General features: G+C 39.3%; 1 protein-coding gene across 2 annotated transcripts; it reads right to left on the bottom strand.

Moving 5' to 3' along the window:
* Positions 1-795: 795 nt before the first annotated feature.
* On the bottom strand, positions 796-47588 carry WDR41 (WD repeat domain 41). 2 transcript variants are annotated; one of them, XM_040225919.1, is made up of 13 exons: positions 47415-47588; positions 45182-45297; positions 27280-27328; positions 25956-26087; positions 23502-23564; positions 22579-22690; positions 18788-18850; positions 13537-13647; positions 9067-9251; positions 6118-6239; positions 4919-5005; positions 3553-3685; positions 796-1015 (listed from the first exon to the last, which is right to left on the bottom strand). In XM_040225919.1, exons 1-13 carry the CDS (start codon positions 47463-47465, stop codon positions 863-865), a joined length of 1377 nt encoding a protein of 458 aa, XP_040081853.1. In that variant the 5' UTR covers positions 47466-47588; the 3' UTR covers positions 796-862. The 2 variants fall into 2 exon arrangements, with proteins under 2 accessions (XP_040081853.1, XP_040081852.1); XM_040225918.1 differs by having other exon boundaries at positions 3553-3686; positions 4921-5009; positions 47415-47586.
* Between the last annotated feature and the right edge of the window lie 13360 nt (positions 47589-60948).

Here is a 60948-nt window from a genome sequence, read left to right as displayed (position 1 = left end):
TGGCTCACTTCAACTAAATTTCAATTAAATACTATTACTTCTATTTCTACCTCCTTCCAGGGTCTAGATTCAAATTAAGACACTTAAGACACAGCATTCACCACTTCAACCTCAGACAGTCATTATGGAATCTTTGTTTCCTCCAGGGAAGCATCAGTTTCCTAGCTAGCTCAAGGCTTAAATTCAGGATATGCTACATCCCATTTATTCTTCCGTGGGGTTTTCAGTTTTCTGTAAAATATCTTCCATAATTATCATGTATAGTTATTTCCATTAAAGCAGGCTCCTTAAGTAAGTGTAAGAATGACAGATGGCCACATAGTTAAAATATTAGTTTTGGATAACAAAGTCAGGTATTTCAAAATCCAGAAAGGCTAAATGAAAGAAACTAGATTTTAAAATCTAATTCCTGGTGATGGATTTAGTTAGAGGCAATATAATAACACTAAAGACAGAGAGAGGTTCTGAGTACTATTCTTTTCATGAAGCATTAGATTATACAATTTCTGGTGTAAAATTTAAAGCAAAAAATTTTATCTCTGTGAGGATACTGTGGTATAATTTAATTCTGCTTCGTCAGACAGTTGTGCTGAAGTCTGAACGCTTCACTTTCTGAAAATTCACTGCTGAAATCAGACCCATTCCTACAATGGTTTCAGGTAACTTATGAGGAAAGTCAAATGAAAAACTTGTGCCATATTCTTTGGTGGATGTACTAGTACCTCAGAAGCAAACCTGTTGCTGGTTTGCGGACCGCCCTAAAAATTAAACAAAATTAAATAATCAATATGGTAATGGTTTTCAGAGCATTATCCTATATTTGATGTTCAAGGTTCATATACAGGTATTTTAATTCCCTAACCTAAACAGACAGATACAAGTCACCATTCTCCTCTAATTTTTGAAATAACTTTAAACTGCGCAATCCAGATTCTCGTTCTCCATTTTTCCAGAGAATAATGAGGTGATCAGCAGAACAAGTCACTAGTCCATGGTCTTCAAAGTACAGAAACATCTGTAGAAAAAAATTAATTACTGATTATAAGAAATTCAAGGAGAAGAGAAGCGGCTAATACCAACTAGACTAACATAGGTCCTTGCTGAAATGCGTACCTTGGAGAGGTCTTTGGATATGACTATGAAACTCTGTATCTTTATGAGACATTTAAGTGTGGGTGATAGTCACATACAAATAACAAATGCCAGATCCATATCTAATATTTTAATAATCAGAACATTGTAAACACTACTCAACTACAGAGCTGTAAAAGCTTTTTTTTTTAATTCCCAAAGTGTCATCTAAATTTTACCATTATCTAATTCTTCAAGAATAGGTTTTAAGATTTTTTTTTTTATCAGCAGAAGTCCTGACAAACCTGCTTCATTTAATCATTTCTGCTGGCCTTCTTATTAATGTAAAAATGGCCACAATAAAATATCTGAATCCCAAGTTCTCCAAGATGAACACTAGCTTTAGCTCTCTATATAAACAGAGAATAATCAATCCTTAAGCATTTACTGAGTGTTATCTATATGCTTATAATCCCTATCTTCAAGAAGCTTCTAATTCAGCTGTGAAATCTGAATCTTAGTTGAAACAGTAAGGGTATCAGTTAAAGACGATGTAATTAGGTACTAAGTAATATACTTCAGGCTATGATTTGCTGCGGAAAAAGGAGGCATAGGTCAATACTAAATGAAATTGTCCGAGAAAGCTAACAAAGCATTAAACTCTCCAAATAAAAGTAAGGTCATGCCCAGTGAAGGGATAGGCTGGAAGTTAAGAACAAAGAAAATGAAGTGTTGATGAGAAGGCAGCATGCATCCTATGGAGAGAGCTGGTATAAGAGAGGAGATAAACGAAACTATGAAAGAGACGAGCTCCTCGAGGGAAAGAGTGAAATAAAAGAGAGAAATAGGATGTAAGCTTTCTGAGAAATAACTTATAGATTTCTGACCGTAACAGGAAACAGCCTGAGCTGATGATGCAGTAGTGAAAGGGAGGAACTATCAGAGCAAAATTCCTCAGGAGATGCACAAGTGAGAGTTCAGTACACACAGGCATATAGGTCTAGGCTGGGAGAGTCAGGACAGAACATTTTAAAGAAAAGAGAAAATTTAAGAAAGAGCCAAGATTTTCTCAATGAAGCCAGAGACACTTTAAAAAATAATTAAATGTCAACACCTCTACTCGGGCAAATTTCTAAGAATCTGACACTCCTATATAATGACAAATATGCCGCACCATTTAAAACCCTTCAACAGATTTTTAAAACCCACTCTTTAAAAAAGTTTAAAGGCCAGACTGCTTAGCCATACATTCAATCATCTGACCCCAAACTACTTTATCTCCTACTGTGTGCACTGACTGGAACACAGACCTCCAGGCTAGGCAACCTGCTCCTTGCCACTAAGTAGATTCTGTCTTTGCCCTCCTGTCTACTACATTCCATCTGCACAACTGCCGAAGTTAAAAAACAGAATGAAAACAACTGGGCTGCCTGTTACAGGAAGGCGAAACAGAGTAAGACATGAGCACCCAACCTCAGGGAGCTTATGGCCACAAGACTGTCTTAACCTCTGAAGCATCAAGGTTCAGCTCAAGGCCCATCCATTATCTTCCACTAACCATTTTCTTCTAACTCTTGAGTATTCCACTACTAATCTGGGTCCATCATAAGCAACCTAGATTAACAGCTTATTAAGTCTACCTATATTGTTCCTGACTACTGAAATATAAGCTCCACAACAGCAAGGATTTTATTTTATATCCCTTTGTAAACTCTAATGTCCAGTATAGTGCCTGAAATACAGGAAATGCTCAATAATAAGGTGGTGTTGTGATGCTGCTCTTAAGAATACATGCACTTTCAAATGAAAAATTAATTTGTTCCTCCCTGGCTATGAAATGGAAGCATAATTTAAGAAATTCATTACTCAGGGCTGTGGTGATACTGTTACCAGTTGCAGTTATCTCTTTACCTCAGCTGGTCTTTTTCCTTCTTCATTACAGGCAATGGTGCTGATAGTAAATATTAATGCATTTGATTTTATAAAAAGTTAGAACTGGATGCACTCTATAATCCTGAACTCCACGATGATAATCAAGACACTGGGTTTTACTAAAGCTAACTAATTATTATCCTTCAAAACAAAGTAAAACAGACTTCTATTCATGAATTTGATAATGCCCCCTGGAATTAGATTCTGTAAGGTTTTACCTCTACATATATAAGCACACTTCTCCATGTACCCTCTGTATTAACTACCGTTTAACAGTATTTACTACTCTTATATATTCAACACTGTCCTTATTGTCAGCTGTCTACCTACATCTCATACGTAAAGTTAATTAAGCCAGTTTTTAGAAGCAAGACATTCCTCCTTCAAATCATTTCTCTGTATAGGGCGATCTTTACCACACATACCTAAACCCATCCGACTCCATGTTTAGAATCAGCAAAAACTTACTGATAAGAGAAGGTTTAGGTCTTTATGAGATGCAAAAAGCAAGACTCCCCTGAACACCTCTATGCTTATTAAAAACAATACCTCCACAGATGATGAGTGTCCAATTAAATCTCCAATGAGCTCTAGTGAACAGGAAGTGGCATTTTCTTGTTGCTTTTTAACAGGATGGCTGGCTTGTTTATTTACTCTTCCAAATCCCCACATGTTAAAAAACCCTAGAAAAACACAATCATTTTAGTCATTCTCAAAATTAGTATGCTCTTTTCTTAACAGGCTTCCCCTATGGCTCAGCTGGTAAAGAATCCGCCTGCAATGCAGGAGACCTGGGTTGATTCCTGGGTTGGAAAGATCCCCTGGAAAAGGGAACAGCTACCCACTCCAATATTCTGGCCTGGAAAATTCCATGGACCATATAGTCCATGGAGTCGCAAAGAGCTGGACACAGCTGAGTGACTTTCACTTTCCTTAACAATAATAATGTAAGATCAGAAAAGCAAAACTTATGCAAAGGTGTTTCTCACTTATTTTAGTCAAGGGCTAAGTGAGCAGATGATACCAGGCACTATGCTAGGGTTTTTTTACTATGTTACTTCATTTCCTCTTAGCTACCCACATTTGTTGCTCAGCTCTTCTTATTGCCCCTACTCAAGCACTGCTGAAGGTGTGTTAACATGAGAAAAAGGCAATCGAAGTCAAAGTGGAGAGAAATTAAAGGGCTGAATGGCAGTGTGGGGGCGGGAAGGTCACAACTTAAGGATAGATAAAAAACAACATATGTGACAATACCCTATGACTTCAAATAACTAGAAGAAACTCTGAGGCTACTGGCATTTGATTTCTTATGCGAAGGTTGTTAATTAACCAGGATTTTGTTTTTCAAATCAAGCATGAGAAAATCAACAGCTCAAAAGATTAATGACATAAACACAAAATTGTTTGTTTATAAATTGAGTTCAATGTTAATGCTTCAAGGCTGAAGAACTTTGATGCCTGATGGTACACATTATATTTATATACCAGACATAATTACAATACATTAATAAATAGCTAATTAGGCCATTTGGTCAGTCAGGCAAGAATACTGAAGTAGCCACTTCAGTATCCTCCAGGAGATCTTTCCAACCCAGGGATCTTTCCAACCCAGGGATCAAACCTGGGTCTTCTGCATTGCAGGCAGAGTCTTTACAGTCTGAGCCACCAGGGGAAGCCCATTTGATCAGTCAGATCAGTTAGCTTCCCCTCAAAGAATCCTAGCTGACTTGAAATAAACAGGCGGTCCTGCAGTAAATATTAACATGTGAATCCCCCATCCCAATTCCCAAACGCTTTATGTAAACATGCTTATTTGGAGCACATTGTATATTATTCCTGTGGTTACACATAACTGCCTTTCGTCTGTCTTTCATATGAGAAAAAAGCAAGACCACCTTTTTGAGAGAAGATACACACCCGTTGGCACCGGCTCCACTGAAAGCTGCTGTTTTTCTCGTAGCTCCCAAATGCGTACACTGCCATCTTCTGAGCATGAGATAACCTGCCTGTCAGAAGAGAGAGAGCGCGCCATGGAGGGCAAGTGCTCGAAGTGCAGGGAAAACCATCAGTGCAACCTTTATCTGCTTTCATCCAGCTCTGGGCAGGAGCTGATAAAAAAATCACACTTTAACATGGCTTTACAACGCAAAGCAAAACACTCCTCAGGAAAGGCATGCATTATAGTGTGAGACTAGCTCAAATGTTACAAACATGTATCACTTCCATTTTTAAAAATCCATGCAGGAAAACAAGTTATGAATTACACACTCACAATATCCTGAGAAGCCCCATTCCTGTCTCTCACCTCTCACTCTGAAAGTATCCTGTAGAGTAAATACTGCTGTGCTGTGCTTAAGTTGCTCAGTCATGTCCAACTCTCTGCAACCCCACAGACTGTAGCCCACCAGGTTCCTCTGTCCATGGGATTCTCCAGGCCTGAATCCTGGAGTGGGTTGCCATGCCCTCCTCAAGGGGATCTTCCCAACCCAGGGATCCAACCCAGGCCTCCCGCATTACAGGCAGATTCTCTGTCAGCTGAGCCACCAGGGAAGCCCAAGAACACTGGAGTGGGGAGCCTGTCCCTTCTCCAGGGGACCTTCCGGGGTCTCCTGCACTGCAGGCAGGTTCTTTACCAGCTGAGCCACCAGGGAAGCCCCCAAAATACTATCATTTCCTTCATATAATTCATCCCTAGAAGCTCAATGGCCACATCTGCCCTGAGAGGAAAGCCTTCAGTTAGTAGCCTCGGCCAACAAGGAGACCACCATTTAATTCTGGCCATAAGCAACACCACCGAAAAGGTGGCTTTGTGGAAAATATTAAAAAATTAGAACATAGTGCCCCAAAGTCTTCTAACTATTAAAATAAATACCAAATTTTAAATTCTCTCTTCTTACAATGAAATTCAGTATAATTTGTGAACACTGCTGTTTGTAAATTTTGCAATATATTGCCACAAACTCTTCTGTTAAGAGACAGCCATAGGGTATTCTCCGTTTTCAAAAGAACCTGTTGGTCAAGGAACAGAGCCAGGTGACTTTGCCCCTTGAGCACTGGTGGCCCTGGGAACTATGCACTTCTTCTACCTGTTACAAGGCAGATGGAAGCGCGTACCTGTTTGGGAGTCTGGCAACGTGCAGGACACTGGAGTCATGTGCAGTTTTCTGGCAGGCAATCACGCGCTTCGTTTGAAGGTTATACACGTATAAACCCCTTCCAACTGCAACAAATACATTCTGGGGGAGATAAAAGTTCAGAAATGTACACAAAACTAACACCACTATCCAGAGTAACAGATTTCCAGCCTTGGTATGAGATCACAAAGTCGTTGTTACCTTCCCTATGCCTAGCCTTCAGCCCAAATTACTGTACTGCCCTCTAAAGTCCAAAAATATCAAAGCACAAAAGAAAGCTCAGCATTTAGAAGGTCGAAGGACACAACTGCTAATACAGAGCGAACTCTATGTATCACACCCTGCAGCATCCTTACTGAAACATGACAGCTAGAGCAGGGGCTGTGGCTGGAAGACTGGTGCAGTGGAGGTGGAGCTGCTGGGGTACAACCTGGGTTTTCATTCACATAATACTGTATCGTTGGGAAACTACTTAGCTTCTTCTGCCTGAAAAATGTGAGCAAAATTACTTGGGCTCCACACCTTAAGCATCACAAGAACTATGAAGTATACAAAACAGCATATGCTAGAGTGGCAGATATATATATATATATAGTGGTTTCACAAAGACATTTTTTCCAGTTCTACTAAATTTCCATTTTTCCTTTCTACTAAAACAGCTTTAATCTTTTGAAAGTACTTTCACCAATATTTATCTTACTTCAGCTTCACAACATCTCATTAATGTAGGAAAAGCTATTTTGCAGCATAACAAGTCAAAATAAAAGATTAAAGTCACACAAAAAATGAAGACATGAGAGGTGGTATTGGAATTCAGGTCGCGTTACTCCAGTTCCTTATTCTTGCCTCATACCATACCACATTGCTTCTGAACCTATTTTGCAAATCACTAGACTTCTGGTGGCTCTTGTCTAAGAAACATTTATTCTTCCTCAGCAGGTATGCCAGTGAGACAGACCTTTCAAAAATCCTTTTCCCTTCCTGTTCTCACTAGAGAACACTTCTCATGCAGCCTCAAAGGCTAAAATGCCAACTCAGACCTATAGTATCTCAACCAAACATGCCTCCAAGGCTTACCAGACTCTAAATCTTCGATGACTCCGTTGACCCTCAGGACTGGTGTTCTACACACAGCAATGCTAAGGACCAGTGCCATGCACAAAAATAAAAACAGCTGGCCAGCTTGCTAAAATCTAGAGCCCTGGGAAACATTCAATGCAAAGAAACCCCAGAAACTAGTTTATATGGACCAAGAAATCTGTGCAGAGTTCAAATGCTTTATCAAAACCCACAAAATTATCTACAACCAGAAAATTAATAAGCTTTGGGGCAGTATTTACTCAACAGAATCACTCTTATACAACTAGAAAATTAATAAGCTTTGGGGCAGTATTTACTCAACAGAATCACTCTATCAATCACTTGTCATTAACAATAACTGACCCCCTTGTAGAAAAGAAAAAAGAAAGAAAATGAGGGAAAACTGAGTAAGGCTTTATTAAGCATTTAATAAACATCAATTCAAATTTTAAGATTAAAGAGAATGCAAAATGAAAAAACTTTAAGCACTAATTTACAACATTGTTATAAATTACAACAATGAGAAAAAGGTATCAAATTAAAAATATAATTTTTAGGACTACAACTCTTAGAAATCTAGTTTCTATCTTTCCTGAGACTATTGTTTTTATCATATATATATTTACTCTTTTTTCCCCCAAAGTAAAGTTAGAATATAAAGACAGTTAATCTTTAGGGAGAACAATGTTCTTTAGCTATTCTTACTCTATTTTGGTTTGGTTTTTAAAGTAAGAGAGATTCAAAGAAAGCAAAAAAAAAAAAGTGGACCACACTCTCTCCATCTAGAATACTGTTAGTCATTTTGGAACTCATGTACACCTGTGGTGGATTCATGTCAATGTATGGCAAAACCAATACAGTATTGTAAAGTAAAAAAAATAAAATTAAAAAAATAATAATAATAAAATAAAATAAAAATTAAAAAACATACAATTGTAAGATTTAAACAGTATAGGAAGGCACAAAATAAAGTGAGGTAACAGCCTCCTCCAACCCCTTTCCTCAAAGTTTACAACTCAAATATTTCTTGTGATTTGATTTAGAAAAATAACCCCAAACATATTTTCTAAGCTCCTAAAGCTAAAAGAAGAAATGTTCAGATCAGAGCCAAGATTCAGAAATCCATTGGTACTAATCTCTTACTGCAAAAAAAGATGTGAAGTGCTTCAAGAGCAAGTGACCTGAAGGACTGAAATCTGTAATTCTCACACAATCACCTTGCCCCAAGATGCTAGAAGACTAAAAGAAAGGGATTTCTGAAGTTTTTAATTCCCTTTATTTCTCCAGGAAATGCACCAGAATCTTCAAAAGGATTCTTTCTCAAAGTGTTCCTTAAAACAATTTTAAGCATTATCCTCAGATCATGAGAATATTTAATACAGCTCAAAACTTCAATGGGTTCTAAAATCTGTGGCCATTTAATCACCTCCTTGCCTCAAAGATACGAGGCATGAGGCAAGGAGGTGGTAAAAGATTAAAATGCTTTTTTTAAAGCAAATGATGACAGGGAAGTCTTCTCAATGTTGGGGATGGGGGGAGGTATGGAATTTAGGGGAGAATGGATACTTGTGTATGTATGGCTGAGTTCTTTTGCTGTCTACTTGAAACTATCACAACACTGTTAATAGGCTATTCTCCAATATAAAATAAAAAAGGTTTGTTTTAAAAAGGGAAAAAAAAAAAAAAAAAGCAAATGATGTAATCTTTGAAATACATCAAAACATTTTAAAGCACAACTTGGATGTAAGGAATGACACCTTTCTATATCATGAGATTAAATTATCCCAATTAGAAACTGAGTTTAGTAAAAGATGTTAAGATTATAGAAATTTTTCTCAATTTTTTTTACCTCTTCATCCCATGTGAGATGATGAATAGAAACGTCGTTTGGCTTTTGACAGAGTTTTATTTCCCGCTGAGCATCTAGCTGCGGAGATGGGTCCCAGCAGTTGCGTTCGCAGGCCTGCACGGTCCAGCCCAGGGTGTCCCAGACGATGAGTTCCCCAACATGGGAGCCAGATACAAAAGTCACATCTAGGCAGAGTTCATATGTCTCTTTATTGATCATTTACCTAGGCTACAGTAAAAATGAATGAACTGCCTAGTAGTGTTGCTCTATAAAATCACAGTATTAACAACAGGGAGGTAACCCGACAAGCCAAACAGGAAGATTAACAGAACCGACTGGAAATAGACTCAACTTTACTTACACATTTAGTAAATGATAGTAACTGCTTTTCAATTCAATTAAGAAAGAAATAAGCCATGCTGGAATACTTGGTTAAGTATTTGGGGAAAAAAGACAAAAGGATTTTACCTTGGATCATATACAGTTAAGAAAAAGTCACACTTCTCTTTCTCCTGTACTCCCACACCCACAACATGCCTGACACCAGATGTGTGGGGGTTTCCCCACAGCAGGCAATTATGCGACACCAGCCGAATGCCCCTGCAATTTAACTCAGCTTTGGCCATGTCTACCTGGGAATAATGTCAGTTCCCACAGGTTAAGGACTCAGTCCTGCAGGACTTCTCTCACTTCAGATACTAATTGCAAATCCAGGCTGTTACCTGTGTTTCTAACTGACTGTAAGCTGAAGAGTCTCACATCCCCTCCTCAGGTTCAGTTAATATGCTAGAGCAGCTCACAAAACTCAGGAAAACAATCTACCTACTGTTCACCACTTTATCATACAGGGTATGACAAAAGACAGATGAACCTCCAGAGGGAGGAGACAGACACACAGGGCAAGGGGTGTGGGAGGCGTCTCAGAGCACCCAGGCCCTCTCCAGGCAGGCCACTCGTGTTCAGCAACCCAGAAGCTCTCTGAACCCCACACTGCTGGAATTTTTATGGGAACTTCATCACACACACATGATCTATCTAATGACTATCTAAAGATATCTGAAACCAATTGGGGACTGAATAAATAAATAAGACATCCATGAAACAGTAATGCTGTTATCAAAAACTAAGTTGTAAAAGTATGTTATGTTCATACAGAAATATAGTCTATGGGGTCACAAAGAGTCGGACACGACTGATGTGACTGAGCAACAACAATGCTGTAACAAAAAGCACACCATATGTATACATGCCCAGAAAAACACCTAGAAGGACATGGACCTGTACTTAATACAATATGAATGATTTTCATTTTCATTTTTACATTTTTAATGTTTCTGTTTCCTCATTTTTCTATTATGACTATGTATTATTTGCACAATAACAAGTTTTTTAAATGTTTAATGAAAATGAAATTAGTGGGCTAAGACACTTCACAAATAATACATTTAAGGAAAATGTACAACTGCTAAGACTGAAAAGGTGGAAGGTGGAGCAGAGCAGCGCACTGTGAGTCTAGAAACTCAAGTTTTAATTTTGACTCAGCCTGTTACTAGCCATGTGGCTAGCCTTCAAAAAGTCATTTAATCTTTTTCTATCTTGGATTTCTTAGGCATTGAATGAAGATGATAATAGAAATAAAATTAAATAATAAATGTGTAGCCATTTTAAAAACACTGAATGTTATCTTTTGAGTCCCTGGTATTATTTTGAGCCCCTGGTATTATTTCATATTAATAGTATTAAAACATCTAGTTACTTGTAATTTAGGAATACATGGATGAGTAATTATGATTTAATTATCTCATTTATCAAATATACCAGGACAGAGATCTCTAATAACTAGACGAACAATCTCTTCAAAATAAAGAATTATCAGCAATCATACAGGTAAATAGTATTTTTCCTTGGTTCCAAGTCCAGTTTCCATAGTTTATTAACAGACTCTCTGGAATTCAATCTGTGAAGAATTAAGTTCATTTCTCATCTGTGGAGAGACAAGAGGCTTGTAGGTCTACTAGTGGGAAAGTTAAGACGGCAGTAATCTTTCCATGACCTTCTTTTCCATCCCCTTCTCTCCTCTTTCCAATCTCACTCAAACTACAGCAGAACCAGAGACACTAACAAGTGAAGATTCTTCTTGACTCCAGCTCCGCATGTGTCATCATACCAGAGCTAACCTCCTGAGACCACACAGCTGCCTGCTCTGATCGCCAAGTGTCTGTAATTCATCTAGGCAATAGAAACAAAGTACTTGAGCCCAGTTATAATTTTTCACTAGAAATGAAATGCTGACACTGACCTGAGTCAGTGCAGTTTATTGCTGTGTAAATTATCCCAAACTGGTCATTCAAAATGTTTCACGCCAAACAGCCTCAATGATGTACTGTATGTGGATGGACTTTGATCCTTAGGCAAGAATCAGAAGTCACTTAGTATGAAAATCTCACCTGAAACCTGTCTACCCATCCCTCAGAAGTACTAATACTACCATATCATGCTGTCAATATAAAACAAGAAAAGGAATAAAATAAAGAAGCAGCACCAAGAGCCGTCTTCCAGAAGAGTTAAGCAAGGTTACCTTGTATGTTGGTCTTAGACAATCTCTGCAGAGGGATTCAGAGCTCTTGGGCAAACCTGGTATTCATTATTCACATTTGTGGGAGTTCTGCTACAAACAAACGTTCTGCTAAGGTTGTCCTAGCGCCAACTCACTGAACGTGCACTTTCCCTGTGAGTTATAAACCCAGTAACTGGCAACATTTTGACTGGTAATTGGTGGGGACAAAGAAGCAGGGCTGAGGGTGGAACTGGGAACTATACAACATAATCACTTCAGGATGGCTAAATCTGCAGCATGGCAGACACATCCATTATGAGAGACCGTCACAGTATCATTCTCAAATGTTGCCAGACTACTCATCCATATATGATTCCTGAATATGTGTTTGGCTTGCTAGCATTCTGTAGTTTAATTTTAGAGTCATGGAATTTGTAAAGTAAAAAGTACTAGGGGTTTTCTGTAATTTCCATTAACAAATTATTTTTTGCCTTAGCTTTCCCTTTTCCTTAAGATGTTGGCAAAGAAAGACTTGACAAGAGCATTCTTAATTAAACTGTTCTGAGTATCTCTGTAGATCACAGAGGTGTACAGAGAAGTGCCATGAAGCTGAGGGTCCCTCAGTAACATCTCCTCAACTTCATTATGGAAATATGCCAGGTCCTGGTCCCAATACTTCACTGCTAAAACGGGACAACTAGGCATGACCACTGTAACGGCCAGGACACTGCTGTGCTCTTCTCAACAGCTCCAGCCTTGGGGCTGCTGGCTCAGTGTCAGAGGGACTTCCAAAGAAGAACTTGCCTTCTGGGCTGCCACCATGGCTAAAGGAAAAAGAGTCCCCTGAAAAAGACAAAAGGGGCGCTCCTCACATTGTTATTTCTATCATACAGATAATCTAGTCCTCAGACAGACTTGCAGCTGGGCTGAACAAGCTATTAGAGAGGAAGTTTCTGGAGTTGGGAGGGCCATTCTCACTGATGTAATTGAAAACGTGACTGAACGGCCTACAGATGGAGACTACACATAGTACTGTTTGTGGCCCTTTCCCTTCGCCTCATGTCTCTTCAAAGTATTGCTCAGAAAGAGCCAGCCTAGGTCAGGGGGTGCAGTGCACTCCCCTACAACATATTCACAGCATCCTTACAGGACCCTCTTACAGACTCCTCCAGACTATCAAACTGCAGCCACCCAAGAGCCCTCGCATCTGACCTCAGAGCCCAGACCACCCAGGAGAGCTCTGATGATATAAGGTACCAGTTTACTTGAAAGTGAAGTAGCTAAATCCCAGGATTTGTGGTCTGTGATCCTATCCTGTCATCTGATGTCAGGTTCGCCTCACAGGAGATACTCATTAAAATCAAGATAAAGCCAAATACAAACTCTGGCAAACCAAACACGCAGCCATGAGGAAGGGCAGGTATGATCCATTTCTGCAGACCTTTAGTTTGGTGTTATTCTCTGGTTCTTCAATGATGGACTGAATCCAGCTCATTCTACTGTAAATAGTGGTATATAATTTTGTCCTGTGTGACCTTCAAAAGAGAAAAGAGCCAGAACCATCTGCCCCCAAAGCCAAAATGCCACCAAGCATTAGTACTGATAGCCTACGACAATCATCCCACAGCTGCCAAGTAACCCCTGAGGTAAGTATGCTGTCTCCTCTATCACCCCTTTTCTCTGCCCAACTCCATCCTTCCCCCGTGCCTAAATCTAAGACCTACCAATCTATGAGACTTGATGAATTCTACTGGTTTAAACCTCAGAAAATAAGACTGCCACTCTCTCCTTATTAACAGCATCATTTTCATGATGGTAATTAGAGAATCCTACGACAAAACAAGACTAAAGTTCAAAACAGGTTAACAAGTAAAAAATTTTACATAATATAAACATGGACACAATGAGCTTACCATTGACATTAACCAGTGAGAGAATATTATCTTGGTGATCAAGGAGGCGCTTAACTTCAAGAATATCCCATCCTAATGATCCCTCTGTGGCTGCTACCAACCTGAAAATTACTAAATGAAAAGACCGATATAATTTTACTGAAATAGTCAAAGAAGATCAAGTTCCATTTCTGCTCAAAAAACTAATATTTCACTAAGTGACAAATACCTAAAATACTGAAAAAAACCATCTCCAAAGACAGTCTTGTTCATATTACTTTCTTTCTTCCAAATCCTTGAGATGTTTGCAATGATCTACTAAAATCCCAAGTGTGACCTCAGAACTCTGTTCCTTTTATTAAAACTCTTCTAAACCCCCACCAACCATTAAGTCCCATCCTCCCTAAGCCTTCAGTGCACAACCAGCTCTCCCACCTTATTCTCTCCTTAGCCAGCACTGATCCGGATCCCTGAATCACCCCCAACCGTTAGCCTTCTCTCCTCATGCCAGGTCAGTAAATACTGCTGCAAAATAAGCTATAAATTTGTGCTTAACCTCAAATCAGTGAAGACTTCAGCAGTTTTTATTTATTTACTTTTCTTGATATCTAAGCTTACACCATTAAATTACAAGTTCTCTGAGAAGATAGGCCTTATAATTTTTGTGTGTTATACAGTTCTTTTGGACTATAGTGTTGCTTTATTCAACTGAGTTTAACAAACAGTTTTATATAAACTTGTATTAATCCTAACATTAATCAGTATAGAAAACTCAAAATCAAATCAACTGGAAAGATTCAATAAACAAACATTTACTGAACACTTATTATGATGCTCCAGGAACTTAGATATTATATGTGACTAGGTTCCAGTTACTGCCCTGAAATACTCATCGAGAGTGGGAGTGAGACTTATAAACAAGCTCAGAACCAATGTAGTTGGTGCTATAATAGGCCCCACACCAAGTGCTGTGGCTGCTCACAGCTTAGAAAAACTGGTATCTCAGCGGTCATGTTCCTCCCAAGTGACGGCTTATTACTAAGTTTCTCTTCTTTCTCACACTTCTCTCTGGAAAACAGGTCACACCACATTCCCTTCTATGTCTCTGGGCACGTTCCATTCACACTGCAACTGTGGCTGTCAGATGAAGGGCTTAGAAACCGTGGCTGTCTATCAGAAAGGGGACTCTTTCTGATACCTAGCAAAGTAGAGTGAAAATTCTCCTTTATTTGGGATACTACCAAATGATGCTGAGATTAAGATTACAGAATAACAAGCAGGCACTGTACTGTTTAATCCAGCTAACAGGGAGAACAAACTGAAATAGTGACCAGAAAACTACAAAGCACTAAAGATAATGTGAAACTGTTAAGTTCATAAATAGAGTCTCTATAGTCAAGTATTCACAAGGGTCACATATGTAATAACTTCAAGGAAGTAAACATGAATTAGAAGATAAAAGAAAAGCAACAGTCAATTCCAAAATGGGGTTAACAGAAAAATCTTGAACTTCTGAACCAGGATAAGTATTCGAAGTGATGATAGACCTGCCCAGCTAATAAAAGCCTCAAAGTAACTACAGGCAGTGCACACAGAAAATTTATTTCCTGTTGAGAAGATTCACATTAGAAAAAGAGAAATTGGTATGGAACACTTAAAACCAAGGACAGGGGCACAAGCTTGTCTTAGAAATAGAAAAGATAGTACATTTAGAGGAATAAAACTTATTTTTCATAAGGAAAATGGCACTGCATATTTACTTTATGAAAAAGTTAAAGTCACTCAGTGGTGTACAACTCTTTGAAACCCCATGGACTATAGTCCACCAGAATCCTCTGTCCATGGAATTCTCTAGGCCAGAATACTGGAGTGGGTAGGCGTTCCCTTTTTCAGGGGATCTTCCCAACCCAGGGATAGAACCCAAGTGTCCCACATTGCAGGAGGATTCCTTAGCGTCTGAACCACAAGGGAAACCCTATTTTGAGGCTAAGTAAAATGGAAACCCTCATTTTTAAGAATATTTGTATTTTTTATAAATTATTTTGAATAAAACCAACTTTAATTTCTTCCCTTTTTTAGATGATATTCTAATTTCTGTTGAGGCATCAGTGTTTATTACTATTTCAATGAATTCACTAATTCATTTGATAAAAATCTCTTTATCTGTTAGGAGAAAGATGAAGAAGAACATTTCAGTCACCAAGGCACTAATATTCTGAAAGGGCGGGGCAAAGAGAGACCAAAAAGCAAACATAAGTTTTTAGAGTAGTAAGTTAAATGGTAGACATGAGATTATGAGAATGCACAGGTAAAACCTCTGGGAGAGGAGGCATAAGGTACGCAAGGCTTCATCCTTGAAAAAAGAAATACTAGAGCTCTGCTCTTAAAGAGTAAGTAGTGATGAGCCAGATTGAAGAGGACAATGAATTATGTGGTCAAGTCCAATATGGGTGACAAGAGAAAGGAAGGCAGAGGTGAGAACCACCTCGGGCTGGGGGGTTCCAGGAAATGTGGATTAGCCAGCAGTGACGCAAGACTCAATGGAAGCAGGGGGGAGATGGTCAAGTCCAATACAGGTGACAAGAGAAAGGATGGCGGTGAGAAGCACCTCAGGCTGGGAGCTCCGGGAAATGCAAATTAGCCACCAGTGAGACAAGACTCAAGGGAAGCAGGGGGAGATCATGGAAGGCATGATCTGATATGCTGAAAGGCCTGGACTTCATTGTGTAGGCATGATTACATTCATCCTTAGGGCAAAGATTTCATTCACCTGGAGCAAAAATGGGAGAAAAAATAAGGCCACATAAGTTTTGTTTTGTTTTTTTAAATAAATCTAAATGTATTCAATTTAAAGCCCTATACTTTTTTCCTGAGGTCATGTTCTGCGTATTTTGTTGTTAGAAAGTTATTTTTACAAAATGAGGTTGGTAAATGGTAGCTTATTTTGTTTCCAGTTTGGAGTTTTTAATGTTTTCATTGAAAACATCGTTTAGAAGCACTAAAACAGAGAAGGGAATGGCCATACCTAACCAGCCAACCAAGCAGGCTATATCACGGTGAATTAATTTCACCGGTATCCAGATTTTGATATGGATTCAAACAGTCCCAGTATTTGTGCAACAATCTGCAAGTATCTGACGTATATGCGAACAGTTGCACAGATTAGAAATGCAAGGGCTTCCCTGACGGCTCAGCAGGGAGGGGATCCAGCTGAATGCAGGAGTCACAGGAGGTGCAGGTCTAATCCCTGGGTCAGGAAAATCCCCTGAAAAGAGAGTGGCAGCCTGCTTCAGTATTCTTGCCTGGAGAGCCCTTATGGACCATGGACGGAGGAGCCTGGCGGGCTACAGTCCAGGGGGGTTGCAAAGTGTTGGACACGACTAAGCATGCAGGCACGCTGAATAGGCATATACTTAAAAGAGATTTTATTTTACTTGCTACTAACTCTGTCATGGGGGGATTATATTTGGACACTCTGGCATGCATGCTCAGTCATGTCTGACTCTTTTGTGGCCCTCCTCTGTCTGTGGGGCTCTCTGGGCAGGTATACTGGAATGGACTGCCACTTTCTTCTACAGGGGATCTTTCTGCCCCAGGGATCCAGCCTGGGCCTCCCGCGTGTCATGCACTGGCAGGCGGATTCTTCACCACTGAGCCACCTGGAAAGCCCTTTGGACACTCCACATTACATATATTTAGACATCCTACTAATACTTCATCGTTATCTGAATACAATAATCTTTTGTAAATATTTATACTTTCGATGTGTTCTCCAGACAACGGCAATGGCTAAAATATAGTTTAAGCATTGTAAGTACACATTCAAAAAAATAAAGTAGAGGAATGAAAATAAGTCAGGAGACTATCGCAACAGACCAACCAGGCAAAAGAGGAGAAGAGTACCTGAACAGAGCAATACTAGTGAGATGGAAAGAAGTGGAACAAAGTATCTAGAGCAGCTGCCCTCAAAGACTGGCCCCAGAACCACCTCAGCACTCCCAGTGCGTGTTAGAGTGCAGACGCTCAGGCCCCACTCCAGAATCACTGAACTAGAAACTCTGCGAGTAAGGCCCAGTATTTTGTGTTCTTAACAAGTCCTTCAGGTCATCCTCATGCACACTACATTTTGAGAACCACTGAGGGTAAAACCAGCAAACACAAGTGATTGATTAGCAACAAGAGGAAAAAAGCAGGGAAAAGCAAGGCATCTTTCCAGTACAATAAAGAACATGGGAAAACTGAATTTCTGCAAGGAAGAAAAAAAGAAAAAAAACGTAAACACTAAATTTTATCTTTAGAAGCTGCTTATGAAAAGAAAGCATAAGCACTGGGTCTAAAAGATTACTTCTCAGACATGACTACACAGGGAAAGTTCAGTTGAAGAAAGAAAAACTTGACTGCAAAGCAGCAGAGCCTGCAGATAGCAGCTTACAATTGGTAAACCATTAGCTCATTTCTCACTGGCATTTACAAACATGCCAACTGATGATCACAGTAAATCTCGAGACTGGTCTCTAGAAGTAGCAGCACAAGTAATATCAAATGCCCTCTGGGCTTCATTAGACAAATTCTTCAAGAAAAAAGCAGATTTTAAAAAGCAACTCCGTCACTTCTCAGCACACAATTTTTATCCGTAAGGGAACGAGCATAGTAGGTTTGGTTTCTTTTTAAACTGCAGACTCCCGGCAGTAAATGAGTGAGCCAACAGCCAACAGTAAGAGACTGGCCTTCAAATGGCATGTTTATAGTCAGCTAGCGCACTTACCACATTCCTCTCGTTCTCCCTCCTTCTGCCATCCCACTCCTCTGAGGGAAACCGTGCAAACTCCACCCTTCAAGAAAATGGGTCCCACTCTGGTTTCCACAGCTCCTGTCTTACTCAACTCCCATAATAACCCTCTTCCAAACCCAGCTCGTTTTTAGTTTTCAGAATGTTGCTGTTGTTTTATGTAGCTAAAGTTTTTGCTGAGTGAGTGAGTGTGGGTCATCAACAGAGAGGACTGTGGGATGTAAATGGCCCTCTCCAGCATCAGAGGAGTGGGGTTGCCTTGCCCACTTGCCTATGCTAGACCAAGTGTGGTACAAGAGCCGACCTAACATCTTGAAAATGTCTCAGGTTCCATATCACTTCAATAATTCCAGGAGGCCAACACTGGGGCAGGGAAAGATGTCCTTTAAATAAAAAGCCGAATTAGTCTTTCCGAAATGTTTACACAAGGCTAGTTTAAAATTTTAAAAAAGAAGAAATGAAGGGGGAGAAAATCATACTCACTCAGTTCTTTGCCAACTGCTGCCACAACACAGTTCTTAGGTATTTCAATCAAAGCACTGATCCCTTCAAAAACATATAAAAGTTAAATTATTTTCTTAATAGATTAGATCAAAAACATTTTCAGATTTATATCAGTCATTTCTTCAAAGAGGATGGTAACAATAAAGCTCACACAATTCGCTACATCACACTTGCATGTGAAAACGACTGTGAAAAGTCAGTAAGATCTCTCGAAGGCTTTATTGATTTATTAAGGGTAGAAAATGCTCTTTGAATATCTGTACTATTGTGGCAAACTTATTTACCAGGGACCCTTTAAGATAATCATCATTGCCATTTACAAGATGGCTAGCTCAAATGGAATACAAAATTGGCATTGTGCCTCAATGTAAATTTAAGAAGCCTGGGTGAACTCCCTGGCAGCAAATAAATGAGCCAACAGTCAACAGCTAAGAAAGTGCCCTTCAAATAGTATGTTTATAATCGATCAGTACATTTACAAAATTCCTTGTATTACTAGAATAATCAGATTCAATATTCCATCACATTTCACTTATTAAGCATACAGTGCTAAGTACATTTTTTATAGCTGAATCATGAAATGATTTTAGGATAACCACAACTTCTGTAAGATATGTTATAATTGTCACTTCTGTCAGCAAAAATTAAAGAATTCATGTGTTAGATTTAGAATTACCATATATGTTGGCACGAAACTTGTTTATTAAAGTTAACTTTTCCCTTATAAAATATATGTAATTTTTATACAGTAATTCCTAACACATATGCTAATTGGGAAAATATTCTCATCTGCTTTACCTTCCCACTTGGGGAGTATTTCTGGCCAACATCTTCCCTCCACATAGATTTTACCAGTATGCTTTATATTTTTCCATGGTCAAGCACAGGGCATTGATGGTAGAGGAGGAGAAACGGGAGGAGTGTACAGGATAAAGAAGCAGAAGAGAGGAGAGCAGCGGAAGGGAGAACAGCAGAGAATTACAGACGCAGAAAACAGCTTGTCAAAAAAATGTTGACTATTTATGAAATAAAATTACTATAAACTCAATAATCCAGAAGTAGCAACTTAATACACAGAATCACAGACCATACTGTTGAAAAGGGCATGGATGTCCTGTTTTCTAGTCCAAGGCTCCTTCCATTTTATCATACTAAGATTATTTTTGCTTATTTCCAAATATATAATAACTGTCCCTAAAAGCCCTGCCAGTCCATAAATCAAGCAAGGCTTAGTGAAAGGAATTTCATAAAATAAGGATCTAATAGTACTGCTAACTATTTGGCATCTAGTAATTTGGAAAATCCAAATCATGAAAAGCTCACCAATGGCAACTTAAGGTGTTTTAAAAGCTTTCTAACTAATTTTCTCAAAGGTTTACTGCTATCTCTTACTGATAAGCAGGGCAATACTGTGACTACTTACAGTATAGTACTCAAAGCTAATTTGCAAAGGGAAGGGGAATTGCAGTAACAGGTGATTATTTCCATTAACATGCAAAAGGTCCTTTTTAGCCCTGATTTCAGTATTTTACAACATGTGTGCGTGCATGCTAAGTCACTTCATTTGTGTCTGGCTCTTTGCAACCCTATGGACTGTAGCCTGCCTGGCCCTTCTGTCCATGGGATTCTCCAGGCAAGAATACCAGAGTGGGTTGCCACGCCCTCCTCCAGGGGATCCTCCTGACCCAGGGATGGACCGCATGCTATTAAGTCTCCTGCACTGGCAGGCGAGTTCTTTACCACTACAAACAAGATTAGTAGTGATCAAGGGGGGAACTGAGAAGCTAAACTATAAATCTTAGTAAGTCAGGGACTTAGTTTTATTGAGACATCATAGTATTTTTCTAGTATTTTATAATGCCCACGTGGAGATAAGCTAGCTCCAGTGAAGAAGTGTAAATCCAACTCACAGGGCCCCTACTGCTCTAAGACCACAACAATGCACTCTAATAACACAGGCACACCTTGAAGATGTCTTGGGGTTGGTTCCTGACCACCAAAATGAGGCAATTATCACAGTAAAGCAAGTCACACAAATTTTTTAATTTCCCACTGCATATAACAGTAGTGAAAAAGCTGGCTTAAAACTCAACCTTCAAAAAACTAAGATCATGACATCCGGTCCCATAGCTCCATGCCAAATAGACGGGGAAACAATGAAACAAGTGACAGACTTTATTTTCTTAGGCTCCAAAATCTCTGCAGATGGTGACTGCAGCCATGAAATTAAAAGATACTTGCTCTTTGTTAGAAAAGCTGTGACCAACCTAGACAGCATATTAAAAAGCAGAGACATTACTTTTCTGACAAAGATTCATCTAGTCAAAACTATGGTTTTTCCAGTAGTCATTTATGGGTGTGAGAGTTGGACTATAAAGAAGGCTGAGCACCAAAGAACTGATGGCTTTTGAATTGTGGTGTGGGAAAACACTCTTGAGTCCCTTGGACAGCAAGGAGATCAAACCAGTCCATCCTAAAGGAAATCAGTACTGAATATTCATTGGAAGAACAGATGCTAAAGTTGAAACTCCAATACTTTGGCCACTTGATGTGAAGAACTGACTCATTGGAAAAGACCCTGATGCTGGGAAAGATTGAAGGCAGGAGGAAAAGGGGATGACAGAGGATGAGATGGTTGGATGGCATCACTGACTCAATGGACATGAGTTTGAGCAGGCTCCAGAAACTGGGGATGGACAGGGAAGCCTAGCATGCTGCAGTGCCTGGGGTCGCAAAGAGTCGGACGCGACTGAGCGACTGAACTGAACTGATAATAGTTGTTAATGTTATACTGTCATCTATTTAATGTGCAATAGTATTATGTCTAAAAGACAATGTATGTACCTTAATTGTAAAATACTTTATTGCTAAAAAAATATTAACAATTAGCTGAGCCTTCAGGCAGTTCTTTTTGCTGTTGGAGGGTGTGAAATATTTCAAGAATTACCACAATGTGACAGAAACACCAAGTGAACAAATGCTGCTGGAAAAATCGTGCAAAGACGTGCATGATGCAGCACTGCCACAAACAATTTGTAAAAAACGCATCATCTGCAAAGCCAAATAAAGCAAAGTGCGAGAAAACAAGGCATGCCTGTATTCCTTCTAGGGTGACCATGGGTTCATTTCATTACTTTTAGAAACAAAAATACTTAACTGTGGATCACATGATTTTAAGGTTACTGTCATTTAAATTTACTCATTTACACTTAAATATTTTTATTCTGAATAAATTTTTATTCTTTAAGTTCTTTGATACCAATGTAAGTCAAAACTGATTTTTTTCTGAGAAAACAGAATTTTGTTTTTACATTTGCACATGAATGAAATTTCCTTAGTAAAACCAACTGTAAAATGAGGGCATCCTTAGGACTCTATGCAAAGTCTGATGACCCTACAAATGAAGAAAATACTTTTGTAAAGTCATAAAGATCTGCTTCCAGGTGTCAACAGGCTCATCAAACTCAGTTGAGGGTATGGTCCAAGAACACGTAAGAAAAGGCTTTTCTTGTTCACTTTTGAGAAATTCTGTTAGAAGGGGCGAAGAAGCCAAAAGAGGGGGAATCTTTTCCTTCCAATTTGAAATGGAAATATATTTCACACACCCCTTCACCTGAATTGGAAAATATGGCTACCTCTTATATTATACTCAGAATTAAAAAGAAAAGCTCCTATATTACTGTTGTATTCATGGAAAGTCTCTTTGAAGATTCACTGTGTCTTTATTTTAGTGTCTATCATGGTTCACAAGTACCTTGATTTGTCTTTACCTGTATCAGAAAGGTGACTCGTCTTACACAGAAGATCTAATTTTCGGTTCCACACACACAGATCATTCCCACCAGAGAGCCAAACATCTAGTCTCTGAAGAACAGCTAAACACTGTAAAATTCATGCAAAATATTTATCAGTTTAGAAATTCAAGCATTCAGTGGTTTTAAAATATGTCCACAAGTTTGATACCCTTTCCCTTCAAGAGATCAGTAATCTTCAAAGTAAATGAGGAAACACTATTTCTTTTTACTAGTATCTTTCCCCAAGCCTGCGGAAATTATTGAAAAACAGTAGCACTTTCTGAGACCATCTAAGGTAATTTCTTCTATAGGAATGAAAGTAGCCAAGTCTTATCCAAGTTTGTTTCTCCAATGTGTAGCAGAGTTTCTATCAATAATAAGCCCCAATTAGTATGTTTATAAAATGAACCTGAGTAGCCACCAATTAGCCACGAAAGATTTTGTTTCAGAAATAAGTAACTACTACTAAATTATGATTTTACAGAAAACAGATAGTGAGGCACAAATAGCTCCGTGTTTCAAGTTTAAAGCTAAAACAAAGAACAACAAAAAAAGACTAGCTACTGCCATATCACTTGGAAAGTAGTATCTCTTCCTAGAATTACCTACTAGAAACATACTAGGTACTACCTTTTTCTTTATCTTACTACAGAAACTCACCTCTTGCTCTAATTTAAAATTCAAATTCTAAAAAAAAATAAATAAATAAAATAAAATTCAAATTCTAGCATTTAATATACATACTCCCCAAAATCTAATCTTAGAAGAATCAAATAGCTGTAGGTATGTGCAGAAGAAATAATTTTTTAAACCTGCAAAGATAATTTCATCTAAATCATTAGAAAACATTTTCTGAAATAAAAAGATTATTACTGTAAAGTATCTGATTAAGATTTTACCTTTACAGTAGACTGGAAGCATGACACTTTCTGAACTTGTCTACCAGTATCACAATCCCATTTCTAAATTTATGTTAAGAAATAATTTCTCAGCAGAATTTCAAAAAATTATGAGATAACTTTTCTAATAATTAATTACAAATATTACACATTTTATGTAGAAAATATATAAAGCATAAAGTATTTTGTGTTTATACTACTACAAAAATCAACTTAACATAGCAAGCTTATAATCTAAATAAGTTTGATGTAAATATTACTATAAAACCATTTGAAAATACCAACAGAATGAATGGTCTGAATATCAAATCTTTATAAGCATTAAATATTGCAACTATAAAAAATTTAACTTTTACTCTCCAAAACAGTCTACCATAATCTAATAAACACTGAACATAAAATATTCATACTAAAAACTATCACATCCATTAACTAACATTAACTGAAAGCTCCCTCAACGTGCGTGGCATGATTTTACTAGTTATCTTAATTCAAAGAAGACAGTAACCAAATACCTATATCCATATTTAGAATAATTTCAAGACCTCTCATAAAAGGTCCAAGATTAGTTTGACTTAAGGAGCATAACAATTTTCAAGTTTTTCATACCATTTCCTATGGTAAGATATACATTTTATATGAGAACATATTTACATATAAATGTCTATACACACATATATAGACTCTTAAGATTATAATTTGACCAAAAAAAATCACCCTCAGCATTTAATTAATGAAGTTAGTTAATAGCAAATACCCAAACATGGTAAATTTAAAATTCATCTGAATAAATGAACAAAGCAACCTGAAATTATTTTTAACAAGAAAAGTCATTTAGCAAAGGAAATTACTCTATACCAGCATTCACCGTTAAAGTTTATACTGATATTGTCCCAGCCACCCATGTCTGTACTGTAATAGTAATTTTAACAATTATCTCTAAACAGTATTCTAGTTCTTTAGGAGCAGTCTAATAAAAAGAATTTTATATTCTATTTTTGCAAAGATTATACTGATACTGAAAACAAACAAAAAAGAGCTTTAGTCCATAAAATAACATGTGCCTCAACAGAACAATGGTAGTAAAGCTACTGTGACCAAAACATACTGAAGTGCATTTTATGCCTCTGATCATGCAACACTGTAATCACCACAGTACATCATTTTATCTCCACCTAAATCTTTTTGTGAATTTCCACCACCTACTGGCAATCTGTCTAAAAATCACTTCAGCTGACAAGCTTATTTAAAATGTGTCATAAAGTATGTCTTAGTTCTATAGAAGCCTAAGAAACACCTACACCTTTGGGCTTACTCTGAAACTCAATTTCACTAACACCTGAAGTTATTTAAATAGAATTCTTAGATAAGCACAGACTTTTTAAAGCTATTCTATGACACTTAAAAAAAAAAAAGCAATGCAAGATTAGCTATAGCCTTCATAGATTAAATTCTCATACAAATATAAAAAGGCTAACTTTAAGAAAAATATTTTATGAAAGCAGTATCACATAGTGATTCAGAGCACTGACTCTGCAGTCAGACTGCTGCCTTTGGCCCATGAACGTGGGCCATTTACTTAACCTCTCTTTTCTAATTTATAAATGAAAATAATAAAAATACTTATTATAAGGGTTAAATGGGTTAATAAATGCAAAACAGAACAATGCCTGGCACATACATGCAATTTATAAAACTTTCCTATGGCTGCTGCTGCTAAGTCGCTTCAGTCGTGTCGACTGTGTGCGACCCCAGAGACAGCAGCCCACCAGGCTCCCCTGTCCCTGGGATTCTCCAGGCAAGAACACTGGAGTGGGTTGCCAGTTCCTTCTCCAATGCATGAAAGTGAAAAGTGAAAGTGAAGTCGCTCAGTCGTGTCCAACTGTTCGCAACCCCATGGACTGCAGCCCACCAGGCTCCTCTGTCCATGGGATTCTCCAGGCAAGAGTACTTGAGTGGGGTGCCATCGCCTTCTCCATATAAAACATTGAGCACATGCTAATTCACTTTTCTGCCAGACTTGGATTGTCAGAAGGTTCTTATGGGTTGAGACCATTAAGTTTCTTTTGCTCTACAATAAGCATATAAGAAAATGTGAATTATTCTCTGGTTCAACTCTTTGTTTCTCTAAATTGAAAAGCAAATTGAGATGATAAATATTTTAAAGCCTACATTCTTCCATTTCCTCCATCTTTTGTAATTTTATATAAAGCTGCGAAGAACAGCTTTAGTTATGGAGTTTCCATCAACACTAAGTCTTAACTTGCTACTTCCAATCTAATTTTTTTCAGACACCTAATACTTTCAAGAAGCATCTTATGAAGGCTAGAACAAAACCATTTTTGCTAAATCATGAATGTACAGACAGGCCTCAAGAGGATAAAGTCTAATAATGTATGCACTGGTCCCTTGGATCACCACAGCTATTTCACTTGGTTCTAGATTTAAGGATATAATAACTGTTCTATCAGCAGAGGCTGTCAAGATCAGTTGATTTTTTTCTTCACAAGTTTCCAAACAAGGCAATGTAATAATAGCTGTTATCTTTTGAGTGTGTCCACTGAGTTCCAAAAGTTTTTCTCCTGTCTGAAATATCAATAAAAATGTTAATAGTACTTTATATTTTATAACTTAATCTTAAATGACAACATTAAGCAAAACCACCAGGTAGAAAATACATACATTCCATCTGAAATTACTTAGATTTTATAATTTAAGCAACAGAATCTAAACAGATGCTAAAAGAGTAGGCTTAAATAATTTTAATTATTTTCTAATAGAAAATAGCAGATTGTTATAGGAAACTTTAAGGAATACTCTTTCCATTTGGTTTTAAGATTATAATTGTGTAAATTAAGTATAAAATACCAGTAACTCAGCAGGGAAAATATAGGGAGTCTTCATTATCCAAATATTTATTATCTCCATCTTATAACATTGTAGAAGAAAATAAAAGTCAGCAAACAGTAACAATTGGATGTAGATATATCAACCACTCATAAAGTCAGTATTGACTCTATTTCTATTTAACATCAACAGCTCTTCCCATCCATCCAATGTCTTCATCCATCAGTCTCTCACTGACTTCCCAAGTAGTAAATATAAAAATGCAAAGAAAATGTAACATAAATTTCAAATCTCTCCAAGGTTGCAGGATTTCATGATGTAGGTGATGAATGTAATGTTAAACTGTGTCCATCACAGGCAAAGCCCTTGAAAAATGAGGATCTGATGGAGTCAGAATAGATAACAATCCAAACAAGGTTGAGAAGATAAATGGTTAAAAGAGAATACTTTGAGAATCCAAGGATTAGGAAGAGAGGACCTAGAGAAATTTGGTAAAGCCTTAAATAATAAACAATAAACGTTTTATTACATTAATATTAAAGTGAAACATGTGAAGAATATTATGCTGTCAAACAATTTAGAAAAATTCAGAAAAAAATTGTCAATTTGGAAAAAACTGTCTCTCACAAAAAGCAACACCTGATTCATTTTCAGAGTCAGTACATAGCTGCTAACTTAAATCTTGCTTAATTAAAATTAAGACATTTATTTCCATAATTTAGCATTTGTTTCTCAGGAAAAATCTTAAATAAAAAACTCTATTATGAAACATTGGTCCTCATTGTAAATGGATTCATCCTAAGCAGCCCTTTTCAAACATTAATTCAGCTCAGTCTACTGATATGCAGGCTTATCTCCAGGTAACGTTTATGAATGCATCCTCAAGACAGTCATGTCTGTGTTACATAATCCACACAGAATCAATACACACCTGGGCATTCCACACAACTACAGTTCCATCATCACCAGCAGATGCAAATCTGGTTAGAGAAAAAAGGTCAAGAAAAACGAAAAATCACTGATGACATTTAAGTGCTAAAATTACTAAGACTAATCAGACCTTAAAGCTCAACATTCAGAAAACGAAGATCATGGCATCAGGTCCCATCACTTCATGGGAAATAGATGGGGAAACAGTGGAAACAGTGTCAGACGTTATTTTTTGGGGCTCCAAAATCACTGCAGACGGTGACTGCAGCCATGAAATTAAAAGACGCTTACTCCTTGGAAGAAAAGTTATGACCAACCTAGATAGCATATTCAAAAGCAGAGACATTACTTTGCCGACTAAGGTCCGTCTAGTCAAGGCTATGGTTTTTCCAGTGGTCATGTATGGATGTGAGAGTTGGACTGTGAAGAAGGCTGAGAGCCAAAGAATTGATGCTTTTGAACTGTGGTGTTGGAGAAGACTCTTGAGAGTCCCTTGGACTGCAAGGAGATCCAACCAATCCATTCTAAAGGAAATCAGCCCTGGGATTTCTTTGGAAGGAATGATACTGAAGCTGAAACTCCAGTACTTTGGCCACCTCATGCGAAGAGTTGACTCATTGGAAAAGACTCTGATGCTGGGAGGGTTTGGGGCAGGAGGAGAAGGGGACGACAGAGGATGAGATGGTTGGATGGCATCACCGGCTCGATGGACGTGAGTCTGAGCGAACTGCGGGAGTTGGTGATGGACAGGGAGGCCTGGAATGCTGCGATTCGTGGGGTCGCAAAGAGTTGGACACGACTGAGCAACTGAACTGAACTGAACTGAATCAGACCTTAGGGACTTCCTGGTGGTCCAGTAGATAAGACTCCTCGCTCCCAATGCAGGGGGCCTGCGTTCAATCCCTGGTTGGGCAACTAGACCCCACGTGCCACAACTAAGAGTTTGCATGCCACAACAAAGGCCTGACGCAGTCAAATAAGAATAAAATCTTTAAAAAAGAATTATCAGACTTTATTAATAGCATTCTGACTTACTAATATCAATGCACATTAAGTTCTTTAAGCCAACTTAATAAATCTTTATAGAATACTTTATAATTTTTGTGTCAGGTACTGCAAATCCAAAGATGAATAAGACCATTCAGAGAGTTATAGTAACTGTTAGACTAAGAATAAGGGAGATCTATAAATGATCTTTAAAGTCCTTCCTTTAAAATTATATGATTAAACCCTGAAGTGACATAAAACCAAGCTGAGGAAAAGCTACAGTGACAGGCAGTGATATTCCAGGAGTAGACCAAAGGAATCACGTCCTTAGATTCCTTATTTTCTAGGTAAAGGTATTTAGATATTTTAACTCTACTATATTTAAAGCCAGTATCTCTCCTTTGTTCCTCTCAGTTCTGTGGTCTTTCCACATAAATATCCCATCTCCCTTTCGTGTCCTTTGGTTTGGAAAGTTTGGTTTCTGTTTTGTTTTTTTTTAATGAATATTCTTAAAAAGATAGCTTTTCTCTACTCTTTACCATCCATTCACTACAGATCAAAAACCAACCATCTATATTTTGTAGAGTAGAAGATAACCATGATACAAACACTATCAAGAAAAATAATCTATACAGGATTATTCATCACAATGGCTTAATTATAATAAAATCAAGACAGCATTGTTCTCAAGCAATGTCCCAACACAGTGGTATACAGCAGTCACATTGTAACCGTGTCAACTAATTTGTTAATAATGTACTACACAAGTGTGTAAATAACTCATAGGGAATCAAAATCAATTCAAAGTTGTTCTCCTAATATCACTTTTTATTCACTTGAATTCAAGGCTTGCTTTTCTGAATGGGAGAGAAGGAAGTGGTATTATTGAGAGCCAGCTGTGAACTGCATCTGGTTATGGTTAATAACCATTAATAAGTGGTACTCCACGAGCAGCTATGGTGTTTAGAAAATGTGTACTTCCATGCAAGACTGTTAGTGCGTTATCACAAAAATCTGGGCATGCCTTAAACATCTTCATTAAAGTAAACATTGTGAGTTGTGTGTGCGCCATTGGGAGAGAACGGATACTTGAAGACACAAAAACTATTAATACTTTGGCCCTGAGAGTCTCTGTTCTATTGAATTTTGCCCTATAGAGATCCATATAGTCTCCCTACTTCAGTCATATAACACTTCCCTTAACAGTCCAAACTGAGCTTCAAGTTCAAATTTCTCATGCTCAGTTTCAAAGCCTCATACATAGCTACTGTCCTCACTGGTTCTGACAATTCCCATACTCAGTACCTGCTGCAGAATCTTTTGATTACATCTTCTACTGCAGGAGCTAAGAGATTATCCAGGAGATGGGAAATTGGCCTAATAGAGTCTGACAGAGTCCATTAGTAATTTTTAATAAAGAACTACTTATCTTTTTAACAGAAAGGACCTTTTAAAATGTCTTAGTTAACTAGATAGAAACCACACAAAGAATTATTTTTAAACCCATACATAACATTTATTCTGTTTTCAAAACAAAATATATACAAGATATGGAGACTAAAAAGAAAACAATTTTATATTTAAAAACAATTTCTTATGCTTAATTACACAGACTGTCTGAATCAGAATACGAAGCAATGCCTTAAATATCAAAAATACTGCTGGATGTCAATCTTTAACAGCTTATGTTTCTAGGGCTATTGATTTCTTTTTACTTGTACCATGATGAAGAGGAGGGCAGAACTCAAGGTCTTAAGATTTCTTTGGTATAAAATATCAATTTCTATTGATTCTTGAAACTCTTATAATTGCTTTTCTCCCTTTTAGAAGAGTACAGGTTTAAAATATACTTTTTTCTAGCCCTGATTTTTAACTTCTCATTATTGCTTTATCATGTCTGAATCTCATGACTTCACAATGAGAGATGATTGAACAGTTGAGAGTTTAGAAATGAGATACAGAGCATTTCATCTCAAACTTTAATTCAATCAGTGGTGAACAAAAGTTAAATCTAAACAATGCTCAGTCTAAACAATGCTCAATAGTAATGCATGAATCCACAGCCCATTTTTTCCTTTTTATCATTCAGAGGTCAATTATCCAGTTTGTGTATTATTCAGGCTTTTCAATTCTCATATTCTATTGCCTTTTCTTTCTTTTTTTTTTTTTTTTGCTGTTCCAGTATTTATTATTACCTGCTCTAAAGAGGAAACATAAAGCTTTAAAATGCAAACCAGTTTGACTTTGCTCCATACCAGCACCAGCCATAAAATAACTAATAAAGGGATGGAAGATCATTCACAAATGACAATTATCCATTCTCCTAGCATGGATAACTGAAAACTGGCAGCACTGTATCAGCTTATCTCAAATTAGTTTATCCTCATCAGTCAGGCACACACTCTAGCCATCTCCAAATGAGAAATGAAAGTTCAGTCTAAGAATCCCTAACAGTAAGATACACTATAACTATGAAAAGAAGTAAGGAACAATAAAAGAAGTAATTAAATGCCAATAATGTTTAATATAGTCAATGGAAGAAAAAATAGGGGCTATCCTGCCATACAACAATATACAAAATTTTTAAAAATACTCTAAATTAATAGAACCCAAAGATTCAAGTCTAAAGTTAAGATTTTAAGAGAAATCCTTCTTTACTGATACACACAAAATAGTAAGATCTCATATCATGCGTTAGGGAAATGCCAAAATCAATTATACGTGGTTTTTATTTCAAGATCTTAAAATTCAGTGATTGTTTAGAAATGTACTAAAGATATATAAGACATCAATTGTAAGACATACTATTATTTTATGTACTATTAAGGAAAAATAAATAAAAGTTATAAATGAAAGATACCAATTATATGATGTATCCAAATTTTAGAGATGTTACAGTACTGAAAATAGGCTTTTTAGAATCAATGAAATTTAGTAATTATCGTATTTATCTTTCCAATATGGCACTTTCCAGTCCAACACATTTCTGATTACCTCTAGTAGGTTTAAAGGACTAAAGAAATAGTCCTTGTTTCTTGGCATGAAAAAAGAGCTGTAATGAACTAAATTATAGCTTTTCCCTACTCTTTACCATCCATTCACTACATGGCAAAAAAAAAATCATCTGTATTTTGTAGAGTAGAAGGCAACCATGATACAAACACTATCAAGAAAAATAGTTTGAAAAGATGCTCAACATTGCTCATTATTAGAGAAATGCATATCAAAACTACAATGAGATATCACCTCACACCAGTCAGAATGGCCCTCATCAAAAAGTCTACAAACAATAAATGCTGGAGAGGGTGTGTAGAAAAGGGAACGCTCTGCTCTTGCACTGTTGGTGGGAATGTAAATTGATACAGCCACTATGGAAGATGGTATGGAGATTCCTTAAAAAACTAGGAATAAAACCACCATATGACCCAGCAATCCCACTCCTCACGTATACGCTGAGGAAACCAAAATTGAAAAAGACATATGTATCCCACTGTTCACTGCAGCACTGTTTACAATAGCTAGAACATGGAAGCAATCTAGATATCCATCAACAGATGAATGGATAAAGAAGCTGTGGTACATATACACAATGGAATATTACTCAACCATAAAAAGGAATGTGTTTGAGTCAGTTCTAATGAGGTTAGATTACACAGAGTGAAGTAAGTCAGAAAGAGAAAGATAAATATTGTATTTTAATGCATATATATGTTCAGATGGTAAAGCATCTGCCTGCAATGCGGGAGATCCAGGTTTGATCCCCGGGTCGGGAAGATCCCCTGGAGAAGGAAATGGCAACCCACTCCAGTACACTTGCCTGAAAAATTCCATGGACGGAGGAGCCTGGTAGGTTACAGTCCATGGGGGTCACAAAGAGTCAGACACGACTGAGTGACTTCACTTTCACTTATGGAATCTGGGAAAATGGTACTGAATAATTTATTTACAGGGAAGCAATGGAGAAACAGACCTAGAGAAAGACTTATGGACATGGAGAGAGGGGAGAGGAGGGTGAGATGTATGGAAAAAGTAACATGGAAACTTACATTATCATATGTAAAATAGACAGCCAACGAGAATTTGCTGTATGGCTCAGGAAACTCAAACAGGGGTTCTGTGTCAACCTAGAGGGGTGGGATGGCGTGGGAGATGGGAGAGAGGTTCAGGAGGGAGGGGATATACGTATACCTATGACTGATACATGTTGAGGTTTGACAGAGAACAAAATTCTGTGAAGCAATTATGCTTCAGTTAAAAAATAAATAAAATTTTTTTAAAGGCAAAAAAAAAAGAAAAATAATTTGTACAGTGGCTGACATAATAAAATCAAGAAAGCATTGTTCTCAAGCAGTGTGAATAAGCAAACATATAGTCACAATGGTGTGACTCACCTAGAGCCAGACATCCTGGAATGTGAAGTCAAGTGGGCCTTAGAAAGCATCACTACAAACAAACCTAGCGGAGGCAATGGAATTCCAGTTGAGCTATTTCAAATCCTGAAAGATGATGCTGTAAAAGTGCTGCACTCAATATGCCAGCAAATTTGGAAAACTCAGCAGTGGCCACAGGACTGGAAAAGGTCAGTTTTCATTTCAGTCCCAAAGAAAGGCAATGCCAAAGAATGATCAAACTACTGCACAATTGTACTCATATCACACACTAGTAAAGTAATGCTCAAAATTCTCCAAGCCAGGCTTCAGCAATACGTGAACCGTGAACTTCCAGATGTTCAAGCTGGTTTTCGAAAAGGCAGAGGAACCAGAGATCAAATTGCCAACATCCGCTGGATCATGGAAAAAGCAAGAGAGTTCCAGAAAAACATCTGTTTCTGCTTTATTGACTATGCCAAAGCCTTTGACTGTGTGGATCACAATCAACTGTGGAAAACTCTGAAAGAGATGGGAATGCCAGACCACCTGACCTGCTTCTTTAGAAACCTATATGCAGGTCAGGAAGCAACAGTTAGAACTGGACATGGAACAACAGACTGGTTCCAAATAGGAAAAGGAGTATGTCAAGGCTGTATATTGTCACCCTGCTTATTTAACTTCTATGCAGAGTACATCATGAGAAACGCTGGGCTGGAAGAAGCACAAGCTGGAATCAAGATTGCCGAGAGAAACATCAATAACCTCAGATATGCAGATGACACCACCCTTATGGCAGAAAGTGAAGAGGAACTAAAAAGCCTCTTGATGAAAGTGAAAGAGGAGAGTGAAAAAGTTGGCTTAAAGTGCCACATTCAGAAAACGAAGATCATGGCATCTGGTCCCATCACTTCATGGCAAATAGATGGGGAAACAGTGGAAATGGTGTCAGACTTTATGTTTGGGGGCTCCAAAATCACTGCAGATGGTGATTGCAGCCATGAAATTAAAAGACGCTTACTCCTTGGAAGAAAAGTTATGACCAATCTAGATAGCATATTGAAAAGCAGAGGTACTACTTTGCTAACAAAGGTCCACCCAGTCAAGGCTATGGTTTTTCCAGTGGTCATGTATGGATATGAGAGTTGGACTGTGAAGAAGGCTGAGTGCCGAAGAATTGAGGCTTCTGAACTGTGGTGTTGGAGAAGACTCTTGAGAGTCCCTTGGACTGCAAGGAGCTCCAACCAGTCCATCCTAAAGGAGATCAGTCCTGGGTGTTCACTGCAAGGACTGATGTTGTAGCTGAAACTCCAATACTTTGGCCACCTGATGCAAAGAGCTGACTCATCTGAAAAGACCCTGATGCTGGGAAGGATTGAGGGCAGGAGGAGAAGGGGACGACAGAGGAAGAGATGGTTGGACGGCATCACCGACTCGATGGACATGGGTTTGGGTGAACTCTGGGAGTTGGTGATGGACAGCAAGGCCTGGCATGTTCATGGGGTTGCAAAGAGTCGGACACGACTGAGCGACTGAACTGAACTGAAGAATGATTTGCTTATTCTAGAAATCTTTAGTATGCTTTAACTATATATTTAGCATTAATTTTATATATTTATATGCTTGATCCTGAAAGTAAAGATCAATGAGCTAAGTTTCTGTCTTTGAAGGGCTCACAGTCTGCAGTATGATGGAATGCTACAGGGTCCAAATTATTAGCCCACTGAGAATTCTGTTATGCTTATTTCAATTTATAGGAATCAGTTCCTGTAAACACCTTCCTTTGAATAGTTCAGCAAAAGTATTCTCATTCTTGCAAACTGTAGGCTGAAAGTACAGCAAAGGTTCACAAAGATTTGTATAAAATAAAGTATTACCGCAAGTAATTCCTATGGCCATCACTTAAGTGCTTATATAATAGTTCTTATTCAGGAGAATTTATTTTAATTAAATCAAAGGTGCTACGGATTCAAACATAACCTTAAAGGATATAAAAAAAGATAAGCCATAAACCTAAACATAAACTTTCTTGTATTCAATATTTAGATAACCATAAAGTCCTGGAAAAATAGAGTATTATTATGACAATGCAGAAGTCCTTTCCAACAAACCCCAAAGTGCTTTCTAATCATAATGCAACTAAAATAGTATATAGTTTTTATAATAAAGTTGAAAAATGCTAATATCAGAAACTAGACAAAAATAAAAAATAATAAAATTTTCATTTAAAATAAACCTTTACTTACCCTGATGCTAGAATTACTTGAAGAAAATTAGAGAAGTTTGTAGACAGAAACTTGTAAGAGAAGCTGAAGGCAACTTCAAAGCATTTTCAGGAACCATAGATATTTATGTTGCTGACTCTTTCATGATCTACTCTAGCATCAAAAAATTTTTCCCTTGACTAAGTAACACAAAGAGTCAGACATGATTGAGCAACTAAGCACAAGCACATGTATTTAATTAACACAATTCTAATATAAACATCTCACAAACAGAATAAAGATGGAAAAATCTTTAATTCCCACACTTATTTGCAAAGGTAAAATCTTTGATAAGCTTTCGTCTCCCCCAAATCACAAAGTTAAATGACATCAAGTTTATAGGTATTTATTAGAATACAAAAAAATCTGTGTGACTTAAATTGGTGGGAAACTACATTTCTCTGAGCTCAAATACCTGTGAAGGAACTTCTGCTGCTGCTGCTAAGTCGCTTCAGTTGTGTCCGACTCTGTGCCACCCCAGAGACAGCAGCCCACCAGGCTCCCCCGTCCCTGGGATTCTCCAGGCAAGAACACTGGAGTGGGTTTCCAGTTCTTTCTGCAACGCGTGAAAGTGAAGTTGCTCAGCTGTATCCGACTCTTTGCAACCCCAAGGACTGCAGCCTACCAGGCTCCATTGCCTTCTCTGGAAGGAACTTCTACTACAGAAATAGCCTTGGCCTCTCTGTCCCACTGAGTAATAAGTAAGTTTAAAGAACTCATTGAGTATGCTCAGATCAGACCCTTCTGGGTTCTCTGAGATTTGTCTGTTCATAGCGAGGGAACAAGGAGGGCCTGGCAACCCACTCCAGGATTCTTGCCTGGAGAATCCCATGCACAGAGGAGCCTGGCAGGCTGCAGTCCATGCAGTCACCAAGAGTCGGACACGACTGAGCGACTAAGCACAGCACTGCACAGCAAGGGAACAGTCTGGCTTGCTCTTACTTTTGGGGTAAACTTACATCTGAATGGGAAGTTTGCAAATGTCCAGCTGTACCAGCAATTCAGTGAATAAGTCTACATAACTCACGGTGAAAATTAGGAAACCCACTGTGGTTGTATATCAAAGCTACATCCTTTAATCCAGCTTTTTGCTAGCTGGATTGCAGCTAGTAATCCAGCTATTAAGCTGTATGGGTTCATGTCTATGTGTGTGATTCCTACTTCTAATAATACCCAAGAAAAAATATACTGAAACAAAAAAAATACCTTTTAAATTGGAGGGTTTTTCCCTCTATATAAAATATACATCATTTAAAACTGTTCATTATGAAGAATTTAAATACATATAAAAGTGAGAACAGTATAACGAAAATCTCCAGGTACTCATCACATGTCTTCAATAATTATCAACTTATGACCAATATTGTTTCATCTGTACCATAGTCAATACCCGCCCCCCTGCAGATTATTTTGATGCAAATCCCATATTTCATCAATAAATACTTCAATACATATTTACGTCACAAATAAGTTAACATTTAATTCCTTAACATCACCACAATGTAATCAAATTTGTCGCACAATGTTTTTTAAGTACATTAGAAGAGCTAGTGAAAAGTGAAAGTTGGACACTCAGTCATGTCCAACCCTCTGCGACCCCATGGATGATGCAGTCCATGAATAAGGTTCATATACTGCAACTGATTGTTATATCTCTAGTCTCTCTTATTTTATTGATTCTTTCTTCATATTTTTTTTCCTTGTAATTAAGCATTTGTCTTCAGAGTTCTCACAGTCTGGATTTTGTTAGCTACCTTCTTGTGTTATCATTTGATATGCATCTGTGTCCCTTGTGTTTCTAGTAAACTGAGACATCTAGAGACTCAATCATATTTAAATTTGACTATTTGGTAAGACTACTTCATAAGGAGGTTATATTCCCCAACAGGAAATACAATTTCTGGCAATCTTTTGTCTGTGTGCGTGTTTGTGATGTTAACAGCTATCAATAAGCATTGCCTAAATCTGTTATTCTATTAGAGATGGCAAAATAAGAGTCCAATTCTATGATTCTTCCTAGCTTGAATCCTTCTATAAAGAAAATGTCCTCTCATCAAACATCACTGATCTCAAGACAGAGTTGGTATAGAAAGGCAGGATAGGTCTTGACTTGCAGATACCCCTTCAAGACAGGACCAGCGGCCCAGTTATGAGGAAGGTGGTTAATCTGCCTCCAGCTGTTGACTTCAACAGTCCATTTCAGCTTTCAAACTGTCTCTCTGGAGAAGGAAATGGCAACCCCCTCCAGTATTCTTGCCTGGAGAATCCCACGGACAGAGGAGCCTGGCAGGTGATGGTCCACAGGGTCGCAGAGAGTCTGACATGGCTGAAGCGACTAAGCACGCCTGCAAACTATCTCAGCTGGCGCCCAGTGCCTGGGACATGAGCAAGGCGGTAGCAGCCAGGGCACAGTCCTGGACGGCCCTCAGCCAGTGTCCAAGCAATGCAGGTTAGACAGTCCTCGTTATTTCCCTAAAGCAGGACCATCTAAAGAGCATTCTTTCCTCCAGAGCTCCATACTGGGCTTACAGACACTTGGTCAAATCACCATCACAGTTTAAGATGGCTCCCCAGTCCAATCCTGCTTCTTCCCTTTCCTTTCGTATTTCTAACAATCCTTTTCATGCTTAACTCCATTTTATTGTCTACTTCCCAGGGAACTGAGGTATTAGGAGGATCTAAAAGGTCTTCACCGACTAAGGTCCGTCTAGTCAAGGCTATGGTTCTTCCTGTGGTCATGTATGGATGTGAGAGTTGGACTGTGAAGAAAGCTGAGTGCCAAAGAATTGATGCTTTTGAACTGTGGTGTTGGAGAAGACTCTTGAGAGTCCCTTGGACTGCAAGGAGATCCAACCAGTTCATTCTAAAGGAGATCTGGGGTGTTCTTTGGAAGGAATGATGCTAAAGCTGAAACTCCAGTACTTTGGCCGCCTCATGTGAAGAGTTGACTCATTGGAAAAGACTCTGATGCTGGGAGGGATTGAGGGCAGGAGGAGAAGGGGATGACAGAGGATGAGATGGCTGGATGGCATCACTGACTCAATGGACGTGAGTCTGAGTGAACTCCGAGAGTTGGTGATGGACAGGGAGGCCTGGCGTGCTGCGATTCATGAGGTCGCAAAGCATCGACACGACTGAGCGACTGAACTGAACTGAACTGAAATGGTCTTGACTACTGATTTCTATTTTCTAAATGTTATTCTTAGTTTTAGAAAGAAACTAAGAATATCTTTAGAAAGATATTCTTAGCTTTAGAATATTTTCTTAAAGGTGTAACATATCGTTCACTGTTAGTGAATTATCAAACTGTACTGTTTGTCTAGATCCCTGTGAATGTACAGCTTCACAGTCACCCTAGGGGTATACTCTGGCCTCCAGCCTGGCATTTCATGGGTCATCTGATTCTTTTCCAGTCATGATCACCATCCTACATAACCTTGTCTGTTTCCTGGAGAAGCAAGGGATGGTCAAATGAGCAACAGAGAAAACTATTCTTAAAATGTGTTATGAACTCAGTTTGGTTTAATGTGTCAAATGCTCGAGTATTACATGCAATTTTAGCACAGTCCATTTTTTGGAAGACTCTTGCTGAGGCTTAGCCTTCTTTAGTGATCTCCCAATCAATATGACCCTCACTTCATGTTCAAAAAATACTAAAGAAGAAAAGAAAAGGCAGCTGTCTGTTAGGTTATACAGGATTTATTTGGTATCTTCAAAAACCAATCTGAGAAAATTTTCCACTCACTGGTTTTAGCTGAGCCACCGAGAAAACAAGAAAATCCTTCTGCAAAATTCTCAATAAAATGATATTATCTAAAGACCTGAAGCGTGAAACCTGGATTACAACAGTTGACCAAAAATCCAGAAGGTGATGTCCATAAAAACTAAATAAAAACATAAAAGGAATAATGATATACTATTTAAAAACTGGAAAGGTATTTCTGTAATTTGACAATGCATAAATAATGTACATATGTAGTGGAAAGCTATATCTGAACTATCTAAACTATTACATTAAGAATGAAAACACTGTGCTCTTCTGTTTATAACAGTTACATCATTTGTGTATTTTTTATGTACTTCTTACCAATAATGACTCTTTCAGGTTTTTTTTAAGTACACTACAGAATTAAATTTTTTCAAACAAAAGTTCTTCAGGTCTGCAACTGAGTGAAAAACTTCATACCTAATTATATGCAAATTCTGACGTAGTCATGACTTGGAGACAAAGAATTAAATGTGGTTCATATAGTAATATGTTCACCTGACTGCAAAAGCCAAAAAAGTTGGCCTTTTTAAAAAATCTATTCAAGACATTTAGATGCACTGTGGTATACAGGAAACATGGCCAACAATCTCCCTCCCTATATCCACCACCTTCTGCAATAGGATTTAGTTGCTTCTCCCATCAAGAGACAGAGTTCACGCATCAACTGACTAAATTCATGCCAGCTTGACTTGCTTTAACCAATGAAACAGCAGCAAACATACTGAAAATAGACTTGAAGAGCTTTGCACTGGGGCTTGCCCTTTTACCAGTGTTTAAATTCCATCCCTATTGAACTAGCACTCGAGCAACCACATGGAGAGATCCCCAGTCATCCCAGCTGAGACAGCTGTAAACCTGCCACCCCAACCAATCCACCAGGCGGCCACATAAACACAATACGAACCTAAACAAGGTCAGCTGATCCTGGCACAGGCAATAGAGCCCATCGAGCCGAGCCTACCCAAATGTCACCCCACAAAATAGTGGAAGAAACTGTTTGCTTTCGTTGCTGTTGTTCAGTTGCTCAGTCATGCCCAATTTTTGCGACCCCATGGACTGCAGCATGCCAGGCTTCCTTGTGCTTCACCATCTCCCAGAGCTTGCTCAAACTCATGTCCACTGAGTTGGGGATGCCATCCAACCGTCTCAACCCCTGCCACCCACTTCTCCTGCCCTCAATCTTCCCAGCATCTGAGTCTTTTCCAATGAGTTGGCTCTTCACATCAGGTGGAGCTTCAGCATCAGTCCTTCTAATGAGTATTCAGGGTTGATTTCCTTAGGATTGACTGGTTTGCAGTCCAAGTGACTCTCAAGAGTCTTCTCCAGCACCACAGTTCAAAAGCATCAATTCTCTGGCACTCAGTCTTCTTTATGGTCCAACTCACATCCATACATGACTACAGGAAAAACCACAGCTTTGACCATATGGACCTTTGTTGCCAAAGTGATGCCTCTGCTTTTTAGCACACTATCTAGGTTTGTCATAGCTTTTCTTCCAAGGAGCACACATCTTTTAATTTCATGGCTGCAGTCACTGCTTGGGCAATAGATAACTGATATTCTCCTCTATAGCTCTGTACTATTGACAAAACAGTTACTACTGAATAACTGAAGTATACACAAGTGGTAAAGAACCTGCCTGCCAACATGTGGGTTCGATCCCTGGGTCAGAAAGACCCCCTGATAAGGGCATGACAACGCACTCCAGTATTCTTGCCTGGAGAATCCCAGAGACTTCGGAGCCTGGCAGGCTACAGTCCATAGGGTTACAGAGTCAGGCACAACTAAAGAGACTTAGCCTTCACACAAGCACCACACTGGGAAAATGCAATCAAATATCAATATCTGTACAATGATCCTTATTCTACAAGATGGCCTTTTCTTCAAATTCTTCAAACTATGTAATAAGAACAGTCAAGAAGACATTTTGAAGGATAGCTGCTGCTGCTGCGTTGCTTTAGTGGTGTTCGACTCTGTGTGACCCCACAGACAGCAGCCCACCAGGCTCCCTCATCCCTGGGATTCTCCAGGCAAGAACACCAGAGTGGGTTGCCAATTCCTTCTCCAATGCATGAGAAAAGTGCAAGTGAAGTCGCTCTTAGCGACCCCATGGACTGCAGCCTACCAGGCTCCTCTGTCCATGGGATTTTCCAGGCAAGAATACTGGAGTGGGGTGCCACTGCCTTCTCTGGTTGAAGGATAGCAATCGACGTGAAATCTTAAAAATCTGAGGACCATGTGCTCATACAATAATTTGGCTAGACTTGTCCCTGGTTTGTAATTGAGCCACGGGATATCATCCTGACCTCCCAACCTGGGGGCACAGGGAAGGGACAACACGTAGAGGACTGGAAACTGAGTTCAGTCATGTGGCAAATAAGTGAGATAATCATTCCCATGTAATAAAACCCCAATAAAATTCTGGACACCCAAAGTCTGAGGGAGCTTCCTCACTGGTGATGCCCACTGATGCACTGAAAGGGGGACGTGTCCTGAGGACACAGAATAGAAGGTATCATTCTAGACCTTACTCTTTGTATCTCTTCATTTGGCTAGCCCCGACCATATCCTTTATAATAACACAGATGGTTAACAGACACATAAAAAGATGTTCAACATCACTCATTATCAGAGAAATGCAAATCGAAACCTCAGTGAGGTACCATCTCATGCCAGTAAGAATGGCTGCTATCAAAAAGTCTAAAAACAATAAATGCTGGAGAGGGTGTAAAGAAAAGGGAACCCTCTTACACTGTTGGTGGGAATACAAACTAGTACAGTCACTATGGAGAACAGAGTGGAGATTCCTTAAAAAACTGGAAACAGAACTGCCTTATGACCCAGGAATCCCACTGCTGAGCATACACACCGAAGAAACCAGAACTGAAAGAGAGATGTGTACCCCAGTGTTCATCACAGCACTGTTTATAATAGCCAGGACATGGAAGCAATCTAGATGTCCATCAGCAGATGAATGGATAAGAAAGCTGTGGTACATATACACAATGGAATATTACTCAGTGATTAAAAAGAATGCATTTGAATCAGTTCTAATGAGGTGGATGAAACTGGAGCCTATTATACAGAGTGAAGTAAGTCAGAAGGAAAAACACCAATACAGTATATTAACGCATATATATGGAATTTAGAAGGATGGTAACAATAACCCTGTATGCAAGAGAGCAAAAGAGACACAGATGTATAGAACAGTCTTTTGGACTCTGTGGGAGAGGGCGAGGGTGGGATGATTTGAGAGAATAGCACTAAAACATGTATATTACATATATGAAATAGATCGCCAGTCCAAACTTGATGCATGAATTCGATGCAAACAGGGCACTCAGAGCTGGTGAACTGGGACAACCCTGAGGGATGGGATCAGGAGGGAGTTGGGAGCGGGCTCAAGATGAGGGACACATGTACACCCATGGTTGCTTCACACCAACGTATGGCAAAAAACTATTACAATACTGTAAAGTAATTAGCCTCCAGTTAAAATAAATAAAATTTTAAAACCTGTAATCGTAAATATAGTGCCTTCCTGAGTTCTGTTGGTCACTCTAGAGAATTATCCAACCTGAGGGGATAGTGAGAATCTGTAGCTCACTGGCCAGAAGTGCAGGTGGCGTGGGAGCCCCAGAGACTGCAGCTGTGGCTGTGGTGAAGGGGCTGGCAAGCAGGCCTGTCCTCCTAACCTTTGAAGCTCAACACGACTCCAGGTATCGCCAGAGCTGCACCACATGTGGGGCAGTCGACTAAACACCAAAGACATAAGGACAGCAGAGAAGACAAGGTAAAGGATATCAGCGATGATACGGAGAACTGGAAATAATCACGGTAGCAGTCACCCACTGAGTTCAAAATGGATGAAAATATTAAAGGTGGTATCAAAGACAAAAGAGAAAATTAAGAGATGATAGTGGAGGAGTTGACAGAGACGAGAGAAGTGGGGTTAGGGATTCAGGATGGCATGCAACATGTACACTTACTAGTTGAGGGAGTCATTCATTCATTTAACAATTATTAGTTACCTGCTACATGTAAGGCACCATGCCAGGTACTAAAGATACTGTGGAGAATAAGAAAAAAAAAAAATGTCCCTCACTCTCATCTAGAGAGAAAGATAAATATTATACAGTTACACAATTACTTGTGTAATCGTTATTTGTGATAGAGGCTACAAAGGATAAGCATACAGTTGAACAGAGGCTTAATAAAACAGATCTACAGATCAATAACAAGCTAAATCTACAGTCCTAACACCTATACACCTTCTCTATTTGCAAATATAACACAACATTATACGTGTTAGCAAGGAAGTACAGAATAAGGTACATTTTCCCATGCACCTGATCAATTAATCTATGACAAAGGATACAAGACTACACAATGTTGGAAACAGAGTCTCTTCAACAAACGGTGCTGGGGAAACTGGACAGCCACATGTAAAAGAACGAAATTAGATCATTTCTTGACTCCACACACAAAAACAAGCACAAAATGGATTAAAGACCTAAATGTAAGATCGGACATTATAAAACTCTTAGAGGAAAACATAGGTAGAACACTCTCTGACATAAATCACAGCAAAATCATTTTTAACCCATCTCTCAGAATAATGGAAATAAAAGCAAAAATAAACTAATGGGACCTACTTACACTCAAAAGCTTGTTCACAGCAATGAAACAATAAACAAAGCAAAACAAAACCCCACAGACTGAGAGAGAATATTTGCAAATGATGAGACTGATAAGGGATTGGTCTCCAAAGTTCATAAACAGCTTATGACACTTAACAGCGTCAAAACAAACAACCCACTCAAAGACTGGGCAGAAGACCTGAACAGACATTTCTCTATAGAGGACAAACAGATGGCCCTGAGGCACGTGAAAAGATGTTCAAAACTGCTAGTTATTAGAGGAATGCAGATCAAAACTACAGTGAGATATCCCCTCACACCTGGTCAGACTGGCCATCATCAAAAACCTACAAACAACAAATGCCGGAAGGGAAGTGGAGAGAAGGGAACCCTCCTGCGATATTGGTGGGAATGTAAATTGGTACAGGCCATTATGGAGAACAGTATGGAGGTTCCTTACAAAATTAAAAATGGAGCTACCAAATGACCCTACACCCCACTCCTGGGGATATACCCAGAGAAAAACATGGCCTGAAAAGATACACGCACCCCAGTGTTCACTGCAGCACTGTTTACAATGGCCAAGACACGGAAGCAACAGAAATGTCCACTGACGGAGGAATGGATAAAGAAATAAATATATATGTGTGCATATATACATATATATATATATATAGAGAGAGAGAGAGAGAGAAGTGGGGGAATATTACTCAGCCATTACAAAGGATGGAGGAAGGCCCTATGCAGCAACATGGATGGGCCTAGAGAGCGTCATACTGAGTGAAGCAGAGGAGATCTATCACATGACATCCCTTACATGTGCAATCCAAAAAGAAACGACCCAAATAAACTTATAAAACAGAAAGACCCACAGACTTAGAAAATGAACTCACAGTTGCTGGGGGGAAGGGATAGTTAAGGACTTTGGGAAGGTCATGTACACACTGCCATATTTAAAATGGATAACAACAAAAACCAACTGAATAGCACATGGAACTCTGCTCAACATTATGTGCCAGCCAGGATGGAAGGGGGTGTGGGGGAGAGTGGATACATGGATATGTATGGATATGTATGGCTGAGTCCCTTCACTGTTCACCTGAAACGGTCACAGCATTGCTAACTAGCTATAACCCAATAAAAAATGTTTTTGGTGTTAAAAAATAAAAAAACATTTTGAATAACAAAAAATTCAGATTAAATACTTTCCTAATCTTCTACTGAAAATAGTACCTTCCTGGGAGGTACCTGATATTTAAACATTTTGTGTGTATGTGGGGTGTGTGTGTGTATGTGCGCATGTGTGCACGCGTTCACTCATGTCTGACTCTGCGACCCCCTGGACTGTAGCCCGCCAGGCTCCTCTGTCCACGGAATTTTCCAGGCAAAAATACTGGAGTGGGGTGCCATCTCCTTCTCCAGGGGATCTCCCGACCCAGGGGTCAAACCCGCATCTCTTGCGTCTCCTGCAGTGGTGGGCGGACTGTTTCCCACTGTGCCACCTGGGTTGGTTCTTTAGATTCACCTTAACATACAGTTAAAACTCCCACCAACATTTTAAAGTCACACATCTCCTTTAAACTAACAAGAGTATTTGTTGAGTACTCAAAAACAATAACAAAAAAGAAACCCAAAACTTTGAATAAGCAAAAATAACCATCAAATCACCAGAAATGATACCCTAACTTCTGAGCAAAAAGACTTCAGACACATATTTCATCAAGCCACTGGGGTCAATTTCTACTAAATGCTATTACTGATCAGTTCCAAAATTTTTAGAAAAGCTGGATTAATTCTGAAGTTGTTTTTAATATAAAATTTCAAAAAAACAAACTCTTTCCAAACAGTAGTCAATTGGGTAACTAGAGCTGCTTACCTGGAGTCATCTAACCGTACCAGATACCGTACAATGTCATGATGAGCTTTCAGTACAAGCAGTTCAGTGTAGGGGTTCTGGGTTTGTTCTTCACCTATTGTCTGTAACGGAGATTTCTTGTAATGGGGTAACAGAAAAAAACATAAAATGATTTATGATAAAAGATGATATTGGAATAAAACTATATGATATACATCTAAGAACACAAGATTTTAGAAACTGTAATATATGGTATCCTAATACTATATATTATTTCCCCTAATATTAAGTAACTGCCAATTTAACATAAAACATTTCTCTTAGCACAAATCCACATCATAAATTTAAATATTTTCAGGTCAAAATAAATTTTAAAGGATGCATTTTGTTTTATGGAAATTATACCTCAATAAACCTGATCTAAAAAACTAATGGGCCAAACCAACACAATATTTTTAAATGGGTGTTTCTCAAAATTTGGCAGAAATACAACTTTAAGTCAAAGGGGTAAAATATAACATAGGCTAAAACAGTGCCTACCCCATTACAGGCACTCGGCACGTGTACTGAATGAACAAAGGAAAAATGAAATAATTCATAGTCAATGAATTCAATAAATTCAACTTTGGACAATATCAACAAAGATAATTGGTAAATTTACACAGTATGATGCTTAGTCCTAAGACCTACACACCTTCATTTCTATTTGAAAGTATATGAGTGGCAGTCCATATGTCAGACACTGAATAAAGGACATATGGCTTATAACTCACTGAATAATTCTGTAAGGTCGATCTTACCAATTCCATTCCTATAGTCAAATCCAGTACTATTTCATGATAAAACTTGTTTCCTTAACCTCTAAATTGTAGCTTCTCAAACATGACAATACTGACATTTTGGACCAGGTAAGTCTTTTGTTGAGGACTTTCCTGCACATTTCAGAATGCTGAACATCATTCCTGGCTTGTACACACTACATGTCAAGAGAAATCAAACTTCTCCCTGAACCTCTCAACAGTGACAATGAAAAATGTCTCCGGACATTGCCAAATGTCCTCTAAGGGGCAAAACCATGCCAGTAGGCAAACACTGCTTTAAACTAGAAGCCTAGATACAAAGTTCCTGCATAATGAACAAAAAATCACTGGTTCAGAATTCACAGCAGTTACAAAACACAAGTACTTTTACATGAAGAAATGTACAATTTAACACTCATTAATGTTAAAAAAATTAACTCAAAGCAGTAATTTTTTCATTTATCCCATCACCCTTCTAGCAGTGGTTCTGATGAGAAAAATGCAAGAAGTTTGAAAACTGTACACTACTTCCTCCAAATGAAAGGTTGCTAAACAGGGCAGAATTAGTTAATAAAATTCTATGATTAAAAAAAGAATTGGGTTAATAAGGAATTGTCATATATATCACACACAAACTAGTCAATTTTCCACAATTCTTCCACAATCTTTAGAATTTAAGCCTATCTGTAATAAACCTAATTTTAAATAAGAAATACTTTTTAAGACAACGATAATAAGCCTGAACTGCAAAGATATGAGGAAGTTAAAATGGAGAAGACTGCTTACAACACAAGTTTTTTTTAACAATCAAAAATATTCCCTATAAAAAATAGAGAGAATTCAACATGAATCCTATTCTTGAATAGCATTTGAAATAAATTCCAGATCTCAATACTTGCCAGGTTCCAAAATTACTTTATTCTCAACATTTAAGTCTATTCAGCTATTCAGGCCCATGAAGAAAGTGTGACTATGGAACTCAAAATAATTTTAACTTTTAAGCAAATTATTGATTTTAAAAATAATCACATCTTTTTTGGTTTTATAGAATTAATGAAATTAATTTCATATTCCCTGAGCATGCATCAGTTGATGTTGGGAAGTGAAAAAAATATCAAACAAAAGTGTCAATCTGCAGTCACACCGTCTTACTCTCTACTAAATCGGATGCTTTTAAAATTAGAATGAGACTGCTTTAAGTAGGCAGAAGACTGGTTGGGCGTCCTTGATTCTGTCGTTGGACTCCCATCAGTTTCCGTCTCCACACCTCCTGGAAGTGGGGTCTGCCTCGCAGGGAAAGGGCCCCCCACCCCCGCCGACCTCGCCCTCGGAACCCGCAGGCCCCGCCTCCGCCGGGTCTCCCACGTCCGGATGCGAGCCGGGCTCAGACAGCAGCCACAGTTCGGGCAGGCTAGGCCACTGCAGCGGCAGGCAGGGTCCACCCAGGGATTTACCTCGGCCAGTCCCTGTGGTTCTCGGCCTCCCCCGATCAGCCATCGCAACATCCGGGCAGCGACGGCGTCCCGCGGGCCCCGGCCCAGGTCAACCCCAACTCCGCGCAAGCCCGGAGCGCAGCACAGCGCACCCTCTGATACCTGCCGGCTCAGGTCTGCCCCAAAGACCCGTGAGCGCGAAGTGGAGCCCACCCCAGAGGGAAGACTTTTGTCCCCAAAGAGCTGCCGTACCCAGCTGCTAGAGGTTTGCTTTAGCGTAGCCACCAGGGGAGCAGCAGCCTAAAGCTAGGGTGTCCGCAGAGGTTCAGAGGCGTACGCTACACCCAGTGAGCATGCGCGGGGCGTTGCCCGGTTTGCGCGCCCAGATTGGGTCGTTGGAGCGGCCCCTAGTGGACGTGCGTGACGCTGCAGCTGGAGCCGGCAGAGCAAGTTCATGCTGAGAATACTACCCTCCTTTTTCAGATGGCTTGTGCATTTTTTATTTGGCTTGGGGATCAGGAAATCTTTCCCTCTCCCCGCGGTTTCCTAAAGCGCTGCCTGGAGAAGGTGCACTTCCCTAAACCCCTTCATCTGGACTAATCCAGTGGCAGATGCATACACCAGAACTTAAGGACTAATCTTCTGGTCTAGATTCCTCCTTTGCTTTCTTTTAGGGCAGCTGAGAAAGAAGCTCATAAAAGTATACTAGAGAGACCTCAGGAAAGCAGAAAGAGTGGGAAGTACTAAGCCTTCCTCTCTCCACCTAGACAACAAATGTACTTGACAGAAACTGTTTGAACTATTCAATAGACTCTTAAGAGTCTTCTCCAACACCACAGTTCAAAAGCATCAATTCCTTGCCTCTCAACTTTCTTTATGGTCCAACTCTCACATGCATATATGACTGCTAGAAAAACCATAGCTTTGACTAGATGAACCTTTGTTGGCAAAGTAATGTCTCTGCTTTTTACTATGCTGTCTAGGTTGGTCATAACTCCTCTTCCAAAGAGCAAGCGTCTTTTAATTTCATGGCTGCAGTAACCATTTGCAGTGATTCTGGAGCCCAAGAAAATAAAGTCACTGTTTCCATTGTTTCCCCATCTATTTGCCCTGAAGTGATGGGACCAGATGCCATGATCTTAGTTTTTTGAATGCTGAGTTTCAAGCCAGCTTTTTCACACTCCTCTTTCACTTTCACTGAAATAGTAACTATTCACTAGTGAAACAGTAACTATTCACATGAGTTATTTTAGGACAAGAAGTCCTGGTAAGGAACATGGAACTAACAAGCCACCACCAACTAGAAGCATTTGAGAAAGGTCAAAAGGAGACATGTCCTACTGACCTCCCAGAATCCTCTTCACTGGCGTTCATCTTGGTTGAGCAATGAGTGTGCCACCAGGAAGGACCCTAGGTCAGAATGATGGGCCAGAGATAGCCCAGAAACTAATCCCATCACCAGAAAACCAGGGACCCCAAGCCACATGGCAGAGCAGGCATCCTGGGTTCCTTTACCCTCCTGCTCCCCACAAGGCTGCTGCTGCTTGCTGCTAAGTCACTTCAGTCATGTCCGACTCTGTGTGACCCCATAGACGGGGGCCCACTGTCTCTGGGATTCTCCAGGTAAGAACACTGGAGTGGGTTGCCATTTCCTTCTCCAATGCATGAAAGTGAAAAGCGAAAGTGAAGTCACTCAGTCGTGCCCGACTCTTAGCGACCCCATGGACTGCAGCCTACCAGGCTCCTCCGTCCATGGGATTTTCCAGGCAAGAGTACTGGAGTGGGGTGCCACTGCCTTCTCCATAAGGCACCCCTTCCCAATAAAGTCTCTTGCTTTGTCAGCACATATGTCTCTTCAGACAATTCATTTCTGAGTGTCAGACAAGAGTCCACTCTTGGGCCCTAGAAGCGGTCCCCCTTCCAGCAATAATTATCTGATAAAGAGTGTAAATTCAGAATATAAACTTTCAAAACATAACAGAGGTTCAATTTGGGGTAAGACAGATTAAATACACAACTCCTTCTCTTTCCAAGTAAACACTACAAAACCTGGATAGTGCAGCTGTATGAGAATCAAAAAAGAATGGTGGAAAAAAGAATTCAAAACAACACCAACTCAGCATTTCTTTTTCCTCTAGTAACCCATGGACAGAGGAGCCTGGCAGGCTACAGTCCCTGGGGTTGCAAACAGTCAGGCACAACTGAGTGATTAAACAACAACTGCTCTCCCAGCCTATACCCAGTGCAGCCTCAAATCTAGAAGTAAGCACAGTCATATAGACAGAGGAAAATGTAGGAAAAGCCCTCTATTTATGGCTAGAACAGTCAGAATAGGAATCTTTAAAGTTCAGGGAAAATTGGAGCATCTGATTTCTAATCAGAGATCCAAAAGAGAAATCCCCAAAGAACCAGAAGACGCTAAAACCACAGTGGGAAGAGGAAACGCCACAGGGCATTCTATATTAATTCCGGAGGCCACTCCTCTCACCTGAATACGCATGGCTCTAGTGAGCATACCAGAGACACTGAGACTTAGCTAGCATAAAAGTTCACTCAGACCCAAGGCTAATGACTGCGTGGTACAAAGAGGACAAATTCAAAGACCACTGCTAACACTTTAAAATTGAACAAAGATTGGAACCACAGTCACATAAGGCTGGAACTAGCCAGGTTAATCACTTACTAAAATAAAAATACCAATGTTCTCAAGAGGACTTAAAACAGGTTCTTCGTATAATACATACAAAGGTGTGAAATTCAATCTGAAATTACTTGGCATATGAAGAAATACAAAAAGCTCACATGGGAAAATACAATTAAAGACGCCAATGACAAGATGATACAAATGTTGGAATTGTCTGACATGACTTCAAACAGCTGTTATAGAACTGCTAAAATGGCAACGGTGACACTCTCGAAACAAATGTTAAAATGGAAAGTAGTGGCCCAGTGTAGAGACTCCGCCTGCCAACAATGCAGGAGAGGATCCATGAGTTGCGAAGATCCCCTGAAGAATGAAATGGCAACCCACTCCAGTATTCTTGCCTGGAAAATCTCATGGACAAAGCCTGACAGGGTACACCCCATGGGGTCACAAAACAGTCAAACACTACTTAGCAACTAAACAACAACAAAAGTATCAATATATAAAATGGAAGAACCAAATGAAAATAGCAAAATTAAAAAAACAGTAATCAAAATTTAAAAATCACTGGATGAACTGAAAAGCAGAAGAGAGAAAAAAGTCAGTGAACTTGAATGCATAAAATCAAGAAACCAAAATTTGGAGGTTTTAAAAGATCATTAAAATATCAATCCCAAAGAAGGGCAATGCCAAAGAATGTTCAAACTACCCACAGTTGGATTCATTTCACATGCTAGCAAGGTAATGCTCAAAATCCCTCAAGCTAGGCTTCAACTGTACATGAACCGAGAAATTCTGGATGTACAAGCTGAATTTAGAAAAGGCAGAGGAATCAGAGATCAAATTGTCAACATTTCTTTCATCATAGAAAAAGCAAAGGAATTCCAGAAAAACATCTACTTCTGTTTCATTGACTATGCTAAAGCCTTTGGCTGTGTGGATCATAACAAAATGTGGAAAACAAAGATACAGGAATAGCAGACTATCCTACCCATCTCCTGAGAAACTAGTATGTAGATCAAGAAGCAACAGTTAAAACCTTACATGGAACAACTGACTGCTTCAAAATTGAGAAGGGAGTACAAGGCTGTTCAGTTCCATCCAGTTCAGTCACTCGGTCTTGTCCGACTTTTTGTGACCCCATGAATCGCAGCACGCCAGGCCTCCCTGTCCATCACCAACTCCTGGAGATCACTCAAACTCATGTCCATCGAGTCAGTGATGCCATCCAGCCATCTCATCCTCTGTCGTCCCCTTCTCCTTCTGCCCTCAATCCCTCCCAGCATCAAAGTCTTTTCCAGTGAGTCAACTCTTCGCATGAGGTGGCCAAAGTTCTGGAGTTTCAGCTTTAGCATCATTCCTTCCAGGACTGATATCCTTCAGAATGGACTGGTTGGATCTCCTTGCAGTCCAAGGGACTCTCAAGAGTCTTCTCCAACACCACAGTTCAAAAGCATCAATTCTTTGGCGCTCAGCTTTCTTCACAGTCCAACTCTCACATCCATACATGACCACAGGAAAAACCATAGCCTTGACTAGATGGACCTTTGTTTGCAAAAGTAATGTCTCTGCTTTTAAATATGCTATCTAGGTTGGTCATAACTTTCCTTCCAAGGAGTAAGCGTCTTTTAATTTCATGGCTGCAGTCACCACCTGCAGTGATTTTGGAGCCCCCCAAAAATAAAGTCTGACACTGTTTCCACTGTTTCCCCATCTATTTCCCATGAAATGATGGGACCAGATGCCATGATCTTCGTTTTCTGAATGTGGAACTTTAAGCCAACTTTTTCACTCTCCTCTTTCACTTTCATCAAGAGGCTTTTTAGTTCCTCTTCACTTTCTGCCATAAGGGTGGTGTCATCTGCATATCTGAGGTTATTGATATTTCTCCCGGCAATCTTGATTCCAGCTTGTGCTTCCTCCAGTACAGCGTTTCTCATGATGTACTCTGCATAGAAGTTAAATAAGCAGGGTGACAATATACAGCCTTGACGTACTCCTTTTTCTATTTGGAACCAGTCTGTTGTTCCATGTCCAGTTCTAACTGTTGCTTCCTGACCTGCGTATAGGTTTCTCAAGAGGCAGGTTAGGTGGTCTGGTATTCCCATCTCTTTCAGAATTTTCCACAGTTTATTGTGATCCACACAGTCAAAGGCTTTGTCATAGTCAATAAAGCAGAAATAGATGTTTTTCTGGAACTCTCTTGCTTTCTCCATGATCCAGCGGATGTTAGCAATTTGATCTCTGGTTCCTCTGCCTTTTCGAAAACCAGCTTGAACATCAGGGAGTTCACGGTTCACGTATTGCTGAAGCCTGGCTTGGAGAATTTTGAGCATTACTTTACTAGCATGGGAGATGAGTGCAATTGTGCGGTAGTTTGAGCTTTCTTTGGGATTGGAATGAAAACTGACCTTTTCCAGTCCTGTGGCCACTGCTGAGTTTTCCAAATTTGCTGGCATATTGAGTGCAGCCCTTTGACAGCATCATCTTTCAGGATTTGAAATAGCTCCACTGGAATTCCATCACCTCCACTAACCTTGGGAGAAGGCAATGGCACCCCCCTCCAGTGCTCTTGCCTGGAAAATCCCATGGACAGAGGAGCCTGGTAGGCTGCGGTCCATGGGGTCATACAGAGTCGGACATGACTGAAGTGACTTAGCAGCAGCAGCCACTAACCTTGTTTGTAGCGATGCTTTCTAAGGCCCACTTGACTTCACATTCCAGGATGTCTGGCTGTAGGTGAGTGATCACACCATGGTGATTATCTTGGTCATGAAGATCTTTTTTGTACAGTTCTTCTGTGTATTCTTACCAACTCTTCTTAATATCTTCTGCTTCTGTTAGGTCCATAACATTTCTGTCCTTTATCAAGCCCATCTTTGCATGAAATGTTCCCTTGGTATCTCTAATTTTCTTGAAGAGATCTCTAGTCTTTCCCATTCTGTTGTTTTCCTCGATTTCTTTGCACTGATCACTGAGGAAGGCTTTCTTATCTCTTCTTGCTATTCTTTGGAACTCTGCATTCAGATGCTTTTATCTTTCCATTTCTCCTTTGCTTTTCACTTCTCTTCTTTTCACAGCTGTTTGTAAGTCCTCCCCAGACAGCCATTTTGGTTTTTTGCATTTCTTTTCCATAGGGATGGTCTTGATCCCTGTCTCCTGTACAATGTCACGAACCTCTGTCCATAGTTCATCAGGCACTCTACCAGATCTAGTCCCTTAAATCTATTTCTCACTTCCACTGTATAATCATAAGGGATTTGATTGAGGTCATACCTGAATGGTCTAGTGGTTTTCCCTACTTTCTTCAATTTAAGTTTGAATTTGGCAACGAGTTCATGATCTGAGCCACAGTCAGCTCCCGGTCTTGTTTTTGCTGACTGTATAGGGCTTCTCCATCTTTGGCTGCAAAGAATATAATCAGTCTGATTTCGGTGTTGACCATCTGGTGATGTCCATGTGTAGAGTCTTCTCTTGTGTTATTGGAAGAGGGTGTTTGCCATGACCAGTGCGTTCTCTTGGCAAAGCTCTATTAGCCTTTGCCCTGCTTTATTCTGTATTCCAAGGCCAAATTTGCCTGTTACTCCAGGTGTTTCTTGACTTCCTACTTTTACATTCCAGTCCCCTATAATGAAAAGGACATCTTTTGTGGGTGTTAGTTCTAAAAGGTCTTGTAGGTCTTCACAGAACCATTCAACTTCAGCTTCTTCAGCGTTACTAGTTGGGGCACAGACTTGATTTCTGTGATATTGAATGGTTTGCCTTGGAAACGAACAGAGATCATTCTGTCATTTTTGAGACTGCATCCAAGTACTGCATTTCAGACTCTTTTGTTGACCATGATGGCTATTCCATTTCTTCTGAGGGATTCCTGCCCGCAGTAGTAGATATAATGGTCATCTGAGTTAAATTCACCCATTCCAGTCCATTTTAGTTCGCTGTTTCCTAGAATGTCAATGTTCACTCTTGCCATCTCCTGTTTGACCACTTCCAATTTGCCTTGATTCATGGACCTAACTTTCCAGGTTCCTATACAATATTGTTCTTTATAGCATCGGACCTTGCTTCTATCACCAGTCACATCCACAAGTGGGTATTGTTTTTGCTTTGGCTCCATCCCTTCATTCTTTTTGGAGTTATTTCTCCACTGAAGTAGCCAATATTGCTACAGTATATTACCTAAAAAGCTCAGTGTTCAAGAAAAAAGTTGTGGCACATGCAAAGAAATAGGAAAGTGTGACCTATACATGGGGAAATAAAGCAAGTAAAAGAAACTATATGTGAAGGAGTCCAGCTATAGGATCTAACAAAGAGTTCAGAGCAGCCTTTAAAAGTACACTGAAAGAAATAAAGATATAATTCTTAAAGAAGTAAAAGATACTGTGATGACACTGTCTCATTAGAGAATACCAATGAAGAGATATAATTTCTAAAAAAGAATCAAAAGTGTACAAAGGTTCCCTTTTCTCTACACTATCCAGCATTTATTATTTGCAGACTTTTTGAGGACAACCATTCAGACTGGTGTGCACCTTATTGTAGTTTTAATTTGCATTGGTCAAATTATTTAACTTATATGCAGAGTACATCATGAGAAACGCTGGACTGGAGGAAGCACAAGCTGGAAACAAGATTGCCGGGAGAAATATCAATAACCTCAGATATGCAGATGACACCACCCTTATGGCAGAAAGTGAAGAGGAACTAAAAAGCCTCTTGATGAAAGTGAAAGAGGAGGGTGAAAAAGTTGGCATAAAGCTCCACATTCAGAAAACTAAGATCATGGCATCTGGCATCCCACGTCACTTCATGGGAAACAGATGGGGAAACAGTGTCAGACTTTATTTTGGGGGGGCTCCAAAATCACTGCAGGTGGTGACTGCAGCCATGAAATTAAAAGACGCTTACTCCTTGGAAGGAAAGTTATGACCAACCTAGATAGCATATTGAAAAGCATAGATATTACTTTGCCAATAAAGGTCCATCTAGTCAAGGCTATGGTTTTTCCAGTAGTCATGTATGGATGTGAGAGTTGGACTGTGAAGAAAGCTGAGCGCCGAAGAATTGATGCTTTTGAACTGTGGTGTTGGAGAAGACTCTTGAGAGTCCCTTGGACTGCAAGGAGATCCAACCAGTCCATTCTGAAGGAGATCACTCCTTGGTGTTCTTTGGAAGGAATGATGGTAAAGCTGAAACTCCAGAACTTTGGCCACCTCATGTGAAGAGTTGACTCATTGGAAAAGATCCTGATGATGGGAGGGATTGGGGGCAAGTGAAGGGGATGACAGTGGATGAGATGGCTGGATAGCATCACCAACTTGATGAGTTTGAGTGAACTCCAGGAGTCGGTTATGGACAGGGAGGCCCGGCATGCTGCAATTCATGGGGTCGCAAAGAGTCGGACACGACTGAGCGACTGAACTAAGCTGAATCATTAGTGATGTTGAGCATCTAGAAGGGTAAGTACCAAGGAACTGATGCTTTTGAATTGTGTTGAAGAAGACCCTTGAGAGTCCCTTGGACTGCATGGATATCAAACCAATCAATCCTAAAGGAAATCAACCCTGAATATTCACTGGAAGGAGTGATGTGGAAGCTGAAGCTCCAATACTTTGGCCATCTGATATGAAGAGCCAACTCATTGGAAAAGACTCTGATGCTGGGAAAGATTGAGGGCAAAAGGAGACGGGAGTGGCAGAGGATGAGATGGTTAGGTAGCATCACTGATTCAATGAACACGAGTTTGAGCAAACTCTGGGAGATTGATTGGGACAGGGAAGCCTGGTGTGCTACAGTCCATGGGGTTGCAGTCAGACTGGACTTCACGACTGAAAAACAACAATAATGCCTTCTTTGGAGAAATGTCTACTTGGGTCTTCTGCATATGTTTTGATTGGACTATATATTTATTTCTGATATTGAGTTGTAAGAGCTATTTTTTATTTTGGATATTTATACCTTGTCAGTTGCATCATTTGCAAATATTTTCTCCCATAGGTTGTCCTTTCAGTTTTGTTCATGTTTCCTTTGCTGTGAAAAAGCTTATACCTTTGATTAGACCCCATTTGCTTATTTTTACTTTTAAAAATATTAACTTATTTATTTGGCTGCACCAGGTCTTAGTTGCGGCATCTGGGATCTAGTTCCCTGACCAGGAATCAAATGCTGGCCTGCTGGATTAGGAGCACGGAGACTTAGCCACTGGACCACCAGGGAAGGAATTTAAATGCAAATCAAGGCATGTGATACCTCAGCTTTGCTCTTTATTTCAGGGTTACTTTGGCTATTCAGAGTCTTTTGTGGTTCCATATACATTTTATAATTTTTTATTCTATTTCCGTGAAAAAGGTCTTTAGGATTTTATAGGAATTGCATTGAATCTATACATTGCTTTAGGTAATGTGGACACTTTTTAGCAATGTTAATTCTTCCAAACCATGAGCACAGAATGCCATTCCATTTATTTTTGTCTTCCGCTTCTTTTAATGGTGTCTTATAGTTTTCAGTATATTGGTCTTTCACCTCTTTGGGTAAATTTTATCACTAGGTATTTTATTCTTTTTGTTATGATTGTAAATAGGATTGTTTCTTAATTTCTCTTTCTACTAACTCATTGTTAAGTATAGAGAAACAACAGATTTTTGTGTATTGATTTTGTTTCCTACAGCTTGACTGTATTCATTTATCATTTCTAATAATTTTTGGTGGCGTTTTTAGGGTTTTCATGTTGTCTGTGAGTATTGACGGTTTTATTTTTCTTTCCAATTTGGATGTCTTTTATTTTTTCCTTACCTAGTTGCTCTGGCTAGGACTTTGTAATACTGTTGAGAGTTTTTATCATGAAAGAATGTTGAATTATGTCAAGTGCTTTTCTGCAATATTGAGATGATTGTATGATTTTTATTATTTATTCTATTAATGTGGCATATCACATTTATTGATTTATGAATGTTGAACCATTCTTAGAAAAATTCCCACTTGGTCATGGTGTGTGTTTCTTTTATTGTGCTGTTGAATTTGGTCTGTTAATCCTTTGATGAGAACTTTTACATCTGTGGTGCTCAGGGATGCAGGACTGTAGTTTTCCTGCAATGACTGTATCTGGCTTTGGTGTCAGGGTAATTCTGACCTCATCAAGTGAGTTAGGCATTTTTCTCTTTAGTTTTTTGGAAGAGTTTGAAAAGGGTGGTTATCAATTCTTTCCTTTTTTCTTTCTTTCTTTTGACTGTGTTGGATTTGAGTTGTAGCACACAGGATCTTCGTCGTGGTGCTTAGCGCTTCTCTCTGGTTCTGTCAGACGGACTGAAGAGTGCATGGGCACTCTAGTTGAGGTGCACGGGCTCAGTAGTAACCAGCAGCATGGGGGACCTTAGTGCCCTGACCAGCGTCAAAGCTGGATCTCCTGCATTGGAAGACGGATTCTTAACCACCAGACCACCAGGGAAGTTCCACTTTCAATTCTTCTTTGACCCTGGTAGGATTTGGTTCTGGGCTTTTCTTTGTTGGGAAGTTTTTGATGACTAATTCTCTTTACTCACTGGACTGTTCATATTTTCTGTTTCTTCATGATTCAGTCTTGGTAGGTTGTATATTTCTAGGACATTTCCTTTTTATTCCAGATTATCCAATTTGTTGTTGTTGTTCAGTCACCAAGTTGTGTTTGACTCTTTGCGACCCCATGGACTGCAGCACGCCAGGCCTCTCTGTCCCTCACCATCTCCCAGAGTTTGCCCAAGTTTATGTTCATTGTGTCGGTGATGCCTTCTAGCCATCTCATCCTTCCTCTGCCGCCCTCTTCTCCTTCTGCCTTCAGTCTTTCCCAACATCAGAGTCTTTTCCAATGAGTCAGCTGTTCGCATCAGATGGCCAAAGTATTGGAGCTTCAGCATCAGTCCTTCCAGTGAGTATTCAGGGTTGATTTCCTTTAGGATGGACTGGTTTGATTTCCTTGCTGTCCAGGGTACTCTCAAGAATCTTCTCCAGAACCACAGTTCAAAGGTGTCAATTCTTTAGCATTCTGCCTCCTTTATGGTCCAACTCTCACATCCGTATATGACTGCTGGAAAGATTATAGCTTTGACTCTACAGACCTTTTGTCAGCAAAGTGATGTCTTTGCTTTTTAATACGTGTCTAGGTTTGTCATAGCTTTCCTTCCAAGAAGCAACCATCTTTTAATTTCATGACTGTAGTCACCATCCACAGTGATTTTGGAGCCCAAGAAGAGGAATTCTGTTACTGCTTCCACTTTTTCCCCCTCTATTTGCAATGAAGTGATGGGACTGGATGCCATGATCTTAAGTTTTTAAGCAGGCTTTTTCACTCTCCTCTTTCACCCTCATAAACAGGCTCTTTAGTTTCTCTTTGTTTTCTACCATTAGAGTGGTAGCATCTGCATATCTGAGGTTGTTGATATTTCTCCTGGCAGTCTTGATTCCAGCTTGTAACTCATCCAGCTCGGCATTTTGCATGATGTACTCTGCATAAGTTAAATAATGGGAAAACAGTGGAAACAGTGTCAGACTTTATTTTTGGGGGGCTCCAAAATCACTGCAGATGGTGATTGCAGCCATGAAATTAAAAGACGCTTACTCCTTGGAAGGAAAGTTATGCCCAATCTAGATAGCATATTAAAAAGCAGAGATATTACTTTGCCAACAAAGGTCCATCTAGTCAAGGCTATGGTTTTTCCAGTAGTCATGTATGGATGTGAGAGTTGGACTGTGAAGAAAGCTGAGCACCTAAGAATTGAGGCTTTTGAACTGTGGTGTTGGAGAGGACTCTTGAGAGTCCCTTAGACTACAAGGAGATCCAACCAGTCCATTCTGAAGGAGATCAGTCCTGGGTGTTCTTTGGAAGGAATGATACTAAAGCTGAAACTCCAGTACTTTGGCCACCTCATGCGAAGAGTTGACTCATTGGAAAAGACTGATGCTGGGAGGGATTTGGGGCAGGAGGAGAAGGGGATGACAGAGGATGAGATGGCTGGATGGCATCACTGACTCGATGGAAGTGAGTTTGAGTGAACTCTAGGAGTTGGTGATGGACAGGGAGGCCTGGCGTGCTGCAATTCATGGGGTCACAAAGAGACACGACCGAGCGACTGAACTGAACTGATATCCCTTCCTCTCTAAAGGTTTGTTTTTGTTGTTTGGTTGTGTATTGATTTGGCTAAACTAAATGGGTTTAGTGGCTTGGCTAAACTAAATTACTAAACTGAGAGAGTAGTGTCTAAATTGACAAACCAGTGATTATACCCTTGTTCCACATACACACACACACAACCAGTATAAACACTCTTCTCTTGCTCATCAGAGGGTACAGCCTTCCGGATGGGATAGTCACCATGGAACGACTGGTTTTCAGAATGACTCTCTCTGCCTCATTCCCTAATCTTTAATCTTTCTTCCCCATTTTTGCTACATACCCAGCTATCAGTCTTCACTAATTATTGGCTAATTGTTGCTGACAATGCTCTGGGGTAGAAATTGCTCCAAAATCTGATCCAATAAAATTCAGGAATGGATACTTTTTGAGCCCAGTGTTCACAGTTTATTTTGTTCTTTTCCCAGAAGGGCTCCTCTTTTTTGGAGAGGCCACATCTTGTGGCATACAGGATCTTTGTTCCCCAACCAGGGATCAAACTTGCATCCCCTGCAGTGGAAGCACAGAGTCTTAACCACTGGACCACCAAGGAAGTCCCAGAAGGGCTCTTCTTAACTGACCCTTCCCTTGGTTCTTTCTCCTGAACTAACTGGCCTATGATTTACTTTGCTGCTCTCAATATAATTTTCTAATTGAACAAACCTATAAGATAGCGATTCCGTTTTATTCCTGGAGACCTCCCTCCTCAAGACTTCTGACTTCCTACTCCAATCTGAACTAATTGCTAAGGCCTGATGCATAGCTGTACAGCACACGACAGCTGGGGTGTCCTGTGCCATCTACCTGGGAATTCCCTTTGTTTCAGAGATGCCCAAAATTCTACTCCCAAATATATACCAAGAGAAATGAGAACATGTCCACACAGAAACTTGTAACATGCACGTTTATAGCAGCCTTATTCCTAACAGCCCAAAGGAGGAAACAACTTAAATATCCATCAATGGACAAATGGATAAACAAAATGTGATATATACATGAAAATAAAATATTCAGCCATAAAAGGAAATTAAGTATGGATACATGCTGCAACATGGGTGATCCTTGAAAACAGTATGCTAAGTGAAAGAAGCTAGTCACAGAAAACTACATACCATATGATTTCATTCATATGAAAGTCCAGAATAGGGAAATTTATAGACACAGAAATTTGGGTAGTGATTGCTTAGGGCTGGGGGAAAGGGGTCAGAGCAATGGTAACTAAAGGATACAAGGTTTATTCTTGAAATGATAAAAACGTTGTACAACTAACTGTGGTAACAGTTGCACGTATCTGTAAAGATATTAAAAACATCGAATTGTATACTTTAAATGGGTTAACTGTATGTGATTTATAAAATACAACTATTTTAAAATTCAAGTCATTAAGCCATTTATTGGCAACCTGAAGCTGTCACTGAATTTTGCTCCTCTGCCAACATATGAAAGTGAGTCTTTACTAGAACCTCTTGAGAAACTTCCTCTTCATGTCTTGTTGCCCGAGACTGGGTCTCCTCTCTCTTTCTAACCCAGACACTAGTATGGAACTGGCATCCCCAGACTGGATCACGATTTACCCCAAGGGAAGCGGGTTAATTCCTAAATTAAGGTTCTGCCAACAACAGTGAAGAAGAGAACGGCTGTAGCATAGGACATCAATAATGTTTGCCACACACTTAATTTTAGCATTTTCAGGTTTGAATCCCTTTCCACTACCCTAATTGTTCCTCATAACCACTTACAAAGTTGGTAGGAGAAATAGCTTCATTTTA

Source organism: Oryx dammah, unplaced genomic scaffold (genome assembly GCF_014754425.2).
Source record: "Oryx dammah isolate SB20612 unplaced genomic scaffold, SCBI_Odam_1.1 HiC_scaffold_26, whole genome shotgun sequence".
Taxonomy (NCBI): domain Eukaryota; kingdom Metazoa; phylum Chordata; class Mammalia; order Artiodactyla; family Bovidae; genus Oryx; species Oryx dammah.
The sequence above is the reverse complement of the archived record's forward strand: the minus strand, read 5'-3'. Positions and strand labels throughout refer to the sequence as shown.

Coding starts and splice junctions, on each gene's coding strand:
- WDR41 (XM_040225918.1), bottom strand. CDS start 47,465: ATGTTGCGATGGCTGATCGGGGGAGGCCGAGAACCACAGGGACTGGCC. Junction 6,240..9,066: donor ATCTCACATGGGATGAAGAG/GTAAAAAAAATT, acceptor TATCTCCCCCAG/AATGTATTTGTTGCAGTTGG. Junction 5,010..6,117: donor GTTGCCAGACTCCCAAACAG/GTACGCGCTTCC, acceptor CTCTTCTGACAG/GCAGGTTATCTCATGCTCAG.